General features: G+C 52.9%; 1 protein-coding gene across 1 annotated transcript; it reads right to left on the minus strand.

Moving 5' to 3' along the window:
• Positions 1-12,551: 12,551 nt before the first annotated feature.
• Positions 12,552-51,077, minus strand: AJAP1 (adherens junctions associated protein 1). The gene is made up of 6 exons (XM_059866515.1): positions 50,954-51,077; positions 33,700-34,379; positions 26,492-26,579; positions 23,516-23,758; positions 21,827-21,957; positions 12,552-17,218 (listed from the first exon to the last, which is right to left on the minus strand). Exons 1-5 carry the CDS (start codon positions 50,980-50,982, stop codon positions 21,885-21,887), a joined length of 1,113 nt encoding a protein of 370 aa, XP_059722498.1. The 5' UTR covers positions 50,983-51,077; the 3' UTR covers positions 12,552-17,218; positions 21,827-21,884.
• Positions 51,078-70,784: the final 19,707 nt, after the last annotated feature.

A 70,784-nucleotide genomic window follows, 5' to 3' on the forward strand; every position in this document is an offset into this window, starting at 1 on the left:
CTCAGCCCAGAGCATCGCACAGGACCAGGGACAGCTCCCGACTGCAGTTCCTGGTGGGCTGGATTTACCCGGACCAGGGAGGAAGGAAGGGAAAGGGAAAGGCAATTGTACATTCAGCTCAACCCTGGACTGTTCTTTCACCATGTTCAGCTGAGCTTTACAGTGCTTAATTTAAAGTGCTGTTCCGTGTGGGAAACTCGTAAAACAACATGATCCATATTTATTATCTCTTGATGGTTCTGACTGAAATCTTCCCATTTTGTGAGATTAAGGGGAGGCAGAAAAGACTCGTGCTGCTGTGCCAGCTCTGCCAGAGGGTCACACGTGGGTCTGTGCAGACTGACTATTGTATTTGCTGGGAGTGTCCTGACGAAGGCAGGAATGATGAATCTGACTCCATGTTCTCAGAAGGCTAATTTATTACTTTATAATACTCTACTGTATTAAAGAATAATATACTATACTAAAGAATACAGAAAGGATACTTACTAAATGCTAAAAAGATAATAATGAAAACTTGTGACACTTTCCAGAGTCTCAACACAGCTTGGCCAAAGAGTTGAAACAACTCACACCAGAATCTAATGAAACAATCACCTGTGGATAAACAATCTCTAAACACATTCCACATGAAAAAACCACACAAAAAACCAAATAAAATAAGAATTCTTTCCCTTTTCTCTGAAGCTACTCAGCTTCCCAGGAGAAAAATCCTGAACAAAAGGATTTTTTCAGAAAATGTAAATGCCACAACTGACCATGCTTGCTGCTCTGCTTGGCCACCTGCACAAGGAAGAGTCTGCAGAAGACACTGCCCTTGCCAACATCAGCCTCTTGCCCCTTATCTCCCACTCCAGGAAAACACAAACCAGCACCTCCCAAAGCCTTGGAGAAAGGCTTTTGTCCAGCTGCAGGTGGACAACCCACAGCCACACGCCCCCAGGAGCTGAAAGAGAAGAGGTAACCATAGCTGAACCTTATTTTTCTTAATGAACAGGTAGAGCCCAGCAGCTCAATGTGTCCTTTTCCCTGGGAATCCACCGTGAGCAGCTGCCCCAGTCCTGCCCGCGCCTCGCAGCCGCTCTCCAGCCGAGCTCTGCTCCTGCCTATTCTCTGATGCCTTGTTGTCCTCCAAAGTGAACATGAATTGCTGCCAGCTCAAATTAGCATCTTCTCACACTCAGCCAACTGAGCTGCTGGAGGAGGAGAAGGAGTCAGGATCTTCCAGCCTTTAGAGTTTGTTCAGCTTCTGTTATGCACTGCCTGATTGCCGATGGGTGCCTTTGGAAATTGAGTGTCTCTGTCTCCTCTCAGATGGGAACCTGGCTCTTCTCAGAAATGCCATGGAGCAAACCTCTTGCACAGGGATCTCAGACAAGGCTCTGAGGAGGATAAACTTTGTACATGAGACAGAGAAGCAGCAGCAGTTGAGCCAAAGGTACCACTGGCAGGGTTTAAGCAGGAGATGCCAAGGATGGTTATAAAACTGCAAACCAACCAACCAAACCAACTTACAGCAGCAAACTGGTCCCAGAAACAGCTCATTGATCTGCAGCTGGCCACGGCAGCAGCTCCTGCAGACCATCCTGGAAATGCCTTGTGCAGGGGTTGGGGAAGAGGACAATCCCTACTGCATTTCCTCAGAAACATGAATAACTGCAGAAATTGAGCTGGAGGAAGAAAACCTTTCACCAGGGCCATTGGTTATTTGATTGTGTGTGGTTGATTGCACTGCTTTGGTGTCTGACTGCCACACATGACATCCCCCTAGAATGGCATTTGACTGCCAAAAAAATGAACAGGAGCCAGAAAAACCCAGCTCAATCCAGATACTTTTGCCTGGTTATTTTTGATTGTCCTTCCAGTGTGCTTGCAGACCCTGTGGAGGTGGATAGGCTTTTTATTGACCAGATAGCTGTGGCTGTATTCTCCCTGAAATGCACATTAAAGGAATTTTAAAATTGAGATTATCTCTGTAAGTAGTCCTTAATGACTCCTTCGCAGCTGTTACAATGCTTATGTAAATATTGCCAGTGAATATTTAAGGCTCTATTAAAGAGAAATTTACTGTGCTGTCCATAAATGATTCTCTACATAAATCCCACTGCACAGGTTGGCTCTCTGGAGAGTCCCTGCCTCCCTGTTCAGCTCAGTGTGAGGATCCTCCCCTCCACAATCCTTATGTGAAGCCTGCAGCATCCTCAGAGAGTCACAAGCCCCTGGAGGGGACCTGCACCCCAACTCCAGCGACTTGAAAATCAAAATGTAGGAATAGTGTTGAAGTAGGGGAAAAAAGTTAAACTAGGAAGATGTAACAAAATATGATTGAATTCAGTATAAATTAATATTCCAGGTGGGAACAGTACATGTGTATGTATGCACAACTGCCATCAGCTCTTTTGTTCTGAAGCTGGAGGAGCATGAAAACAGAAACTCGTCTCCTATCTGAGCTCAAACCTGCCAGAAGTAGCTGAGACATGAGAAGAGGCTTTGGCATTTTGCTGGGCTCATGAGGAGAAAGCCAAATGAATTCAGATTCATCTGCACTTGAAAAGCCACCTATCTGCAGGGCAGGAGCAGCAGATGGATGAAGAACAGGAGCACCACGATCCTCTAGAGCATCTCCCACCACCCTGCAGTGCCCAGGACAGGAGCTGAACCAAGAGCTGAGCCACACAAATTCCAGCTTTCCCAGTAATGCTCTGAAAGATCATTACAATGAACTGAACAAGATGAAGTTCTCTGAGCCAGGTGGGCCTTTTCTTCTCCTTCTCCATTACCAGGTCTCACTCTGCCCACACACACCTGCCCCTGTGGCAGTGGCATCCCCTTGGTCTCAATCCACAGCCACACACTCCCAGGAGCTTAAAGAGAAGAGAAAACCAAAGATCACAGCTAGCTGAACCTTATTTTTCTTAATAATTATTATTATTGAACATTTACAAGCAAATATAGCATCAGGATCTTAGGAAGATTTAATGGAAAAAATTAATTTTCCTAAACTAATGAAGTACTTGAGCTCCAGGGCAACAACTGCTAATGGTGCTTCTATCTCAGCTGAAGAGGCAAAAAAATTGTGTTTAATAGTAATTTTAAATATAGATTTGAGGTTCTTTCCCATAAATCATGAAGTCAGATAAGGACTGCGCATAATAACTTGTCAGATTACATAAACAAAACTGATTTCAAACACTTTAAAAAACACTTTTATTCCATTTGCAAGGCTGCATGCTTGTGAGGAGACTTCACATCTGCGTGAGCCACCACGCACTTAACCCTTCACTCATGGCAGCTCCTCCCATTTAACAGCACCAAAGATAGTCATCACACAGCCTTTAAAAAGAGAATTAAAATTGTATGGACATGAATTTGTCCAGGGAAGGATCCTGGCTGGTGTGCTCAAGGAGGAGAGCTGCTTCCCATGCAGGGGTGTTGGGCACATGTGAGGAGCTGGAGGGGACCCTGTGTGACATCAGCCCAGCCAGGCACCAGATGTGGCAGGAGATCCTGGGGTCAAAGGCAGCCAAAACCCCTGCTGGTGGCTCAGGGCTGCTTCCCCCCAGGTTTCCAGCCCCAGCAGCCTCCCAGTGCCTGCTCACAGGAGCACTGTCACTCCACACGAGCCCTGCATGCCAGGGAAATGCAGCATCCATCAGTTTTATTCCCTGTGTGCTGCCCTGAGACACCTCTCAGCTGCTGCCCTGCTGAGCTATTACCCTGAATGTAAATAATGGCCCATGCTCTTCCACTGCTTCACAACAGGTGCTTTTTTAATGCTTCCCTCCTTGAATCTCTCTTCCCCCAAGGACCACAGCACTGCAGGCTGCCACGTTACTGCAGTGGAACCCCCTCAGTGGAGCAGCACCCGCCAGCTCAGCATCTCCAGGGCTTTCACTGAGGGAGCAAACACTCCTCTCTGATACGTTGAAAACGTCAAGATGATCATTAACATCCTTCCTGAACCTCTGCTCCCTTCAGTAAAGAGATGCTAGGGGAAAAAACCTCATAAACAAAACCTGAATTAGCACTTGAGTGTCTGTAGACAAATAATGGGGGATTTGTACCATGAGCCCTCCAAATTCTCCATCTTCTGGTCTTGGACCATCCCTAAATCCTTGCTGCCTGGACAACCACTCATCCCCAGCTTGAGGGCCTGTTGATTACCATGAATTGCCACCAGTTTGTGCTGAACTGAACATTCCTATGAGGGAATGCCTGGGTTCAACCAGTGGCTCATGCTGAACCCTCTGTCGCTGGCCAAGGCGCATGGAGGGAGTGGGGCCATAGCTGCCAGCAGGACCACCTTCAGGGGCCAGTGGCACCTGGGACTCCCTGGAAAGCCCAAAAACCACTTCCCTTCTCCAGAACAAGCAGAGGGACCTAATATCTCCATCCCAAATGCCCTACCCTTTTCAGTGCTTTATAAACTTTTTATCCAGCTGTAAAATTTCTAATTATCTGAGGTAACTAACCAATGTTGCATGAACTCAAACGGAGACTATTCCAGTCAAATACATAATTAAAAATTTCTGCTGTGCTGGTTCCTTCCCCCAGTAACATAAATTACTGGGCAGGGTGCAGCACCACAGCTGGGACCCCAGCTTGGTGGTCCTGATTGTGGTAAATGCCAGGACCAGGAGGAATGAGCTGCACTCTGCCCTTGCCCCCACTGCAGTAGCACTGGCTCTCCTGGCAGCATCCTCAGCTCTCTCAGATGTCATTCCCTGCTCTCTCTGTCTGCACTTTGGAGAACCACAAGCACTGGGAGCCCCAGGCTGCAGCCCAGGAGCAGGCTCAGCTGGCAGAGGGGGTGCCAGGATTAGAGCAAAGCACATCCTCAGCCTGCCCCTCCTCAGAACCCACTCTGGGAAACATTGTTCTGTAAGAACCCAGCAGCAGCTGGAGACTGGCAGTTTGGAAAGCCACAAAGAGGAGAGATTGTGGCAGGGGGAAGCTGATGCTCCCAGCTTCTCTAGGCTACGCCTGTCCCAGCTGCTTGGACCTCAGTGTTTGCATCTTACCGAGCACTGGGAAACTTCTGCATCTCCTCAAGCTGTGCCAGAAAACCTGATTTTCCTCCTAATGATTCACCTGCCTCCACACTGCATCAAAGACATCAAGTGGGTCTCATAGCAACTGCCAGATTAGCACTTCTCCCTAAGCCAGGCTTATCACCACGAGGGGAAGGGCTGGAAGGGAATGTGTGTGATGCCAGCTGGGAAAGAGGAGCAGTTCCCCCTGACTGCCACATACCTGCTAGGGATGAGCTGCCACTGGGCCCTTAGAAAGGACAAGCAGGGGCTGAGCCCCAGGCAGCGCTGGCTCCTTGCCTGGCTCTTAAATAACCTCTGCCCTGGCCTAACCAAGCCTGAAGGCTCCTGCCCCACAGGCAGTTGCCTGCCTGTGAGAGGAGCTGACTTTAAGAGCTCTGCTTTGGCTCAGCTGTCTCCAGCTGTTGCCTCTGGCACATCCATGTGTGCCCTGTTCTGGATTCCCTCAGCTTCCCACAGTCCATGTGTGTCTCTCTAGGACATGAAATAAAACAAAATGCACACTGGAACCTCCAAGGTAAAAAGAAGGGAAGTTTATTTTCTGACATTTATAAATTTTTAAAAGTGACAGTGGGTTAGAGGATGAAAGTGTCACCTTTCCAATGACACTGGGCAAACCAACAGTCCATCAAATTTCTCCTCCTCCAGAAAAGAAGGTAAAACAATAATTATTTACGTAAAAGTGTGTGAGAAACTTCATTATAAGAATGTTGAACATCAGAAGGAGAACTTAGGAGAACTTAGAAGAACAGGATGACACATGTGAGCAGGGAGAGGGTCTGCAGAAGCTTCCTGTGCTTGTGTCCATGCTCCATGTGCACTTGAGTTTGATGTGGAGAATTGGGCACTTGTGTTTGGGAGTGCTGACAGAGGATGTCAGCCCCGTACAGCTGCAGGAAGGATTCAGAATCACAGAATCACAGACTGCTTTGGGTTGGGAGGGACCTTGAAGTTCACCTCATTCCGACTCCTTGCCATGGGCAGGGATACCTCCCAATAAACCAGGTTGTTCCATGGCTCCTTTTGCTCCAAGGGTGCTGCTGGAACAGCCCCAGCCCAGGCTGGCTGGCTGGAAGTGCTGCTGGGAGAGGGAGGCCAGTCATGCCAAGTGCTCCTGGCAGCCAACACGCACAGGGGTGGACAAGCACATCCTACTCCAGTCCAAATCCATTTTAGATCAAAGGCACTTGACTCTGCCTAATTGCAAAGAGCCATCCCTCCTCCCCAGTCCAACTGCAGGACTTCCCAGGGACCCTAATCCTGCTGCTGCCCCAGCTCTGAGTGTGGGGGCTGCCTGTGGGTGCCACGAGTCCCATCTCCTTGGCAGTACTGTGGCAAGAGGGGACAGGTCCAGAGCAGTCCTGACAGTTTCTGTGGCTTTTTTGGAAAGGGCTGTGGCAATCCTGTCCTTTGGGTCTCACTGCTGCTGCTTTGCCTGAGCATTTCCAGCCTCTCAGTCTCTGGGACTTACCCTGCTATCCACAGCACTGATCAGCAATGCCAGGGAGCTGGCAGGACCTTGTGACCCCATGCCTATAGTGACACAGCTCTGGGGATTTTGCTTACCAGGGCAGCTAGATACAAAGACATCTCCAGTGGGAGTGTTTAACAGCTCCTCACCACAGATTATTGGAGGGTGCTTTAAACCCCAGGGCCATTATCTGAGCCTAATTTTCCGTTCCAGCCCCTAACATTTCAATTTCCCCCTTCACTGATCTCTGGCTTTAATGGCTCTCCCAAGCTTTCCTCCAGTTGAGAAGCACCCATTTGGTACCACTCCTGCTGCATCCTACCACTGCCTCATCTTCTTTCTTTCCCCTAACCCTTTCCCTTTTCTCATCCTTTTCACCTTGAAAACACAGCCTCAATGTCCTCACTTCCCTGGGAACTGCAGCACTGGCCCTGCCCCTGCGGGTGATGCTGCATTCCCCCTCTTGGCTCCCTCACATGGGGCTGCAGCTGGACCCTGGGAAGGAATTTCGTGGAGCTTGGGAACTTTCACTTCCCCTTTTCTTTCGTTTCTTTGCAAGCCAGGCTGGCACTCCGTGAGCTGACACTTCATGCCTCTCTGGCAGGACTGAGGGCAGTTCTTGGCCACCAAACAGCTCCAAATCCATTCAGGGGGGCCCAGCAACCCTTGGTGGTCTCCAGTGGCTTGGGGGGCTCTCGTCCCCCTGCTTTGTCTGCTCTGTCCATGTGCCCAGGGCTTTTGGCTGGTTGCCACCAGTGAGGCTGCACTGTCCAGTCTCTTCCCAGCCCCCTGGGGATAGGATGCTCTGGCTTTGGCAGCTGCTGCTCGGTGTCACTCAGCTGTCACTGCCTTTGTCCCTGCCAGCAGGCTGTCTCCTTGCTGGGAGAGGGGCTTCCCACCCACTCCCAGTCTCCCTGGCACTAGGCAGTGCTGTGGGCTCTGGAGGGAGTTTTCTTGGGCTGCTTCTTTTCCCATCCTGCCTCAGAGTCATTCCTCAGGCAGAGCCAGCTCTGGGATGTGTGCACAGCCCTGCTCTGCCCCCCCCTCTGCTCAAGGAGAGGTGACCTCAGTGCCTTTGGGAGTCAATTATTCAAAGCCAGACAATTCTAAAACCTGCCAACACTCAGGGAAAGGGTTTATTGGCATTTAAACTATTAGTCCTGGCACCTGGTTTTCAGCCATGCTCTCTGCTGGACTTGGAAAAATGCTGGACACTGAGCCAGGTTCTGGGACAAGGGACACTGAGCCAGGTTCTGGGACAAGGGACACTGAACCAGGTTCTGGGACAAGGGACACTGAGCCAGCTTCTGCCCAGGTGATATGGGACACGCAGCCACAGCAAAGCTTCAGCCTGCCAGTGTCTGCCCAGGAGGGACTGTTTTGAGGGTTCCTGTCTCCTTAACCCCTGAGAGAATGCCAGGGCAAATACACCAGCCCAAACATTATCAGCATCCATGGATGCAGAATGGTTTTGGCCAAGAGGCTCTTAGGGCTGATTGAAAGCAAATTGGTGATTGTGGGGCTTTTTCTCTCCCAGGGGCTGAGCATGGCTAACTGCTCCAATGGACAGCTTTATGGACTGTTACATGGATATGGCTCTTCCCATGGCTTCACAGACCCATTTCACAAATGGTGCTGGCTGCAATCCACTGCTCTGTGCCGAGCTGCTGGATGGGACATTGTCGTGGAGGCTGAAGCAACGAGAAGGAAAACAGGGATGAGAAATAGATAGGGAAAATCAAATGTCAAGCTGTGCTTCTCATAGTGCGAGGGCAGAGTACTGGCTGGGCTTTTAAGAAGGGAAGGATGGGCTGGTAATTGGAAAGGTGCTGGGAGGAGGGTGGCAGGGTGGCTGCTGTACCTGCAAGCACTCAGGACCCCTGGCCAGCCAGCCCTGGGCTGGGATGCTGCACTCTGAGTGCCCACATTGAGCCTGGCTGTGACCAAAGGCACTGTGTCCTTCACAGTGCAGCCCAGAAATGGGCCAGCCCTGATCACCCCAGTCATGGAGCCTGCAAGGTTGGAGTGAGGAGACTCAGAGGAAAGGACCGAGCTGGATCCCAGTTTTCAGGCAGGGTTGGCCCCATGTCACCACAAGAAGAGCAGTCTTCTGGGTTAGCAGAGTGCTTGGAAACACTCACAGGCAGCCAGAGGCTGAATTGGTGTTGCTTAACTGTGGCTTTTTCTGGGAAACTAAGCCCCCAAGGCCACACGTGGCCATACCAGTTAGTGCTGTCCATCGGACACATCAGGTGATGTGTTCCTGCCAGTGAATCCTGGGATCTATTCCTAAACACGGTGTTATTGAAGGCCAGAGTGAGTATCAGGCAGAGAAATCAACTGTTCCCTGATCTAAGCCGACTGGAATCAATTGCTGCAGGGGGAAAGTGCGGTCAGCCACCTCAGAGCCCTCTGGCAGGTCAATAAACACACCTGGGAGGACACGCTCGCCTGCAGAGGTGGATGTGTTTCCCCTGGCATTGCTGCTTGAGTGATGCCCTGCTGTGCTCTGTGACCTGGGTGTCACATGGGCTTCACACTGCGATGTCACCTGGCCCCCAAGTGCCACCAGGGCTTTTGCTCCTGCCCCTCCTGCTCTCATCCTGCTGTGGCAGAGGCGAGGAGCTGGCTCCCAGGACACCCACCACCAGCTCCGGCCTCCGTCCTCTGCGCCAGTCACAGCACTTATTCACGCTTGAAAATTTGCAAGGGAAAGATAATAACCCCCCTAAGAAAGTCTGTCCCTGTTTTGGCCTGACAAGGAGCTAAGATAAATGTCAGTTTTCAGTTAAAATCATGCTCGCAAGATGAGCAGGAACAATGGGGATTTCATTCTGCTACGTTTATTAAACACACAGAGACATGTCACTGCTGGCAGAGCCAAGCAGGTCCCGCAGCCCTGGGGCTTAGTCCCTGCCAGCATCAGAAATACCCAAGATTAGATCCAATACAAGCCTGGCATTTGCAACCTGGGAACTGCATCCTGAGTCCTTAGGAGAAGTCCCGGTGGAAAGCCAGTCCACAGCACAAGTCATGAGCAGCTGCCTGCCTGCCCATCCCAGATGGGCTGAGGGAGATTTTGAGCTGAGCCCACTCTGGACTGAGCCCACCATGGACAAGCCCCACCACAGACTGAGCCCAACATGTGCCATGCAGGCTCCTCCACTGCAGCACCCTCAGGGCTCTTCCTCTCCAAGCCCTCCTGCCATAACTCATCTCTGCTGAGAGGCGTCGCTGCCTTGAACTGCTCATTAGCCCAAATTACCTGGCAGTAACAAACTGCTCTCTCAGCTCCTGTCACTCACCAGGTGCACCGGGCACGGCCAAGAGCAGTGACAGAGCCGGGCACGTCGGCAGCTCGCTGTGCCACAGGGCACCACAGACTGCTTCAGCGAGGGCAGCAGTGATAAACCCTCTTCTTCAGCAGAACTGAGGGATTGTGGCTGCAGCTCTCCTCACAGAGAGGGGTCAGCTAATAAAATAAGGGGTCAGCTAATTCCAATTTTAATAAGAGGTTTTGTTCGGGCTTGCTTGGGCTGAGCCATCCACCAGGAGCTGGACATGTGCTGGGGTTTGGTACCTGTCTGGGGAGGGGGAAGCAGGGAGTAGGGATGAGCTGCTGGGCAACCTTATCCATCAGTATTCCCTCTGCTCTGCTGCTGTGCCACTCTGACTGACACCACAGGCATCCACATGTGGCCCCCCATTCCTGTCCCCCATCCCCTTGGGGACCTAAGGGCACTCAGAAGGGTGCAGAGCATGGAGATCTTGGCTGTGAGACCCATCAGCTGGGATGATGTACTTACACTTTTAATAAGAAATAGCACTTGATACAGAACCGTTCCAGCATTTATTGAACCGAAGTGCCTTCCGCTGCTTCAGTGCAGAGCCCTGAAGCCTGTCCTGGATGATTTAAGAATGATCCATCTGGAAAATGATGCAGACAATTTGTTACATCCAGCCAGAGAGCCATAGAAACCACCATAACAAGCTTAAATGATTTCAGCACCACTACATCATCCAGCCCCAGCCAATCTTCCTCAGAGCTACCGCCGAGCTGGGGTTGCCTATCCTTCATGGCTCCTCTTCCTGAAACTGATGCTGCTCCTGCAGCCCATCCTGTTGCTGTATCCAGGCTTCTAGTCAATGCTTTGTGGGACATGGGGGACCCCTTTCCACCTTCCCACTGCTTGTCTCACCCCCCCCACCCTCCCAAATCCCTATTTTAAGACGAGAAGCCCCAAGCAGCTCACAAACCCTCCCGGTGGGCTCCTCTGGCTGCCAGCAGCACGGGTGCCTGTTGGTGGTTACCACCTCGCCCTGGGTAAATCAAGGCTTCGGTTTTCAAAATAGCGTGTTGATTGAAGCTTAAAATATCCCCAGCAATTACTTCGCCCCGGTATAATTATAATAATTAAACTTGGATAATGCTTAGTCCTACTTTTTATCAGAACTGTGTGCTGCGGCACCAGTGTGTGGTGTTTTGTTTCCAGCCTCATTTTCCTGCCTCACCCTGCCGAGCAGTGCTGGAAGGGACATGAGCTGGCAGTCTCCAGTGCTGACAAGGGGACGGTGACCCTGTCATGGCCCTCCAGCCCTGGGCACCACTTGTGGCACTGTTTAACCCAGGGCATGGTGTGTGGTGGCCGTGCCCTGGCCCTTGCTGCACAGCAGGACAAGCAGCAGGAGGGGATGCTCTCGGCTCCATGCTGGGGCAATGGGTGGTGGAGGGAGTAGGGATGCTGGTTCTTCCCTTTGGCTGCTTGCCTCGTCCCACCCCAATCCCTCTCCCACAGCTCAGCACAATATTTCTTCTCCACGCTCCCAGCAGCGTCACTTGGAACAGCTCAGGCTGGTGAGTACGTTTCCGGCTGTGATAAATAGCAGGGAAAGGAATGAGAACCTAACACTGTATTTCATGCCCTGAAATCCCACTTGCATCTGGAAATGAACAGAGTTCTCCAGCTGATATATGCAGCTCTGAGGCCATTTGCATCCTGTTCGCTTGTACACATTGTCTCAGTGATTTAAGCTGGCAATTTGGCCCTAAAATGAAGAGCAGCTCACTTTGTCCCACCCCATTTTTCTATATATTTTCCTGCAGAATGGAGCTTTTGGAGATTTGGCTGGGCTGGGGCTGGGCATCATCTCTGGTCTGGCACGGAGAGTTGTGGAGGGTGCTGGCACTGTGGGAAGGCTGCTGCCACAGCCTGGGAATGCAAGTGGCAGGTGGCTGTGCTGGTCTCTGTCATCCCAGGCCATCCCTCTTCAAAGCCAACATGGACACCAATGAAGGCTTTTCCTCCTTTCCAGGTCAGATGGCATTGTGAGGATGACAGCCGTGCTGTCCCACAGGGCCCTGGGGAAGGGGGATGCTGTGGGAGCCAGGGGGGCTATGGGAGCTGGCCCTGCTGCCCAGTAAGAGCCCTCCTTGTGCTGCCCAGTCTCCATATCCATCTGTTCATCTGTCTGTCCATCTGTTGAGCAGCACAGCAGGGCCAGCCCTGAGTATGACCCACCATCACCTGCTCCACACCCAATGTGCAAAGCAGAGCCACCACTTACATCCTCATGGCCAGGACTCCTCCTTGGGTAAATGATGTAGCTGGGTGAAGTGATTTCACAGCAGAACTGTTTGTTTAAGGCATCTTTAGTGATGCTTAATTAACTCCCCAACAGTCCTATTCAATGGCTTCCCTCTCCCAAGCAGCTGTGCCAAGGCACACGGGGTCCCCTCAAGGCCCTGGGGACACTGGGTGAGCCCGGGGACCTGGCACCCTCCCGCCTGTGCCACAGGGTGTGGAGATGGCACTGATGTGGCAGGGACTCCAAGGGGATGCACAAGACCCTCTTCCCAGGACGAAGGCAGGGCTATTTCCCGAGGTGTGCACAGCTGGGAACAGGGGGATTTCCCCAGGGAAGCCTCTGGACTCCTTGCTGAGACATGAATCCTCCTGGACACCAAACCAAGCCCGTCCCCTCCGCGGGGACCGTGGCTGCGCGCGGAGGAACCCAGTCACCAGCGGCTGCGCAGTTCTCATATCAGTTTTAATAGCAACATCAGAGTACTAAATATACAGAGGGCAAGGGGACAGGGTGGCATTTACAGTGCTTCCAAATACACGGCTTCCACGGACAGAGACAAATTAAAAACCGCTCAGGAAGAAAAGGTCCTTTTGGCACTGCCCCAGCTCGCGCTGTGGGCGGGTGGGGCAGCCACCATGCCAAAAGGCCGTCGACGGCGCTTCCACCGGGTGCCTCCTGGTGCAGGATTTTCCCAGGAAAAGAAAGAAGTACTCAGTGATGTAAAACCGGTTACAAAGTAAAACTGTCTCATGTTAGAAAACGGGTTTTGGCAAAATAAAAATAAAGTGTAAACTTCACTGTACATGTCCTATCAAACAAAAAAATAAACCCCTTGGAACCTAAAATAGAAGAATCTGGGTCAGAAATCTGTGCCCTTAGTGTACATTTTTGTGCAACATATACTTTTTTCAAAGTAAATATTTTCTCCACTCGTGACACTATTAAAAATGTACCTACAAATGCTGAGAGTAATTCTTAAAAATGTGTGAGAAGCGTTAGATGAGCTCGGGAGACCAAACCCACAGACTTGGAAATGGCAAGGGATTTCTTGCTGGTTTTGAAAAAATCGCGTACAGATTTAATATCTGGTTGAACGAAAATTCCAACCACATTCATCCTGAAATGGGTGGGCTGAGATAGGATAGATATATTTTTGTTCTATTTTATTTTTTTTTTAATTTTTTTTTTTACAAAATATATATTATGTGTAGAATATCTACTATTTAACTACCGTTTCAGCTGAACTACCTTCCTTTGCAACAAGCTGCCAGTGGAGAAGAGGTAACCTGAAATCCGTCCCCGCGCCAGCTCTGCCATCGCTACGGTGACCTCCTGGCAGGCTCGGTGCCCTTGACTCCATGGTGTCCCATGGAGCACTGGTGTTCTCTGGAGCATGGCTCCTGCCACCACCACCGGCCGCCCTTTCTCCAGCTGGGAAGACAGAGTGAAGGTAAACGATCGGATCTGGAGAGACAGGCGGCTGCCCAGGACTGGCTCTGCCCGGGGCGCTGTGGGGTGAAGCTGCCCTCGGGGGACCCTGGCTTCCAAAGGTCAGGGGATTGAGGACCAAACCCTGCCTGCCCTACCTGTTGGTGCCATGATGTAGGAGCTCAGACCTGGAGCCCCAGACCTGCTCAGTGTAGTGCAGGACAAAGCCCACCGGTGCTGGTGGCAACAGTGGCACCGACCCCTGGCCCGGTGGGAGTGGCACATCCTGTGGCTCCTGCTCAGGGTTTGCAAGGGATGTGGAGGGAGGAGTGTCCCAGACAGCCCTGGGAAGCCTGGGCTTGCTGCAGAGCCCAAGGAGAGCCAACCTCTCCTTGCCACGGGTGGCTTGTGCCACACCACTTTCTCCCCTAAGAGCCACAAGTGACACACAGACACCCCATGACGTGTCTGGGGAATGTGGCAGCCTCTTGGCTGCCATGGTGTGTTTCTCAGGGACTGTTCAGGGGCTAAGGAATCTGGAAAATGAACTGAAAACAAACAAGCAGCAGTGGGCTGAGGGCTTACAGCAAAGCAAGGAGCAAAACTTTTCTTTTTTCAAGCTTCCAGGACCTTGGGGTGAGACGATGTGCCCAAAACATGACAAAGCTCCCACAGGAGCGTGTCTGAGAACACCATGCTTCCCTGCCTTTCCACGGTGGGAAGATCTCCTCAATAGACTATGCCATGGAAATGCGACTTTCTATTCTCGTTTCTTTCTTGTTTTTTGGCTTTCATCAATAGGAGAGAATGAGATCAACACAGTTCATTTCTCTTCACTGTGCAAGACCTTGGGACGCCTGGATCCTGCCTCGTCCATCACTGCATCAGCAGCTCCATCCCAGACCTTCCTCCTCCTCCTCTCCCTCCACCGCAGTGGCCCAGCATGGATGGGGGGAGGCTTCCTCTGATAAAGTGCAAGTGCTGTTGGTCCTTATAAATAAGGGAAGATTGTGCATCTACTTTTGTTCCCTGGTTCACTGCTCAGCTCTGGGGAGACCAGGACATGTCCTGTGCAGACTTGGGGGGAAGCTCATGCAAGTCCTGCCCTCTGAAACCTGTGCCCATCCTCAGGGTTGCAGTGATTCACCTTCCCTCTCTCTCTTTCTCTCTCTCACACACACACACACACACACACACACATGTTTTCCCTTCCTCTTCCCCAGCCCCACAGGAAATTTCCTGTGAGCCAGGTGCCTCTCCATGACCACTGCCATCATGACCACTGCTTGCACCAGTGCTGCCCGTGCTGCCCTGGCATCTCCCAGCTCTGCCTGACAACTTCCCTGTGGGCAGCAGGTTCCATCCATGCAGAAACACAGAATGCTGCTTCAGATGCCCTGCAATGAAGGAGCTGAGATATATTTCTTGTCATACTGCTACCATGATTACACTGGAATACCTGTGGGAATGAAATAAATAGGAAGATTAAGGGAGAAGCACAAGGAACACGGCTCAAAGCTGGCGTGGATGGATTCCCATTAAGTCACAGAGGGAGGAGAACCTGTGGGCAGGGGCTGCACCACTGACACCACCGTCACAGGAAAGCCCCAGGACACTGAGATGACCCTGGAGCAGCTGCTCAGACTCCACGCTTCCCAAGGACAGACACCCCCCACGTTCCCCAGGGACAGCTAAAGCTTTGGGGGCCACTGCTCTAGCAAGACACTGTCTCCTCTTCTCCCTGGAGGCATCCAATGCTCTGGAGAGCAGGACATGAGCCACCCAGGAGACACTGCTCTGCCCAGGGGATGGTTGGCTCAAGTCCGCAGGTAATTGTCAGGGCTGGCAAGGAAGACTTCTGTCTGAGGCAGCGTCCAAAAATTCAGGACAAATAATCCAGACTGTGCAATTCCATGGGAAAAGGACAGAAAAGGACACGGGAACAAGAGACCTCACGCGTGGCTATGCGCAACACCACAGGGTTCTACTTTTTTGTTTTGTTTTTAAACTGCACGTTCATTATCATAAAGAAAAGGAGCTGAGTAATCAGTGGGGGAGTAGAAACGTGGATCTGGACAATTCTAAAAAACCACTAGTATTTACCAAGGGCAGTTTACAAAAAGAACTGGAGGACTTTGGTCTGATCTCTGCTGTCATTTCCACCCTTTTAACATTGAAGGGACCCAAGTGAGACCCATCCCAGTGTCTGATGTGCAGCACGGCATGGCAGCACCTGACTCCATGGAAAGACTTGGACAGAGGGTTTAGGGTCAGCACCCATGAACACCACCCACCCCAGCGGGAGATGGATGGGCGTGGACGTGTTTCTAGAGCAACACACCAAACTGGAGCCTGCAGAATCGTGCTTCCCTGGCAAAAATTCCCTTTAAACACTATTAAGAGATCTCCAGGATTGTGGACAGCTGGCTGTGTCTTCTCCTGCTGCAGCAGAGTCAGCCAAGACCAGGAGAACAAAGGAAGAGGCTCTCTCAATCCCACAGCCCCAGGCTGGGGGAGGAGGACATGAGCTCCTTCCTCTGGTTTCTCACACAGGGCTGAGTAAACTTTGGTGCTGTGGCCAATTCAGAAGCCATTTTCCAAAAACCTTCCCATACCCCATTCCTAAAATTTTTCTTCTGTGCCAAGAGAGGCCCATCTTTTGGAAGTCCACCCCTAAAATCTGCCCCGTCCAGCCCCGAGGTGTCATGCCTAGCATGGCAGAAATCACAGCACTGTGGAAACGGGGCAGGCCCAGGATTTCCAGCTTCTTCCCATCGATCTTGATGGTGGATCGGGATACAGAAGCCTGGAAATACCTTCAGCACTGCCTTGAGCTGTGCTCTGGATGGTTTTGGGAAGCTTTTCCTCTGCTTCCCTCCGGCAGCACAGCCCCAGCTGTCTCCTACCACGGTCACGTTGCTGGAAAAGCATTTCCAAAAAGAACCAAAATTATATATATATATGTATACATACATATATATGTCTATACATACACACACACACGTATATATATGTATATATGTCTACCTATATATACACATATAGGTTGACAGGCAAGCTGCCAAAGTAGAAAACATCAGATCACCCAGTTTGCATGATGCGTGTTAAAGAAATGAGACTTTTAGCCCATGACATCTTCTTTAAAAATGAGTATTTAAGATCTTCAAAAATTGCTACAGTACAAAAAGTGTTTGTGTGTGTATATATATATATATATTTTCTCTCTACATATACCGTATGTATGTACGTGTATGGACCGGAATGGATGACCCCACCAGAAGAGATGCCCCACTTGTCCTCCACAACATTTCCAGGCGTTATTGTCTCAGCTCTTTGCAAAGTCTTTGCATCAGTTCATGGCACATAATGGTAATTATTGGCACAGGTTCAGAGTCACCGTCCATGGCCGGGCTCCAGGCGCTCATTCTTCCCTTTCCATCCCTTGCTGGTTCCTCCTCCTCTTCCTCCTCCTCCACGGGATCCTTAACTCGCACACTTTCCTTTCTCTCCTCCCAAAAACGTGCTCCTTGACAACGCAGTTACCTATAGGCGTGTTCATTTTTATAAAAATATATTTGGCCCATAGAACGCTGCTCTTTGAGTCTCCTACTGGTAAACAGAAATGGTAGGTACAGGTAACCCATTATTTTTTTATATTTTTTACAGGTTCACCAATGGAATCCTGTTGAGGATGAGAAGAAAAAGAAAGATTAAGTCATGACAGGGAATTTGCACCAAGTCTTGCATCATTGCTTGGATAATCTCTCACAGCCTAGAGGTTTCCTCCTCCTTCCCCCTTGGCTGCGGAGCTGTGGGATTCCTGGGGGAGCAGGGTATCAGTGACCTCCTCCTCCTCCTCTGCAGCTTCTGGTCTGTGCTGGGGATTGGGACCACTACTTCTCTCTCCTCAGGGCCTTTTCCAGAGTGGGATTTACTCCAGATCATCCCTGCATTCTGCAGCTTCTCACACTCGGGCCTTGAGCAGGGAGTGCTCTGGCAGACGAGCAGATGATGACAAGCACTAACAAGATTTTCTGAAGTTAAATCTAAAGAATCAATAGGGAATTGGTTAAGCACCAAACCAGAGATCCTATCAAAGTCCTTAAGCTATTTATTTACCATCTACTGGAAGATGTCTTCCTATGCAATCTTGGACCCTCAATGTGAAGACAATCACTCCCCATCACTGGCGTGTGGCCACTTGCTCTACATGTCCGTGACAGTTAAAGAGCTGTAGCACAGCTGGGTGTGCCAAAGACAGCTCCCAGCAGGTACCTACACCCTTTACAGCCATGCTCAAGATGCACATTCCTAACCCACACATCCCTAACCTGTGCCCTCTGCCTAGCTGGGATCAGCATCCAGAATGTGCTGTGCTTTTTGTTCCAGGATTCTTTCTCCAAAAACCCACCATTTTTAAGCAGGATGCCCAATTCACCATCTCCAAGAACAACCCTGAAGTCTTAATTAGCGAGACAGATTTTCCAGAGTTCTTAATCTCCTGTGCTGGGGCTGTGCTGGGACTGCTGCTACTCCTCCAAAGACAAGCTGGGATCTTTTATGATGACTCATTATCTGTTAATGTTAACACAAACCATTTGCTGTTGTTAGGCAGAACGGGGCCAGCAGCAGCTGCTGCCGTGTTCGAGCGTGGCTTTAACACACAGCACTGTCAGCTCTCACTGCCCTGTGCCAGGGCAGGGTCAGGCTGGTGTCACCAAACCAGCACAGCTGCTGGCCCCAGACTGTCCCCTCCCTGCCAGAGGTGTCCTGTGGCTCCTGGTGGGCACTGGTTAATGCACAACAGCAGGGTGTACAATTGGTATTGTATCCCAAATAGCCTCTCTGTGCAAAGTAGGTCAGTGCTTGATCAACCTTACAGATTTTTGTATAATCTCATTCCATGGGGTTTTTCAGTCAAAGAGAGCGGGATTAAGGACAAGAATAATGTGGAATCTCAAACTTCATTTCAGAAAGCCCCAAAGCCAGGATGAAATCAAGCCAAACCAACCATCCTGTGCTGTGGTGCCTGGACAAAGCCACTCAAGCCTTTGGCATGTGTGCTGTGCTGGTCTGCAGAGTGGTGGTGCTCCTGCCTCTGTCTGAGTGCTCCTCCAGCACCACTGGCACCAGGCAAGAGATTTCCTTTTCACCCCTCCCTTCAGGTAATTCCTGAGAGCTTCCACTGACTGCTCCACTCCTCACCTAGCCAGCCCAGGGCCACACTGAGGCTGCACTGCCACACCAGGCTGCTGCAGACAGACTTCTCTGCCGGCAGGAGCAGCTGCTGGCAGCTGCTGCTGAGGTGAGACATCCACTGAGGTGTGACATCTACAAGGAGCTGATGCTCCAGTGGGGCCCAGAAGCCAGCACAGGCAATCTGCTGGAAAGCTCCACCAGCTGCTTGCCACGGGCAGCATTGCCTGCTGTGGGGAGGGACGGTGCCCTGGCAGGGACCATGCCTGCAGTACAGGAGCCCTCCCCGTGGCTCCTGCTGGCACAGGAGGAATCTGACCCCAGGAAATAGCTTCAACATCTGCTCCCTGTGTACCTGGATGAGTTTTACTAGGTTTTCTGACACAACCATGACACTGCTTGCAGCTCTCTGGGCTGGAGATGCTCAGCAGTGCTGTCCCTTATATCTGCTGCCTCAACTGCTCAGCCCAGCCTGATGATGCTGTTGGCATCACCCAAGGCCAGGGTGCCAGCTGGTCAGTCCTCACACCAGTCTGATAGACTGTCAGATGTGAAGTTCACGTTAAATTTCAACTTGGCTCCCGGTGGTCATCTCAACAAAACACCTGCAGCACCTCTGTCCTGCCATCCCTGTCCTGGGACATGCCACCAGCCTTGTGCCTCCAGCTCTGGCCCCACACCATCAGGAGCACTAATGTGCACACGAGACAGAGCTGTGAAGTGCTGTCAACTAAAATCTGTAAAACACTAGGAGAAAGGGGCTGTGAGGAGAAAGCTGCATGTAGCCCCTCCAGCCAAAAAGCTGCACATGCTCCAGATTATCCTTCTCCTCTGATGTGGTGCAGTGGGTCAACAGCAACTGTCCCCTTCAGGTGACCTTGCTGCAGCTGTGGATGCCAGCCAGGAAATGCTCATTCCCCCGGAAGCGGTGCAGCCCAAGCAGCTGCATCTCCTTTTCCACCAGACTCTCCCCTAGAAACAAGAGCTGGAGAGGCATCCTCCATGCCTCCACTCCTCTGCTTCCCTCCATTCCACTGCTCCTCTGGCACTTGGCAGCTGGTGACAGCACAAGGCAACCACGGTGGCAGGGACAGCCTGGCAGGGACAGCCTAGCAGGGAGCTCATCTCCATGCCATCTGCACCTTACACAGTGACACATGAAACTTGGAATGCTCATTTCACCTGAGGGATTTCCCACCAGCACCTGGTTTCAGCTGGGACACACCACTTATACAAGCACGTCCCAGAAACACCCTGGTGCAAACACACCTGTGCAGAGTAAACATGCAGAGAACAGGTAGGGCAGGTTTGGGATCAATCTCATTTTGTTATCCCTAATGAAACCAAAAAGCAGCTTCCAGAATTGCATCTGTAATTGAAGTGCCATTACAGAGCTAATGCTCCAGGTACGAGCCCGATAGATTTTTCCAGAGCGCGTCAATGTGCGTTTTATGGATTCCATGAAAACGGATCAATGAGAATTTCAAGGATTTAATAAGGCGTAATGGAATGGCTTCAGGCTATTTAAAGAAATCTATGGAGGTGACCAGGCCACAGTCTTTGGCCTGGGGTTTCACAGGACCTGGGGCAGGAGCAGTGGGATCCACACAGGATTCCTACAGTGCTTCAAGCTGCTCCTTCCTTCCCTCCACCATGGAGAGCTGTAGATGGCATTGAGTGCAGCTGGCTTGCTTTATGTGTTATTTCTTTTTAATTCACTTTAAGCCAATGGAAAGACATCCCAAACTACAAAACTGAGGGTGGAAAAGGCCCAGTGGTTATTGCTGAGGCTGGTGTTCCCTGCAGATTCTCCATGCTCATTCTTCTGCTGCCCTCTCTTCTGGCACCAGCTCCTGCCTGGGTTCCTTTGCCCTCTGTCCCCTGAGACAATGGCCATAACAACAGAGTCAGAGGAAAAACATGAGCATATCAGTGGATGGGGAGTGAGAGCCTCTGACCTTCACCAGTGAAGCTGCTGCAGCCAGAAGAGGGTGTGGGGAGGCAGTGGGGCCATGCCAGGTGAATCCCTGCTCTCTGCCCCACTGTGCTGGCACACACCTCACCTGCCCTGTCTAGACACCACAGCCCCAGCACGGCCAAGATCATTAACTTTTTATTCCCTTTCATTCTAATCTAATTATATTTCTGTGTTCAATAGCTGTGCATAATGTTAAACAGGCTATTCCAAGTGAGCTGCAGCCAGGGAAGGCTGGAAATTTCATTTACACTGAATATATGATTCATTACAGCAGGGACTTGGGACAGAGCAATTAATTCACCTGAGCATGTGGCTCAATCGGGCACTGCTGCCCAGGGCGAGCTGGCACACACAGACTTTTCCTGCCACTGCTATCAGCTCTGCCCTCTTCAAAAGTGACACAAGGAGGTGAAAACGGCTCAGGCCAACTCAACAAAAGAGAAGGAAACCCCAAAGATTGTACTGTTGCAACCAGATCATCACTGCACTCCTTCAGCAACACCCCAGGTGTGACCGGCTGCTGGGGATTGTGCTCGAAGGGTTGGCCTTGCAGAGCAGCAGAAGGAGGAGAAGGAGGAGGAGAAGGAGGAGGAGGAGGAGGAGGAGGAGGAGGAGGAGGAGGAGGAGGAGGAGGAGGAGAAGGACCCCAGCACCCTTGCAGTGAGCATGGAAGTGTTCATGACAGCAAACATCACCAAATGAGCTTTCAGATACTGGTGGAGCGTGCATGCTCCGACGAGGCAGGCTGTCCATCATGCCACCAGAGGTTAATTACAGATCAGGCCATTTCCCAGCATGGAAATTACTGTGGCTTGCTGAGGTTTCAGAGGTGGGCTGGAACCATGGGATCAGGCTGAACTTCAAGGCTGCCCCAGGGACCCTTTGCTTTTGAGTCCTTGTCCATCCCAGTCCCTCCCTGTTAGTGTTGGCCTGTCTGCAATTAACCTCCCTGGAAAAGGGAGCCTGGTTTGGCTCCCAGTGCCCCATCCACGGCATGGAATATGTCCAGTCACACTGAAGGAAGTGCAGGAGGGAGGATGGCACCAGGCAGGGTACGAAGGGCACAGCGGGGGCACAGGATGGATGCGGGATGGATGCGGGGAGCGCGGTACGTACCAGGAAACAGCCCGCTGGCGTCTGCCCTGCCCCCAGAAGTCAAACAGGCTTCGGCCAGTCAGCAGGAGATTTCAAACCATTTCTCAGACACAAAGGCCACGGGAATAAGATGCCGGTCAGAAGAAGAGGGTCTGCAGTGAGCAGAAAGAGGGGCTTGTACACGCTGGTACGTAACACACACGGTGCAAGCCGGGGGGGCCTGCTGCAGTCTGCTGTTTTTCATCTATCTAGAGTGATGCTTTGAGTGGGTTCACGGGGCTGCCTGGAAGTGCTCTGGGATAGAGGGTCCCAGAAAGCATCCCTGGATGGTGAAAAAGCCATGATCTCTGCTAGCCATAGCACAGGTACTCTGTCACCTGGCTGGAGTTCATATCAAACCAAGGCTCATGGACACCCAACAAAATGGTGTGACACTCCCTGCCAGTTCTCCACCTCCTGAGATGTGAAGAAACCCTGGAAAATGCAGATGAGCAGAACCCTGCACGCACGCAAGAGATGCTGATTGAAAAGGCATCAATGTTGGCTGAAAGGCGTCAAATTGTTGGCTCCAGGCCTGTCCTTGGGGCAGGCAGATCTGGGCTGTGGCTGCCACACATGTCGTGGTTCCTCAAGGCTGTCTGGAGCATCAGCTGCTCATTTTCTCCCTCAAAACTCTCAGCCTGGCTTCCCCTCTACCTTTGATAGGGACACACATTTACCATATGGTGAAACCACACCAGCACCCAGTGAAAGCACTCTGGAGACAGCCTGTGGTGTGGGAAACATCGCTCCTAACCCCACTGCTCCTGATCCCCCCCGGGCAGGCAAGGGGCTGGCAGAGCACGGCCACATCCCTTGGCTGCAAATGACACTCCTTGTTAGCGCTGTGCCGTTGTTTTGCAGCAGCCAAACGGTTCATTTGGCTCTCACTGCCTGCTCCTCCATTAATCACCTGCTTGTTTGCAGCCCGGCAGCTTTGCCGATGCCACTGAGGAGACAGCACAGGCGCTGGAAAAATGGATCCAGTGGCATTTTATGGGCTGGCAGGAGCAGCAGCAGCTGGGAAATGAACACCATGTGTGGTGCTGAGCTCGCCCAGCCCTGCAGGGCCAGGGGCTGCTGAGGCACCCACCCAGCCTCACTGCCAGAACTGGGGGCCAGGGGCCAATCCCACACTGAACTATGAGTGGGTGAGCACCTGAGAGGTAGGAGGCTCTGCCAAATGCTCCTGGAACATCACCCCTTGTGGAATTTGCAGGCAACCTTGACAAGGGAAGAGATGAGAATCTTGACTCCATGTTTCAAAGGCTGATTTGTTATTTTATGATATATATTATATGAAAAATGCTATACTAAAAGAAATAGAGAAGGGGTACAGATAGAAGGCTAGACAAGAATGATAATAAAATCTTGTGACTGACCAGAGTATCGACACAGCTGGACCTGTGATTGGTCATTAAGTAAAAACAATCTACATGAGACCAATCAAAGATGCACCTGTTGGTAAGCAACTTCCAAACCACATAGGAAGCAATCAGATAATTATTGTTTACATTTCGTTTTTGAGGCCTCTCAGCTTCTTAGGAGAAAAAATCCTGGCAAAGGGATTTTTCAGAAAATATGTCAGCGACAACCCCTGAGCACCAGAGCCCCATCACCCCAGCAGGATGGTGCTGCCCCCATGCCAGGAAACCACGGCTCCCACCTGACCTGTTTCCATTGAAGGTGGTTTTGTAATCCCCGGGCGAGTGCAACGTGTCCTCGGCGTAGACGGGCACGGGCGTCCGCACGCACTCGTGGGAGCACTGCAGCGTCTCGTTGTAGGCGGTGAAGATGTCGAGGGCGCTGGGCACGCGGGCGGGGGCAAAGTCAGTCAGGTTCTGGCAGCTCTCCTCCTGCTGGTCCAGCTTGCGTTGGTGGCTGTTGCGCCGGGGGCGCCCGCTCTGCGCACAGCTGGGCGGGGGGAGAGAGAATCAGACAGTCATGGGATGGGCTGGGTTGGAAGGGACCTTAAAAACCCTTCAGTTCCATCCCCCTGCCATGGGCAGAGATGCCTTCCACTAGATTGGGTTGTTGCAAGCCCTGTTCAACTGGCCTTGGACTCGTCCAGGGATGGGGCAGCCACAGCTTCTCTGGGCAGCCTGTGCTATGGCCTCTCCACCCTCACAGGGAAGAAATTTCCCCTAAGATCTAATGTAAATCTTCCCTTTAGTTGAAAACCACTCCCCTTGTCTCATTCCACTGTCTGTGTGAAAAGTTTCCCTCCAACATTTTAATAAGTCTGTTATGGCCTGAAAGGCCAAAGCAGAAGGGATGGGAGGCACTGTATCCCTGAAACTTGGCAAGGGAACTCACCTGATTGACCAGTCATTACAGATTGTTCCATACTATATTAGAATTCAGAAATTCCAATTCCAATTCTGAATTGGAAAGATCAGCCACAAGCAGTCATTTGGCTCGGTGCTTTTTTATAAGAACCAAATTTACATTTTAGACACAAGCTTTTTCCCATCAGAGGAATGACTTAATGAGTCACACTTTTGTACCTGCAGGAAGCAAAAGCCTTTTCTTAAGTGAAAATATGTAGGTGAGAACAATGAAGTGAAACCCTTTCCATTTGGGAGACACCAACAGGTTGGAACTTCTCAGGATAAATGAGCTCAGGACCTGGTGTGACACAGCAGAGGGATGGTTGGCAGGGCAGCCCTGCTCTCCAGGGGCTCCTCCAGCTCTGGAGGCTTCATAAGGATCTCATGGCTGCACAACACTTCTGCCTCAGTACGTCAGAGACGAGGAGAACCCCAGCTCGCAGGAGCCGCCCTCAATCAGCCTGGTCCTATTTCAGGGTCTAGACACTGATTTAATTAAGATGCCACTTTTTCCAGATGGGATTGACAGCGCCTTGCAGAATGCTGGAGTTTTGGGAGGTGGCAGCTCCGAGGGCGGTGGGAGCTGGGGATGCCAGCACTGTCTGTGGAGGGGCACCCCTGGGGACAGGAGCGTGGGGGTCTGCCGGGAGCAGTGCTGGCCAGGGTGACAGCATCTGGCTGCTGGCTCCGCTCTGCTTGATGCAACTGAAAGAGACAGCCCTAAACCAACTGCTGTCTCCCCACAGCACATGTGCAGGAGGAGCAGTGACAAGGAGGATGCTGGCTTGGCACGCAGCCATCGCTCACCCGTCCTGCTCGAGGGGGACAAATGCCAGCCAAAGCACAGGGACAGAGACTGTGTCCCTGCTGGGGACAGGGCCAGCATGTGTGGTGTGGGTCAGCCCTGCCATGGAGCACCTGAATGTGGCCTGGGGTCACCCAATGAACCGAGGCAGTTTGGGTAGAGTTGAGCAGACTCCCAGGTACTGTTTCTTCACCCTGGACACACCTAGGTGCTGCCCACACTCTCCTGCTGAGGATTTTCTCGGGTGATTTCTCAATTTCACTTACTGTAAAGCATTTCTATTCTACACTGATCACTGGATTTATTTTTTCCCCCTTTTTGGCTTCAGCAGCAGTTACTGAGCTGTTCTGCCAAGCTGTGGTCAGCCGGATCAATGACTCGCACCGCTCACTGCTGCGACTGGAGACAAATCCCACAAGTGTTTTATAAACTATTCTCCCTGCTCCTTCACTGAAACACTGCAGCAACCAGGGTAGTGCTGTGAATTAAATCCCACTCGAGATAAAGGAGGGGGAGCCTCACTGGCTACTCCCCAAAGCAAGTTCAGCTGTGGGGACAGAACCTCGGTGCTTTCAGTCGGCTGCTGCTCAGCATTACGGCTTTGCCAAGACAAAGATGCCTCCATAGCCCTGCAAAGGGCTTCTCCTCTCATCCCAGCGAGCCAGCAGGCTCCTCATCAACCCGGTGTTGTAATTGCCTCCTGGATACAGAAGTTGATTTGCTGCAGCACCCACGCAGAGCTCAGCCAGGCTGGAGGGGAGAGCCACCAGCCACGCTCCCCCCAGCCCCGTGCTGCAGCCGTGTCTCTACGCCAGCAATGCTGACCTCAAAGTAGGCCAGTTTCCCTGGGAAAATAGGTAAAGTGAGGAGTGCCTGGAGCGAAAGCTAACCTATTTTGCCATACGCCCAAGCCACACTGAGAGAACAAACCAGAGACAATGAAGCTGGAGAAGCACAGCAGTGCCCTGGGGGTTGGGGCATGCTTCAAACCATGGCACCTGAGGGGCTTCGAAGGTGCCCTTCTGTCCCTGGGGTCACAGGGAAGGGCAGGAGGTGCAGCTGCTTCTTGTCAAGCCAGGCTGGGGATTTTAGGAGCAGCATCAAAGCTCCTTAGGGAAGGCAGTGGAGGAGCTGCTGGCACTGGGCAGATCCTGGGAGCACCTGCTGTGGCCCAACACACAGCTCTGACCTCTCCAGGTGGCACTGTGCTGAGGCACTCAGCCCCAGAACAGCAATGCACACGTGCCCTGTGAGACTTGTCCACCCAACCTGGGCACATGCTGGCCCCCAAAGCCACTGGCCAGGTGGTGTGAGGTGGGGAAGCTGTGAGGGCACAGCCAAACCCGGATGCACCAACCTCCGCTGGAGGTTTTGTGTAAACGCCCCATTTTCTCCTGCAATCCTGGCAGGTGCCACAGGCTTTGGCACCTGCAGCAGGATGGGCACCTCCATCCCCACCCTGTCCCCATCCCATGCCACGCCCCAAGCCAAGCAGAGCAGGAGGGGCCTTACCAATTTTTTAAGACAAGAGTTGTTATCAGCGCAGCTATGACCATGATGAGGGACACGGTAATAGTGATTATCTGATGAACAGCCAGACCTGCAGACAGAAAAAAAGAGACAGTGGGGATGGGAACTGAGGGGACCCCGGCAGAGTCCCCCTCCCCACACAGCCCCCCACCACCCCCTCCCAGCGCGAGGCCACACACAGCCCCCGGCAGCGGTGCCGCAATCCTCTCTCCTGCCTTACACAAAATAATCTCTAAGCCAGGCTCCTCATTTCCTATCCTCTCAAGTATGTTCCTTGTCAGCCCGAATTAGGCACGAAGAACGGAAGAGAAGTGAAGACGTCTCCCCTCTGGGACGGAAAGGGAGACGAGCCCAGCCTTGCACCGGGTGCGGGATTCACCAGGGAGAATAATTACAGCACTGGCGGCTGCTCGCCTTGCAGGTCGGGTGGGCTCACTTCCCCCTCTTCACCTTCCACGGGGTATCATTTTGGCTCGTGGATCATTCCTAATGAGCAGTTTGGAAACAAAAGCAGCTCGCTGTACACTATGTTTGTGATTTTGTGCTGCCTTACAGTTGCAATTTCATAATGAAATGATTTTTCCTGGCTGCAGCCCAAGGATGTGCTATTTTTCACAAACAGATGTTGCAGCTCCTGATGGATGGTAGTTTTAATAAATAAATAAGTCTTAGAATGACAGGAAAATAAGCAGTTTTATATATATATCTGTATGTGTCTGTGGCAAGGACGGCGTCAGTGCCAGGGCCATGGCTCAGCTGGAGCTGGGGGTGCCTGGGGGCCACTGGGCAGCACTGGGGCAGTCACTGCTCCTGGAGAAGGATTCACTCGTGGCCCCCGTGCTGGCAGGGTGGGCAGCAGCCAATTCCAGCTCACTCCTTGGCTGCTCCACCTCTGGGTTTCACCTCCCAGGGGAATTCACAGGGAAAATGCCACACTGGGAGGCGACCCACCACCCACTGGCACCCCACCTCCTGAAGGTGAGGCCCAGAGAAAGACTTCTGAGTTCCCAGAGGGTGGTGACGATGGGAGCATGTCCCCACGGGCCCGAGGAGGGTGGTGGCAGCTTGTGCCCACGTGTGGCAGGTCAGGAGTGACGCCCACCCAGGCAGCAGCCAGCCCGGCCGCATCCTGCACGGCAGCCTTGGAGCAGCTCCCAGTGGGACGCTGCTGAAAAAGATAAAAGGAAAGACTCTAAAAATAAAATCAAACCAGCCCAGTGCCCGATTCCTTTGAAAAACAGAAGCGGAGTCGGGGACGAGACCTTCTGCAACACCGGGAGCTGAGGCAGTGGTGGCAGGGCCGCGGGAGAACCTAACGATGCAATTAATCCTTGCATTTACGTAATGGGAAAGGCACAGGCAGAACAGATTGCAGGTGGCTGAGCACTGGGAAGGATGGCAGCTCCTTGGAGCAGGACACATGGATTTTAAGAAAGGCTGGATAATTTTAGACTCCATCACACACATAAGTTGCCATATGTACCGGCACAGCAAAGTTCCTTTGCATCATGTATAAATTCTGCAGAACCCAGGGGGATTTCAAGGGGACAGGAGACCTTTGTCTCAATGCTGGTGATGGACAGAGGGAAAGGATCCAACAGGTAGCCTGTGATGGTTTCCTGGGATGCCCTATAGCAATACCTGCTGCAATAAACACTACCAGGTCTTTATTCTTAACTTACAAATATAAAACATCCTTTCCATTAGGCCCTCAAAGAATGTAGGGCCATACGGGGCAAGATCAAGAAAATATCCAGTCTGTAAGGGGTGGGGTTAAGGTGTGGGGCACCCTCTGAGAGGGGAAATGTCCTGTAAGGGACATAAAGTACCCTGGTGGGTGAAGTGAGGTGGACAGAGATGATGCCAAGGGCAAAGCAGTATTTTAAACACAGCCCGCAAAGCCCAACTGGATGGAGGAAGGGGACTTGGAAGATAAAATCAATAGCTCATAGGGCAAAATCCTCCTCCTCCAGTGTATGAAGCTGCCTGGCACAGGCATAACTCCCCATGAGAGCCTGTGCCCCCAGAGAGAGACCCCGGGAGCAGGGATTACAGCGCCTGGGTTTTGTTTGCTCATCTCCTTGGCAAAAGCTCCGATCCCAGCGGGTCACAGAACCCGGTGGCCATGTAATTACACGTTATTAACCGTGGAAAGAGGGAGCTGCAGGGAGCTGCAGGGAGCTGCAGGGAGGGCAGTGGCGGGAGCGCGGGGAGGGACACCCGGCCCCGGCCCCTCTCACCTGCGAGCGCCTCAGCCCTGCGAGGGCTCCCCCTGCCAAGGCTTTTACCAGGCAATTTGACGCAGTGACCATTTAACTGGAGGGTAATTACAGGAGAAGTATTTAATGGAGCCGAAAGTGTGTCCAAGCCTCTGCGCTTCTGCTAGTGCAGCAGAATTCCGCATGCCGCCTGCCAGGAGGGAAAGCTCTTCAAAGGCGCTCTCTGAACCCTCGGAAATGCTGAAATATCTTTGGGTTTTTCCATTCTCGTGCCATCCGTGTGCACTCCTCGCTCACTGGGGCCTCTAAATCCCCAAGGTGGGGGGAGAGGAGCCACAGAACCCCAGCAGGGCAGCACAACCCAGCTCCCGATTCCCCACATCCTGGGCAAAACCCCAATCTTCTCAGAGCAAGCCAATCCCAGGGCTTTTTTTTTTTTATCTGTTATTTTAAAGACCATATATTTGCTGCTGAGATGAAAGTGCTGAGGTTTGGCCTTTCTGGCCACCTTTTGAAACGGCTCCTGGACAGCTCTGCATCAATGGAATTAATTCCATGAGAAAATCCATTCGAGACTAATGTCTTGCTACTGCAGGAGCGCGCCATGGCAGCGAACAGGAGATATAAGCTCTTAATTAAAAACAAAGAGAACCTCTATCCCCCAAGGCCTTTATTTCAACAGCTCTGGTTAGGGAGCCTGTATTTTTCATTTTCCCAATAAAAACAGCTACGAGCTGCAACTCTTTGAAGACCCTCGTCAAGGCCTTGAAGCTGCATAAAATTAGAAAAAGGAGAAAACAGCTCTATTTCATTTGAAAGGGAGAAAACTGGAGTTACTCTTACAGGCCAGATATTGCTACCCCCAGTCTCTTCCCACACACATGCTGTGTGAATCTCCCTCTCCTCAGCATCCCATCCTCAGTCCTGCCATAAGTCCCCTTCCTCTGTTCTCACACACCCTGAGCACCAGGATGCCAATGCCTCCTCCTGAGCATTGTGGAGAAGCTGGGGCAAAGCTGCTGGACTCGAGAGGCTTTACAGCTTCCCCAGCCATCAGAAATCACATCTGAGCCCCAAAAACCTCATCCCCTGATAAAGCTGCTTGCGGACAGAACAATTCAATCAGGAGCGTGGTGTGGCCTCCCTGCTGCCACCGCTGGCCTTTCCCAGGGGGGATCAGCCAGATTTGGCCGTGACATGAACCTACTGCTGGTTAATAGCTTGTAAGGAAAATAATTTACAAAAGCCACAAGGGTTTGATACAGGGGAGGAGACACAGCAGAAATCTTCTTGAAAAGCTGTCTTACACTACACTGCCAGTTCCTCTGCTGCCCAATTCACCACACCACAAACAGCCTTGGCTCTGCTCTTCCCAACACCTTCTTGCTGGCAAAGCTGAGGTCAGCAAAGCTGCTTGGTTTTTCACCTGGTAAATCAGTGATCTCTCTGAAACCCAGCCCAGGGAGTGTTAGTCATCCTGAGGTGAAAACGCAGCTTTTCAGCAAAAAACCCACCAAGGCTCCTGGCAACTTCCTGGAATTTTGAGCTGGACTGATGAAAGAAAGAAAATATCTTCCCGCTGCTGCTGCAAAATGTTTTTGCCAAGAAGGAAAATCCTGGAGGTTTATGCTAAAGACACTGGGACTTATCTTCTCAGGTGTTACAGCAAATATCACCGAGCAATAAATACTTGGAGAGCAGCAGAGGAGAATTTCTGGCTCACTGAGAGGCACGTGGGAGGATGTGCACAGGCACGTTCGCCATCCGCGCATCCCGGGGAGTGTCCCGACTCCCTCGTAGGGAGAGCTCAGCTGATGGCCACGCTCCTTTCTGGGTTCCACCAACATCCTCCACCCTTCAGGAGAACTGCAGCTGATGCACAGCCCTACAAGAGATCCTTTGGGCAGCTCCCAGGAAGGGTAACCGTGGTGCCAGCCCAGGAGACACCATCCAGCTCCTTCACCTCCTCTCCGTCCCCGAGCTGCGGCACCACCCCACGCCTCGGCACGGCGGATCAAAGAGGCAGCTCCATCCTCACTGCCCAGAGTTTTCTTTTAAACACATTTTATCTTTAATTAATTCCTTTGAAGCTTTTTGCATCTACTATCTCCTCGCCTCCAGCAACCCCCTACTGCACCCTCTTTCTGGAGGCAGGGTCATCACCAGCGGGAAGCAGCGCCTCTGTTATTATTTATTCCTGACACACTGCCGGCTGGAGGTGGGGAGGGGTGATCTGGGGCCACCACCAGCTCAGATCCAGCTGCCAACACCCACATGGCCCCCGCCTTCCCCCAGGAGAACCCCAGCCCTGGTGAAGGGGTGTCCCTGAGCACCAGCTCTGCCACAAGCTCACAGACTGCGGTGCCAAATGCGCCGCGGCCGGTCATCAAATACCACTAAGAGCAGCAGACAGCACATGGAGTTTTCTGCCTTATAAAGCACTTAAAGGTTTAATTAAAGACGGCTTTATCCTAAAGCTCCTGAAAGGAGGCTCAGACAAACCAGCGAGTGCAATTCCTGCCTCGCACTGACAGCTCTGATTCATTCCACTCTTCTCTGCTTTGGCTGAGGCTGCGGGACCCGGGGATGCTCTGCCTTGTTGGAGGAGCCCAGCCCACGTGGAGAGTGCCCGGTGAACGCTCCTCGCAGCCCTTCCCACTTGCAGCCTGCTGGAATTTTAATTATTCCTCTCTTTCCCTGCTCCAGAGTAAAATGATTATGACAGCCCTGAAGAAGGAAGCACATTTTTGAAAAGCATAAGCATAAACTACGCCTGGGTGAACATCTTGCAACGCCCAGCTGATGCCAGCAGTGCTGTGCGGCGCGGCAGGGGTGGCATGGGGACAGGAACACCTGAGCCACAGGTCACCTGAACCCCCACAGCAGCACCCACTGGGCCAGTGCACGCGCCAGCCTCTGCTCTCATCCCAAGCATTACCTGCCATCACTCCTCTGCTGCCTCTCCTGCCTATGAGATGAGTGATTCCTATTCCAGGGGAATTTTTTTAAGCTTGTTTTTGCTGTCAGCAACTCACGGAGGCATTGTTTCTGGCTTTTTTCTCTCGCTCCTCAGCGAGGAGGAAGGGGGGCGAGAGGATGATCTGACAGAGCAGAGCTGCTCCCATTGCTCATCTCAGCGAGCACTGCTGCCTCTGCTGAAGTGAAGTGGGTCTTTTTACCACGCTGTGTGCACCCCAAGGGCCCCATGGTCCCGCACAACCACCAGGGACCCAGAGGCAAAGCACAGAGGGATACAAGGACACAGCACAGGAGGGACATGGGGGCAGCAACACAACAGCAGCCACCTGCTCCGATGGAAACGGGTGCAGGGGATCTGCGTGGCTCCAGGAGCCCTGGGACAGCTCGGCCAGCTCCTGTGGGTGCCACACACAGGTGGTTCCACCCTGACCCCCCAGGTATGTGCTGAGGACAGCTGAGGGACCACAGGGAGTGAGACCAGCACCGCACCCACTGCGGGCTCCCGTCAGGGCGCCTCACCGGACCGGGACTGGCAATGCTCGCTGAGGCAAATAAACCGTACAGGCGAGTTACCTCATCCTCATTTGTAGCCATATGTTTTTCCCAGCAGAGAACAAACACTTCCAGCCGCTACAGCTTATATAACAGAGTGGAGCAGGGCTGGGAAGCTGCACGGCTTCGCACAGGCGCCGCACCAGCAAAACTGGCACGGACCCTGCTTTGAGACAGAGCCGGCTGCTCGCTCCCAAAACACTGTCCCGAGGCATGGCAGGGGCATGGAGCTCCCACTGGGAGCATACTGAGAGCTCGCTGGGGTGCTCAGCCCCAGCACTGGAAGGAAAAGCAGATCTGGACCTCAGGAGCTTTTCAACTGAGGGTGGATGAGCTGGGATCAAACAGGGCCTTTAGACCCGGGAAGAAGTTCATCGCATTCACTGCTTGAAGAGAAGTTAATTAGAAAAAACTCTGATCATGGAGAAAGCCCCTAATGAGAGCTAAAGCCTGCAGATTAAAGCAGTTGGCCCCCTGGGAGCTGCCGGGGCTGCAGCTCCTGTTGTTCTGTGGCCACGCAGGACAGCAGTGATGGCACTGGCAGGTGGGTAGCATCACTGTCAGCTCAACTTCACCTAAAGAAGGCAGCCCACTCCAGTAAGTCCCAGAGCCCCAGCACATGCCAGGAGCCATCCTCCCACAGCTGGTGTAGGCAGAGGGGCTCCTGCAGCTGGCTGATGGCAACAAGTCCACTGGACCCCACCCTCTTGGACTGGATGATGCCACTGAGGCCAGAGGCACTGACCCCAGCAGGGGGAGACCAGGCTGATGCTCTCATCATGCAGCGAGCAGCAAAAGCCTCAGCCCTTATCAATACTCCCTCGCTGATCTATCCAGCCCATTTCAGCATTTTGTAAAAGGTGTGTAGGCTGGGAGTTATTTTTCATCTATAAATAGCCCCTTTAATTCAGGAACAACATCCTGGTTGCATCGTCTCTTTTTGCCAAGCAGGGCAGGCTGGATAAATTAATTTGGATTAAGATTAGGCCGTAAAATTCCTTTTCATTTCGACTAGAAAATCGCAGTGGGCTCAAAGCAGTCGATGCACAGTGAGTAAATTCTGTAAACTATCCACTGGTATCCCACGGTTTAATATCAGCAATAACAAATATAATTTGCAATAAATGGGAAGCAGCTTTCCCATCCATGTCCACGCAGCAGCCGGCGCTGGGGGAAGGCATTCCTGTGCCGAGCGTGATGCTCAGCGCGATTACGGGAGATGGGCTGTGGATGGAGACTGTAATGGGAAAACGCAGCAAGTGGCTGGAAAACGCCTCGGATAAAAGCGATAATCAGCGCCGCCGTTGTCCTCCGAGCGCCTGTTTAATGTCACACTAACTCCTATCCCAGGCAGCGCTGCCACCGGGACATTCGTGCCGCGGCGGACCCGCCAGCCCTCCTGATGTCCCCGCCACCTCGCTGTCGCCCGGCAGACCCTACCTGTGCTGTCTCCCAGCCCACGCGGCGGGCGAGCATCCTTGCCTCCGCTGCTGTGCCCGGCGGCCGGCTCGGCGGTGCTGGTGCGGCCGGGGCCGCTGCGGGGCCCGTCCCCGCCGGGCGCGGGAGCCGCGGTGCTGGGAGGCACCCGGGGCGGCGTGGCGGCCGTGGCAGAAGTGACAGCGGCGGCGGCAGTGGTGGCGGAGGTGGTGGCGGCGGCGGCGGTGGTGGTGGTGGTGGTGGCGAAGGCGCTGGGCAGCGTGCTGCTCTCCAGGGAGTCCTCCTCGCCCGTGGGGCCCCAGACGATGACCTCGGGCAGCGCCGTGGGTCTCCCGTCCCGTGGGGCGAAGCCGCGGCCGCGCAGGTGCCGCCGGCCCCTCCGGGAGCGCGGCCGGCGCAGGGGGCGGCCGGCGGGCAGGGGGGCGGCGGGGGGCGGCCGGCGGGAGCGGGGTCTCTGCAGAGGGGGCGCGGGGGCGCAGGTCCAGGGTGGGCCGGGGCGTTGCAGCTCCTCCCCGCTCGCCGTGCCCCACAGCGAGCCACGGGACAGTCTGTGCCGAAGCGCCGGCCGTGGTGAGAGCTTCCCCCCGGTGCCGGTGGCTGGGGGCTGGCAGCTGGCAAGGTCCATGGCTAGGTGGAACATGGCTATTAAAATCCAAGCATGGCTTCCGAGCGGGCAACCTGACCTGTGGACGGATAGGGATTGTGTTAGAAGGGCAGCGGGGCAACCCTGCTCTCCCCCTCAGTATGGCACACCCTAGATCTCTGCGCCCAGCCACCCAAAACATCCCCCACGTCCACAGGTATCGTTGTCCTCCCTGGTTCTCCAGCCAGAGTCCCCCAAAACAGTATCATAGGGCATGCTGCACCCCCTTCCCCCAAAAACTATCACCACCAACATGGCAGGCTGAGGATCTCCATTCATAACTGTGACTTTTCAGTTGGTCTGGGAATGATGGGAATGACCTGAGGATGGGTTCTACCAGGAAACACCCTGGAGGAGCGGCCAGTGCCTGCTTTGCCCAAAATCAGCCCTTTTGGGTGAATTATCCAAAGCAGACGGGCCAGCGGAGCTCCAGCAGCGCAAGCTTTCACTCCAGGGACACTGAGAGGCAGAGGTGTCAGAGAGCCCATCCCTTGCTTCCCAAGCCCACAGGCAGCATGATGAAACCCTCAAAGGGCTGGAGCAGACGAGTCCGTGGGCTCTGGTGCTTGCACGTGTAGCCCATCTCCCACCATGGCAGTCACCCACGCCACAGCAGGAACATCCTCCCACGGAGCACGGCACATCCCCTCCCACAGCGTGGAGCACCCGAGCTGAACATTACCCTGCAGCACAGGGAGGGCAGGAGGAGCAGCCTCTTCTCCTGCCCTTTCTGCCACAGAGCAGCTGGAACACCCCCGAGCTGATAGCAGCTTCAGCAGCTAGAATTTTGCTTTCATGTCACCGTCACATCACGTCATGTCACAGCCTCTCCCTTCCCAAGTGACACCACACCAAGGCTCTGCTCCCCTCATGTAAAGCAGCAAGAAAATCTCTACTAGGCAAATTTCTGTTGCCTTCTCTCCCCTACCCACCCCGGAAAAAAAAAAATCATTAGGCCAAAACCCAAAAATCTTTACTCCATTTTACTTAGCTTTTACAGGAGAAAGACTTTTGTCGAACTCAGCAGGAGTTAATGAGAGCTTTACATGGCTAAACGGGCTAATCCTCTGCAGCAGCGCCCGCACAGTCCTTGGGAGCACGACAGAATGTGCATCTGGTTGACAGAAGCATTTGTACACTCCCTCTGTGCGTGAGCAAGCGAAGCTAAAGGAGCTGACCTGGATACTCCCAGGCACAGGCTTTTTCTGCTCAGAGGATCTCTGCTTTTTTCCTAATTGGGTATTTTTTCAAAGCGTAACAACATTTATTTTGGGGAGGGAGAAGGCAACGCAAGGAAAGAGCGCAGAAGGAGAAAGGGAAGAGCCAGAAACAGACAACAGAAACCAAAATAGTTCAGGCTGGGGGAGGAAGGATTTCAAGGCTTCAAAAAAACCACAAACCACCCAAACCGTGGTGGTGGTGGTGGGTTTTTTTAGAGGCCGACAGAGTGGTGGCAGCACGAAGAGTGTCCCCCACGTGCTGTAGCAAATGCCGTGCTTCCACTGGTGAGGAGCCAAAAGCTCATGCTCCAGCAGGATCATCAAGCACAGACTCACCTTTGCAATGCTCAGGATCACTCCTGTAGCATGTCAGGCTTGATTTCAGCCTCTGCCCAACTCCCCAACATCACCTGAAATGTTTCCTTGCAAGGAAGGAAAGGTGCTGGGCACCTCCTGATGTGTCACTCACCTCAGGTGCCACCTCTCACACCATCTGTGCCCACCCCCAGATCTCATCCCTTCCCAGCTCTCTGTGTTGCTCACACTCAGAACTTTTATGAACAGCTGCTGAGCAGAGCCAGGGAAGATGTGCCCAGCCCAAACTTGGTGCTTGCTGCCACTGCCTGGAAACTTCTGAAAGACAAAATGCCAGTCCTTGGTGCTTGGGATTGGCAGCTCACAGGAAAAGCAGATATTCCCCCTGCTTCCATCTCCTCCTGTCTCCTTGTGACATTTCAGGCTGCAGCAATGGCAGTGTGAACTTGCAGGGACTTGCTCCTGCAGAATCTGCCCAGCACGGCTGCATCGTTCATAGCAGCATCAGGAGGATGTGTGGGCAGAGGCAACACCCAACCCTTGTCTTGCCCTGGGCCATGCTGGAAATTTGTGTCCCAGCATGGCCAGGCAGCGCTGGTGACACCCAGGACAGCAGTGTCCCTCACTGCTACCACTGCTGCCCAGGTCAGAGGCTCTGGCATGGGGATGGACACAGTAAGGGACACCCAGATGGGGCAGATCCACTCTGTCCCGAGGACAGCTTGGGTCACCCTCCCACCAACATCCCATCAAGCAATGCCACCCAAAGGGCTGTCACCCCAGGAGTGTCCTCCTAGCCACCACACCAGCTGGCATGTCCCCAGGAGATGGCTTCAGGGACAGAAGCAGCCAGTCCGGTTACCTCGGAGGAATTTTGCGTGGCATGCGATCTTCTGAGGGCTTTGCAACAACAGATAAGAGCAAGTGTCCTTCAGAATAAATAGCAGCGTGTAGGAGTTGCCGTTGTCCTGGCAACGCAGCGTGATGTGCCCGGCGCGGCGGCGGCGGGGATGGATGCGGCAGCGTGTGGCGCGGCCAGAGGCAGGACCACCCGGCCCTCCCTGCCTCCCTCACCCCCGCCCCACGCCAGCACCCTGCCAAGGCCGGTAGCGGGAGCGACACGTCCCGAAGGACACCCACGGTCACACAGCGGAGCGAGGATTCGCACCACGAGGAGCACATATCGGAGTGAGGATACATCTCGCCCGGATCTCCTGCCACCTTGTCCTTGCCCCAGAAAAACCTGGGCTGTCCCAGGAGAGCCCGCTGCGGCTGGCACAGCACGGCCCGGCCCGGCCCAGCGCCCCGGGAGTCCCCGCGCCTCCGCCTCCCTGTCGCCCGAACAGGCAGGAGAGCACCGCTCGCCTCTCGGGAGCGCCGGCACAAAGTCACCGCTGCTCGGAAGGCCGGGAGGGCGTTCCTGCTTTGCCGAGACATCAAACAGCTCAAACACCTCCTCAATGGCACGAGCTGCTCCTCAGGGACAGCAGAGCAGAAGCAGAGGACCCTGAGCTGCTCCCAGTGCACGGGATAGCTCCCTCACTGCACCCATAGAGGAGCTCTGGCATAGGGAAGGGAACACACCATCCAGACCCACACATAGCATCCATCTGGCTTGGTTTGGGGGCACGGAGCCAGCCCTGGCTGGAGGGACGTGTGGGCCAGAGGGATGTATGGAGCAGGGCTGTGGTTACACTCCTCACTCAGGAATCAGGGCTTTCCTCACCCCCCTACAAGCACACACAACCCATTTTGCTAAGAAATTTGAGGAGCGTGGGCAATTTTCACATTACTTCTTTTCCCATCTTGGAGGTGAATGGGAATGTTATCCCAAAATACTGTTCAAACTCCAGGAAAAACTCAATAAAACTCTGAAACTGGGTTAGATAAAGAAACACAGAGCGGATATATTTGAAGAAATGAAATTCTGTCCTTGATCTCCTCATCCGAGGCCTTGGCTCCCACCAGCCACAAATCCGCTCTCCTGGCTCCATGGATGGTGAGATGGACACACTCACACACAGGAAATGGAAGTCCTACAAATATTTACCTGCAACAAGCATGAGAGCAGATTTGAAGGAAACTGCTGGGCTAATGACACGGATCAGTCACACCAGGACTATTTCCTGAGCCAATTCGAGCCCATCCCAGTGCCAAAGGTGATGGAACAGTGAATGTTCCACTGGAGCCACCACAGCCTCCCCACCCAACACACCTTTCAGAGTCCTCCCCTGTATGAAACCCCTTCCTGAATCTTTCCAGGTGCAGCTGTGTGCTTTGAAGAGGAGGACAGTTGGCACTTGATGTAAAGAGATTAATTTCAAGGATGCTGGAGGATGTGAGCTCACCGTGGTCCTTGGCAGTGGGGAAGAGGCTGCTGTGGAACTTGGCACTTCTGTGCACTTGCTACCAGCCTCCACATGAAGGGAGGGAAAGCAGGAGCATCCAGCATGGAGTGGGACAGAACAACCCCTGCCCCAAACCTGAGAACCCTCAGGGGTGGCAGCACCTCAGGCAACCCTGATACTGCAGACAGGACGTGGATTAATCCAGTGCACCCGCTGTGCTCCCAGAACCCCCCCAGCTCTGGTAATGTGTCTGAAAATTAGCTGGGATCACGGCTCTGACAAACATCAAAACGCCACCGTCAGCACTAACCCACTTCCCAAAGCCTCAAAGGCTCACTTGAGTGCAGTCCCTTTCATAAGGTCCTTTTTTGCTCTCCAGCATCAGCCCCTTTCTCCCATGCCTGTGGAGACACTTCACAGGAGCATTAACTGTAGAATAGGCTGATTTTTAATGCAGAATTATACAAATGGAGCCATTCTTCCATTTCATGCCTCCTGTTAGGTAATCTATCGGTATTGCACAGGGAATCAAGGTTATGTCCTTGTTGGGGTGATTTACGAACTCTGAGCGTTTCATATCTCCAAACACCAAGCGAGGCAGGGACAGAAATATTCCTGTGAATGCCTGGAGCAGGAGCAGGAGCCCTGGTCAGACAGTTGGGGTGATGTTTCCTTGACCCAGGCAAGACAAGGCAGGAAAGCAGGCACCACGCTCTAGGAAAAGCATCCTCGGCAGCACGGCTGCGTGTCCTACAAAGGCATTGGGAGCAGGGCAGGTTATGAGAGTACATGCAGGAACTCAGTGGCTCCATACGGAATAGAACGAGGCCGCTGCATCCCAGTGGGTGACTTTCACACTGGAGCAGGAAGAAGAGGGGAAAACTTCAATGGCAGATACTTGGCCCGTGACTGTGTGTCCTCGCTGAGGTGGGGACTGCAGCCACCGCTGCAGCTGCTCTCCTCTCCATCCCGCTGTCCTGTGTGATGATCCCTGCAGTGCAGAGACTGTCCTTTGTTGTCACACTACCAACCATCACCATGGAAATGGAGCATTGCCACTCTGCACTCTGGGCTGGGCCGGGACTCTCCGCAGGGCTGGGAGGAGGGGAGATGCACCATCCCATGGATGAGTGCCAAAAGGCATGTGGCAAGTTATGACACAGGATCAGCAGGTGACCTTGTGGACTATTCCCACATGGCATTCACCATATCCCACCCCACGCCCCAGGCATCAGCAGCACCATGGAGACCTCTCTTCTGAGCCATGTTCTGCTACGGGATGAGTTTTTCTGATCCCAGACCCAATGGGAACTGGGAACATACAACACACTGTGCCATCTGTAGCCCCAGCCTCTTCCCAGATAATTACAAATTTGTGAAAATATGGCTGCCAAGCTCCTTAAAGCCAGGACTGGGACTTAAGGCACAAAGGCTGACACACAGTAGCACCTAAGTAAATTAAATGTGCCACATCACTACCTATCTATATTACAGTCCTGAGCTTCAGGATTACCTACTAATAAAAGTGATATTTAAAACAAGTCCTAAGTTCCTCCGCTGCCCCCTTCTCCCCACAAGTAATTAAACTGACGCCGCTTCCTGCAGTGGAGGGGATGGGATTTATCACGGAGGGAAATCAGCAGAGGGTGAAATAGGTTGAATCCTCCCCGCCACGCCGCTGTGGCCAGGCAGACAGCAAACACCCACTTCCCTGGGAAAATGGGGCAGGAAGAGGTTGGGTGGGGCTGGGAAGCCACGGGTCCCCCCAGGATGGCAATGCCAGGATGGAGGCAGCTGGATCCATTCCTGGCTGTGCTTGGGGAGTCGTGAGAGGGGGGCAGCAGGGCAGCCGTGGCGGGGGGAGCCACTCGCTCTTCTGCCTCTGCCTTGAGCTCACCCAGCTGCAAATAAACAATTTTACCATTTGAATAGCCGCGAGTGCGGAAGGCATAATTAATACCCAGCGGTACCATCAGCCAATGTGCTGATGCGGGAGGTGCAGCCCCTGCCAGCGCCGTCAGCGCGCAGCTTTGGCTCCGCCGCGCCGGCCCCGGCTGCTCTCGCCTCCAGGCCCGTCCTTCGCCAGAGGCAGAGGAAGGGCAAAGCCCCGGTGCAGCCACCTGGGGCTGGTGCTGGAGCCTGCCAGTGCAGGACCACTCCGGTGCATCCCACACCCACACCATGGGAAGAGGCAGGATCTGGCAGAGCAATGTGGGGAAGAGTAAAAAGGAGTGGGCAGAGAGCTGTGCCTAGTTGCTGCCAAAGCTAAGCTGGCCTTTAACCCTGAGTTTCAAATTCAGTTCCCACTTTCAAATATTTTAAAAGACACTGACAGGACAAAAGGCCCAGTGCCTCCAGCCAGCCTGAGGAGGAGTGTGAGAGCTAACACAGTGAGCTGGCCAATACCATCCATTATGGTCAGCCTGGCTTAGCTTGCTCTAGAGAGGGCAGGATATCTGCTTGAGAGAGTTTTCTTGGATCTTCAGGGATTATTTCAGACAGGATTTGAAAAGTGTCAGGGTGGGAAGCCCAGAAGTTTGCATGCATCTTCAGACAAAAACACGTCTCAAAAATTTCTGTGCAAGACCAGTGCTTGGTAATTTACCTGCCACCGCTCTGGCAGCTGCAGCTCTGAGCCTAGTCTGGCTCCCCTGGGAAGACTCAGAGTGCTGCATGTTCATCTGCCAGTGTGGCAAGACAGGTCCCAGCCAAGCCAGGGTATGAACTGCCTGGAATGCTTCCCAAGGGGATCAACACAGTGGCAATCTCAGGCCCTGCATCCCAGGGTGGGATGCAGGAGCATCCATCCTGGCATGGCAGAGTGTGGGTGCTCCTGGAGCATCCCTCCCAGTGGGCATGGGGCAAGTAGCACTGAAATATCTACCCCCAGCAGCACAGCCTGGGTACCACCAGAGCATCCCCCAGAGTGGGCATAGATTGGATACCACTAGAGCATACCCTGTAATAGGCACAGCCTGGGTACCACCAGAGCATTCCCCCTCACTGAGCAAAGCCTGGGTACCAACAGAGCATCCCCCTCAGTGGGCACAGCCTGGGTACCACCCTAGCATCCCCCTCAGTGGGCATAGCCTGGGTACCACCCTAGCATCCCCCTCAGTGGGCACAGCCTGGGTACCAACAGAGCATCCCCCTCTGTGGGCACAGCCCACTGAGCACCTCTCCCAGCACACACAGTGTGACCACCACTGAAGCATCTCCCTCAGCACACACAGTGTGGGTATCACTGGAGCATCCCTCCCAGCAGATGTGGGGTGGGTACCACTGGAGCATCCCCCTCAGCACACACAGCATGAGTACCACTGGAGCATCCCTCCCAGCAAACATGGGGTGGGTACCACCGGAGAATCCCTCCCAGCACACACAGCATGAGTACCACCAAATCATCCCTCCCAGCACACACAGTGATGGCACTGCTGGAGCATCCCTCCCAGCACACACAGCATGAGTACCACCAAATCATCCCTCCCAGCACACACAGTGATGGCACTACTGGAGCATCCCTCCCAGCACACACAGTGATGGCACTGCTGGAGCATCCCCCTCAGCACGGCCGTCGCTCCCCCCACCGCCGCCCGGCCGCCCCAGGCAGCAAACACTGCGTGCATTTAACGTGGCAGGGCTGGACAGTGGGGTGTTTCATCAACCCAGCAGCGATAACACTCGGCTTTTGTCCCTCCTGGATAAAGGGGGTTTGTGAGCACTGGCTTTCCAGCCCAAACTGGCACCTGTTGCCAACTTACCCCACTAGTCCCCCCCTCGAGTTCTGCAGCAGCACTGGGGACCAGGCAGCAGCAAGAGCTCCAGCTCAGACACAACTTACTGGGAAGTTTCAGATTTCCAGATCCACCAAAATCTCGTTGAAGAGCCGCAGTCTCAAGCTCTGCTCTTTTTGATATTAAAAACAGTCCATAAACCTAAGGAAATCAGGGCTTTCCCCCTCTTTTAGCTTCTCCCTAAGCCTCCTTGTGTGTTCCAGCTCCTCATGCCACCACAGAATCGCCGCCCAGACTTTACAAGCTGTTGGTGACCTGGCACACGAGATGGTGCTGCCTTCTCCCATCCCCATCACAGCAGTGGAAAACACTCCCCTATGTACCAAAATCATCTGCTGAGGGAACAGGACTGCAACATACGTCGGAGCACATTAAAACCAGAGCTTAGAGATCATCCCTGGTGTTAGTTAATGCTGCCCACAGTAAATAAGGCCAGAGGCTGAGCTGAGTGGCTCCCTGCTGTGGACACAGGCACAGGTAGGACAGTGAGCTTCCCCACAGCCACCATCCAAGGCATTTCTGCTTTCCCTGCTTTGCTTGTGAATTTTCTTCCATTGCCACACATCTGCCTCCAGTACAATCAACTGCAGGATGACTAGGCCTCCCCCTTGGATGAAAGGACTTCATTGGTGTGTCCAAGCAGGATGCAATGCCTGGAGCTGTTGGATGGGATGGGATGGGATGGGATGGGATGGGATGGGATGGGATGGGATGGGATGGGATGGGATGGGATGGGATGGGATGGGATGGGATGGGATGGGATGGGATGGCAGAAGCGAGGCTCTTCCCACTGGGATGGCAATAGTCCCGCCGGATCCCAGATTGGAGCTGGAGCCTTATGAGGGTTTTGTTCCTATGAATACATATCCACAAAGTGATTCCAAAAGATAGCAACTGAGTCAACCCAGCCCTTAGCTCTGAAGGACCTACAGTGAGGAAAACCATGGCACAAATCTATGGCTTATGCTGCCCTTCAACCCCAGCGCTGACCGTATTTTCTAAATGAATGTGCTCAAGCATGTCATTACAATGAAAGCAGGGAACACTTTGATCTAAAAAAAATAAGTTGGCTCAATACATCTAAAGTAGCAGCTTAACAAGCTTTAAAGCAAAACAATTAGAAGAGGTCTGTGGTGTCTTTTAACACAATGTGTCTTTGCAGGAGCTGCGCATCAGAGCCCGATGTGGTATCCGTATCAATGGGAAACACCTCCAACCATGGAACACATCCAGAGAGAAAATACCTCATCATGGGATTTTTAATGATGACCTCAGAAAGTGCTCCACTTTCCCAGGAGCAAAGACAAGCCTTGATCCCCTGGAAGCATCTGGATGACCAGCACAGGGCCCAGCCAACCCTTCCCCATGGCAGAGGCTGGATGTCCACACAGGGAAGTCCACCTAACTGAGATATTAACTCCAGCACCATGGTCTCTGAATGGAGCTGCTCTCAATTCATCCTGCAGTGACTGAAATCTAAACCTGTCTTTCTCCTGGGAAGTCCCTGGCAGCCTAGAGATGCACAGCCTGCCCGGAAACCTCAGCAGCCATCCTTGGGAATGAACACAGGGAACACGTCAATAATTTCAAAAGCTCCATAAACTCTAACAGAAATGGAGAAGATGAGAGGAATGAAGACTCTGAAAGCAGAAAGAGGAACAGATGGCTTTTATGGAGCAAGAAATACAATAGGAAAAAAGGGAGCAGCAGAGCTCTCTTTGAAGGTGCGAAACGTCAGTAGGGAAGCCTGGAGAAAGCCAAGGCCCAGAAGCTGGGAGCTCAGTGCAGGGCACTGCATTGCCCAGCCGAGGCTCTGGCTGGTAGTCCTGGGGAGCTCCTGGCCCCTCTGGGCTCCTGAGACAGCACTGGCTCTGCCCAGCACCACCACAGGGACATCCTGCTGCCAGAGAAGGGTCAGAGTGACACGCAGCATGGAGAAAGAACAGCCCAAAAAGATGATGAAAAAGCCAAGCTAAAATAGAAAGCAAAGGCAGCGGGAATGAACTTCAGGGCAAAGACTCTTGATCCTGTCACAGAAAGTTCTAAATCCCTTTTAGCACCAAGCAATTTCTTTTCCATGGAGAAGAGCTGTTCTCCCTGCCATGGCTATCTCACTGTGCATACAGCAACCAGGCAGCTCACAGGCTCTCCCACTGCAGCCATGGCAAAATCCTGATGGATCAAAGTGGCAATGAGGATTTGCCTCCAGCACCTCAAGAACACTGTGCCGTTGGGGGCACAGCCCCTAGAAGCCCAACTGCCAGTGTGTCAGGGATCACTGTGCTCTGCATTTCATTAAAAAAAACCAATAATCCCCTTTGCGAGAGAGATTAAACTTTTTCAGCATTATCTCCAATGGGCTGGCAGCAGGGGATGACCTCCTGCATTTCTCCGTATCTCAGCTTCCTTCAAAGGCACCTGTGCCAGCAGCTTTACTTCCATCCTCATCCATCAAAATTAGCAAAATTGATTTTGCCAGAGAATATGTCACTTTGACAGGAACCCAGAGTAAGTCCTGAGTGTGTCACGTCAGATGATGCTGAGGTAGAGCCTCTTACAAAGACAAGAAACAAGAAGATGAATAACTCATCCTTATCCTTTCCATGAAAAACTTTGCAAAAGAAAACACATGAATGACAGATACTTGTAGAAAAAAGGTTGATTCGTTTTGGGAGTTCTTTCTAAAATAACACTTGCCAGCATCCGGAGCGGTCACACTTTCCCTACATAAACGCCCCGCCGCTGTGGACTCAGCCAAGCTTTGGCTCTGGCCAGGAAGAGGCAGAGCCAACCACGCTCCCGGTGGGATGTGTGGCTTCATCTCCTGGCATTCATTGCCCACATTCCGGTGGGTCCTTAAGTGGATATCCTCGTCCACGTCAATTAACTGATGCTTCATTACTCGGGTCCTGCAAAGGGAGCAGAGATGCTATCGCAGGCGCCGGGAGCAGGGCTGGGGTCACGCACGGGACTCAGGCAATTACGGAACGAGTCCCTGAGGAAGCCACGTGTGCTTGTGCTTGCTAGGCAGGCAATTCCCAGGGGGAACAACCTGGGCTGCCCTCGACCTTGTCACATCTTCAACCTGAATGGCGTGCAGTCAAGTGGCAACATCAATTAGTGGCATTTGCTCTCACCGGCACCTCGAACGCTGCTGCTGAGCAGCGAGTCCCCAGCCTTCCCATGCTGAGCACAGCAGCTCTACACAGCTCCTCAGCTGGCATCATGCAGCCACATCCCCCATCTATAGGGCTCTAAAACACAGCTGGAGTTTCTCCTGACCATCGCAGGATGCTGCAGAAGAGGCACGGCCAAAACCCCCATGGACAGGAGCCATCAATTTTCACCAAGTTGTAGCTAGGTGAGAAAGTCACAAAGCCGCTCTCCTGTGTGGCACAGCGTGGTCCCACATGTGGTGTGTGCTGTGCTGCCATTGTCCTGCGGCACACAGTCACCCCAGTGCCAGCATGTCCCCATCTCCATGTTTCTCTTGTGCTAGAGCACGTGCCCTCTGGTGAGCTCCAGTTTTTTCCACCTCAATCATCCAGACTTGCCTCTTGGAGGAAGCGCCTCGCCGCTCCCAGGCTACGTGTTGTTTTTGAAGCAGCTTCTGCTCAGCCTTTATTTGGAAGTCAGTGGAGCTGGAAGTGCTGGCATCACAGCCAGGCCAGAAAAGCTTCACCGCTCCTGCCTCGCCACAGCTAAGCCTCATCCCATGGATGCTTCAGCCAGGGTCCACAGCAGCTCTGCAGCCAAGGTGCTGCTTCTCCTCCCTGCCAGCTTCTGCAGCAGGAGCTGAAGAGTCCTTTCCATACCCACAGAGATGCTCTGCCAGGGAACAGCTTCTGCTTCCAATGGCTCTGGCTCGTTGGGACACAGCAGTCACTGGCAGTGGGGACACAGTGCCCCTGGGATGCTCCAGCACTGCCAGGAAAGTGGAGCTGCTGAGAAAGACCTTCAGAGCAAACTTCAACAAAAATCATCGCATGTCAAAGCGTATCTCCTGCCTACACATCATTTCCAAGTCACAAGGAGACATTTTGCAGATCGGAGTTGGAAATGAGCACTTTGTGAATGACTGTCTTTATTTATTTCTCTAAGTCCTCAGGCGAGTCCCAGTGGGTGTTTGGCCCCCTGCCCCAGGCACCCAGCGCCTGCTGACCCCACCCCTGCTCATCTCCATGGAGCTGCTCATCCACCTCCAACCAAGCTGGGTTGTTCCTCCTTATCTTGGTGTTGCTTGGAACAGTAAATGCCAAATCTCTCAGCACTGATGGGAGGACACTCCCACACAGCTGCACCTGGGGCAGGTCTCCACCCTGCTCCTAGAGCATCACACCAGGCACCCCAGGCCCCATGTGAGCACCCACTGCACAGCACCCAGCCCTGCCACCACACTACAGACAGTGTGGGTGCTCTGCCTCCAGCTTGGGCAGAGTTTTGGGAGCACTGGGGGGTGATGGAGCCAAAATGCCCACCGGTCCCCACTGTGTCCCCAGTGAAGGAGCTCAGTGCTGCACTGAATGGAGGCTTTAGTGCAGCTTCGCCTTGCAGAGCCACCAAGGCCAGAGAAAGTAACTGATAAACCCAGAAAGCAGAAGAGATTCAGCAGCAGACAAAACCTCATTTCACAAGGAATCCTCATAAAACCAAATTAATGTTGAAGGATGAAGGCAGGTAAACCTCCCACGGTTAAGTTCAGGCCACTGAGACTCAGTTGAAATCTCTCAGCAGTTCTGATTTAATCAATGCATTTCCAAGTGAAATTAGATGAAGTACATCTCCATCACAGGAAATTATATAAGCTATCAAAGTCTGTAGGTGCAAGTCCCAGTAAAGTAGAGCCACAGGAAATATTCATATCGACTCAAATTCCATTTTTAAGGACTCACTTCAGGTCCAGAGTTTAACATTCTTTTAGTGAAAAAATCACTCTGATGAAAACAATGAGCCAAGGCAAGGAAGGGCCAAGCAGCAGATTTGGGAACAGCCCCACATAACCCACAGTGATTGCTGGGATGCTGGCCTGGGCCAGGACCCCCCTCCCAGCAGCACCACCCAATGTGGGGGGGAAGAAAGATGGAAGGGAGGAAAGATAGAAGGAAGAACAGAAGTAAAACCTCTTAGTTTTAAAGGAGGGGGTGAAAGCACCAACAATGTCACACCATCCACTGATCCACCCAACACACTCAGCTTCCAGGAATTATCCTGCTGGAAGACTGTTGCTATCAAACCCAAACTCTGTTGGGCTTGAGCTGCTGTTGCCCACTTTGTCACCCCCAGCCCTCCAGGAGAACAACAGACACCACAACCCCGAGCAGAGCAGCTCCTGCTCCTCCTGCTCAGCACACTGAGGTTCCAGTAATCTTGGTAATCTTTCCTCCCAGTCCTTCTCCCATTAGCTATATTTAAAAGCTTAGGCATGCATACATTTTCATAATAAACCTCAGACCTGCTGGAAGTTCTGTTGCTTATTCACACCCTATGGAGCTGCCCTTGGGAGCCTGTATCCATCCATATCTACAGACACTGAGGTAAATAAGGCATGCTGGGACAGCCTGAGGATCAGATTGGGTGAGGGAAGTGGGAACGCGGTTGGATATCTGTGTCCTCTGCCTGGCTGCCCTTTCCTGTTTCAGTTTGGGCTCTGAAGGAACACTAACAACTCCCTCTTTCCAGCAGATGACCATTATGTACAGCAGAGCCAAGCCGTGGTGCTCCGGCCCCAGAGCAGCTGGGCCGGCAGCTTGCCCGTCCCGTGTCCCGCCTGCTGAAGGCTGGCACAGCAGCTGCCACACGGGGCAGCCCCCAAACACCCTGGGCAAGCAGCAGCACCACGACAACTCCCACCTGCCACCCCACTGGAGACACCACAACGACAAGGCGGTGGCTCTGGTGTTATTAGAACAATTATTCACGCCCTGGGGAGCGGCTGCCAGAGCCCTGCGCCTCTCCTCTCGCCTCATCTGGGAAATTGCTGTCAGCACAGAGGTACAAACCACTGCATAAAAGTGCAGTTTATTCAAGCATTATTGTGCCTGTTAAGTATCATGGCCAGTGACACCAGATGAATTTCTGTGGCAATCAATCCACCCGGGAGCAGCAAGCTCAGCCCCTGTGTGGATGCAGGATGAGTAAGGACTCCTCAGTGGAGGCCATTAACTCCCACTGCTTACTGCTCTCATTACTTCCCAGACTGCAAGGCTTGCATCTTTGACGAGCGGCTGAATCTACATTTGACAGTGTGAACCTGATGAGTGAAATTCATGGAAAATGTTTGCTTTGGCAGTAACTACAAGGCCCATAAAGTTTCCACGGAGCCAATGTGCAGGGATGTATGCTTTTAATGAGTTGCTTTATACAATCGCCGAGAAATTGCAAACGGTGGTTTTACTCCTACTGCAAATCACTCCAGAGCTCAACGCTGTAAAAACCGTGGCATATTGTTTAAAACATTATATTCATAGCGATGGAGGGGAAGTCCTCGGCAGTGCTGGAAGCCTGGCACGCTGCAGAAAGCTGCCGTGCCCTCGCAGGCGGGCGCAGGCACTGACGCAGGCGTGTGCACGCACACGTATGTCTGTGCACACTCAGGGAGTGACAGAGCCACTGCCACCTCCCCAAAAGAACAGATTTTGCCCCGCAACACCCACACCTGCCAAGAGCAGAGTGGGGCTGGAGCATGGCTGGGACCTTGCAGGGGCTTTCAGGGCAGCGCTGCTCGCTCAGCCCCGCTCGGAACCGGGGAGCGGCAGCTCCCCTTCACCGAATAATTCTGAGAATGCAGTTGCACAGGTCCTGCCCTCCCCGGCAGAGGAGAGCAGCTCACCGCGAGGTCAGTCGCTGTCACCGCCCCGGGCGAAAGGGATCCGACTTGAAAGGAGCAGCACGGTACCATCTCCCCGCCGCAGGCAGCCGCTCCAGGCACAGGCTGTGCGGGGTGAAACGGGCGCTGCAAAGCTCCACTGTTTCTCCTGAAGCTATTTTTCTAGTAGTCTTCGAGAAAATGAGGAGAAATGACATGGGAAATGTCAGAAATAAAGCCAGAAGCAATTAGAGTAAGAGAGAAGGGAGAGCAGCAGGCAAGGTTAGCAGTAAAGTTATCTCTTATTAAAAATAAAACACGGAGGGACTGGAAGCTGATGAGGTGGCAGAAAGGACAGCCTGGTGCTGGGGATCCAGGATGCACAGCCCAGAAATTCGCAAGGCGAATGAATCGAGGAGGGAAGCAAGCAGAGGGCTCCTGTTTCCATTGCTAAACTCTCCTCAGAAATAACAAAGCAGAGGGCGTCCTCTGTTCCCAGGATTACAGCTTTCTGCCGCGCCAGCCTCGGGAAACGGCCCTCCAGCTCCACTGGGCTTTCACCTGACACGAAATAAATCCAAACGCGTGGCACCCTGAGAAAACCCTCGGGTGCTTTCGCCGGGAGGAATTCCTGAGGTCACTACATCACCACAGACTCTGTCCTTCCCACATTCAGCGGCGCATCCTCGGCTGACGGACGGACAGACAGACATCTCCAGCGGCAGCGTGAAGGTGCTCGTGTGCCCGGGCTGTCGGGGTGCACCAGCCAGAGGCACGGGACAAAGAAGGGGGGCATTGGCAGCCAGCTCGCCACGTGCCTCTGGAATATGCGGTGCGGCACGGGAGTGTAAGAGAGAGGCCAAGGGCCTCCCCCAGCTGCTCAGCACAGACAAAACCTCAGTTCAGGTTTCACCCTCCAGGACTCCATCCACAGCCCGGACAGAGGGACAAAGCCTCCAGCGATTCCCACGGGTGGCAGACAAAGGCTTCTCGCATCACCACTCGCTGTCCGTGCGTTCGGGGGGCCCTGCCTGCCTCCCTCCGTGCCCCCAAGCTGCAGCCACGTTCTGCCAGAGCGCAGGGGCGCGGGGGGCGGCGCGGGCTGATGGGCTCCCCAAGGTGCTGCGAGGGGTGGGGGCTACACCCACCATCCGCTCACCCCGCAGCTCCCCTGCCCACGCAGTCCTGCTCCCCAGAGAGCAGCCACAGGGCCCGCTGCGAGCTGCGGGAGTGGGGTGGCCGCTCGGGACTGCTCGCCTTGGGACCCCTCTCCCCAGCAGCAGGTGATGTGCCGGATCCACCGACCCGCTCGGTGGAGGGAGGTTTGGGGTTTGACCCCTGCCCAACACAACCGCTCAAACCCAGGGCTTTCAAAATAAAACACCGGGCTGGGGAGAACAACACAGATCGTGGATTTCACTTTTCCTTAGGGTCTCACTTGTTTAACCCGCTGCTGCTTTCACTCGATGCCACTGAGATGGGCTCAAAGCACCAAAACCCAGGTACTACTGGGGCTCCGTGGCCGCACATAGACAGGGGCCGGGGCCAGGGCTTTCCAGCCACAGCACCATGGAAATAACAAGATTTCGGCTCAGATGACTTCGCAGCGGTAATGAAAATGTGTTACGTAACACTTTGCCTCCGTCTCCTCTGCTTTGCAATTCTCGATTAATCTCCCAAACACATCCATCCATCTATCCGTCTATCCAGCCATCCATCCATCCGTCAATCCATCCATCTGCCCGCACCACGGACATCCCCCCAGCCCCTTCCCCCGTGCGGCCCCCGCCGGAGCGGCCAGAGGGCAGCGAGCAGCCGGCGAGGGGACGCTGACCGCGGATCCGTCTCCTGGGCAGGGCGGGCGAGCGGGGCGGGGGAACCGGGTGGGGGGAGCCCGGCACCGCGCGGAGCGCGGACCGGCCGCCTCCCCGGGCGCCGGCTGCTGCCTGCTGCACCGTGCGCTTCTCGCTCCGCTTCACACACCGCTCTCCATCCCGCACCTCGCTCCGCTCCCCAGCCCTCTCCGCACTCCCCACTCCAAGTTCATGGTTTAACTCCGCCGCTCCCCGAGCGCGCCCGGCGGCGGGATGCCCTAAGCGCTGGCCCGCGGGGCCATCGCTCCCCGGTCCTACCTGCTTCCCGGGAGCCGTCGCATCCACATCGTCACGTCTCGGCCCGGCCCGGCCCGGCCCGGCGGGGCTCAGCGCCTCAGCGCTCCATCCGGGCGCGCCGCCCCGCGCCCGCGGCGGCGCTCAGCGGCGGGGCAGGCGGCGGCCGGCGGGGCGGGCATGCCCGGCGGCGGCGGCGAGGACGGGGGTCTGTGCTCCGGTGCTCCGGCCCCTCAGCGCCGGCGGGGCAGCTGCGCGCCCGCGGAGGCTGCGCGCCCCATGCGCGTCTCGGTGCGGCTCGGCTCGGCGCGGCGCGGTGCGGTGCGGTTCACCGGGGCTCGGCTCGGCTCGGCTCGGCTCGGCGCGGCGGGGCTGGGCGCGCGCGCGTCTCTGCGCGCACCCGCGGGGCGGGGGCGGGGGGCCGCGGCGCGGGGAAGTTGCGCGGGGCGGAGGCGGGGGCGGAGCGCGGCCCCTCCGCGCCGCGGCCGAGCGGGGGTGGACCCGGCTCGGCACCCGCACTCAGACCCGCTTACGACTCTGTCTCCTTTGGGGATCGCCGGGCAGTGCCGGGACCCCGCCGGGAATCGGCCCGTCCCTCCCCGGGACGCCGGCTCCGGCAGCCGTTTCCCCCGCTGGAGAGCTTCTTTCCCCGGACCCCGCTCGCAGCCGCTCGCCGGCGGCCCCGGGGAGCGGAGCCCCCGCTCCGCCGGTGGGCACTGGCCCAGCGGTTCCGCACCCCGGGACCGCGGTGTCGCCGCGCGGAGCCCCGGTGTCCCGTACAGCCCGTCCCCGCCCCGCGGGCAGCAGGGAGATGCGGGTTCAGTCCGTGCTTTGCGGGCAGGGTGAGGGGTCCCCCGCAGTTCTGCAGCCCCGGGGAGCCCCGGCCCGCTGCCCGGTGGAGCGGGCCCGGCTGTTTCTGCAGCGGGCTCCACCAGCCGGCAGAGCGGGCATCCTGCTCCCGGAGCGGGCATCCCGCTCCCGAGCCAACCCTGGGAGAGTTTCCATCCCGATCTGCACAGCTGGCCCGCAGGTACAATATCGGGCCAGCGGGAGTGCGGATCCGCCACCGCCACCTCGGGCCCCCGCACCGAGAGGTACGCAGCCACCACTGAATTCCCTTCGGTTGGAAGTGCCTTTCGTGCTCCGTGCTCGCCCAAAGACAGCCGAGCACAAAGGGGAGCGTGCGGGGAGAGGCGCTGGTTATTTTGGGAGGTGTTTCATCAGAGCTTGATGCGTTTTCTCTCTTTCCGGGGGTGCTGCCAGTAAGGAGCCACATTATTCCTGCTGTACTGTAAGAAAAGTGTGTCTCTCAAAAGCAGAGCTGCTTTTCTGTTCAGCTGCTGCAATAAAATAAGTTTTTGTATGCATTTGGGGATGGATTCTTCAAAGCTGCTCGTGGCTATGAGAGGGGAGCAGAACTGTGGTGCACAGAGCCAGCACTGCCAGGGTGTCCCTTCACAGGGACACACCACCTGCAAGGAAGGGGCACCCCAGTGACCATGGCTTGCTCGGCTCTGAGCAGTCACAGCAGAAAGCAGGGCTTGTGTAAAAATGAATCTCTGCTGCCTTTCTGACTCACTGGGTTTCTTTTTTGCCTCCAGAGAAACTTACTCCTCAGAGAGAAAATCTTCCTGCGAGCAGAGCAGCTGGATGGAAGGTCAGCACTGTCCCTTGGACACCTTGCCAGCCCCTGCTGCTCATGTGTGCTCCCACTGGATAGGCTCCAGCTGCTGCTAGAGCTGCTGTAGTTCAGCATTCAAACCCCCACATTCCTTCCTTGGAGCTGGGCACCAGGTCAGAAGGAACCTCCTGTGGGAAGGATGAAATGTCAGGGGCTGAACTGTGGACCAGCTTATGCTGGGAGGTGGCAGCTGCCCGGGGAAAATACATCTCCCATCCCAGCCCAAACAGAACCAAGGCTACAAAAGTACCTAAATAATGGCCAGGCTGTGCTTGGTTTTCACAAAGCACGATCCTTGTCTGTTGGGGTGATTAGGGCTTGGTTCCTTCACAGCCACCAGTGGATCCCACCCTCGGTGGTGCCACTGTCCCCTCCTCACCTCCTGGAGCAAGGCCAGTTACAAACTGGCTGTGGCTCTGTCAAATCTGCCTCTGGGAGGGAAGGAGCCTCAAGCCCCAGGGTGTTCATGACAAAAAAATCCCATAATCACAATGCTCACAGCTGCTGATTAAGGCAGCTTTTGCACGGAGAGGTAACAAAACCCAGAGTTCACCTGGGCACACGTTCCTGGGGCTGTGTGTGCAGGGACTTGAAAGAAAGCTCAGTTTTATTGCAAGCCCGTGGACTTTATCAGCCTTTAAACCCAGCTCACTAACATGAAAAATCTTCAGAGAGAAGAAGGAAAGAGCATGTGATTGTTTCTTAAGAGGCTGAGAGAGATACTGGAACGCAGTTAAGTAAAAGACACTCAATTAAGGCTTAAATAAACCCAAACAAGCAAACGTTAATGGGAGCTATCTTGTATCTCAAACAAATCCTCTTAACTGAGCCTCACTTAAAAAAATATTATTTCCCCATTTGTGCCAAGTGTGTGGAGCTAAGGGGCAATTGCAGGGAGGACCATGCTGAGGATCTGGGGCCTGGCAGTGCCAGGGTTGAGGTTCTGAATTTTTTTCTATAAATATCTGTCATAGTCTATACACCTTGATCAGGCAAGTGACTGCAAGCATGGAAAGGCCCCATGCCCTCATCATCAGCCTTCCTCTGGCCCTGAACCTCTTCTCAAGCTTCTGGCCTCAATTCCGCATTGCATCGTCACCAGCCAGAAGCTTCCAGAAACAAAAGAGATCAAAGGAGAGCTGAGGTTTTTGACAGTACCAAAGCAGGTGTGCAGGCAAAGCTTTTCTATGCAGGCAATTGTTTGGGTTCAGGGCTAGATTGGGATGCTTGGAGCAGAAACCTCTCGGGGAAGGAGATACCTGGGCAGAGTGTGTGCATCCTTGCTGCCCTCTGGAGAGCCCTGCCTGTCACCGGCCCAGCCACACGCGCAGCACTCACTCCGTGCCTCCCTAAAGCAGCCAGCACAGCGTTTTTGTGGTGGTTGAAAAGGCGGGCGGTGCCACCCGGCAATCTTGGCCCCCTTTGTCTCACTCATCTTCTCAGCCTGCCGCGGGCAGGCGATGGAGCAGCCCCGCTGCGGGAGCAGGAACCGTGAATTATCCCCCCATTTAAGGAGGAGGGAAGGAAGTCATTAGCGAATTCATTTGTCTAACTTGTTCTTCTCAGAGTCATCGCGCCGAGAGAGTAAAGTTCCTGATGCTGGTGCAAAGCTGCAGGCGCTGGCTGGGGCTGGCTGCTGGGCTGTGGTGCACAGAGGCTCATGCAAGCCTGTGTTTGGGGAGAAAAGAAGGTTTTTCCCCTTCAGTGGGGTCTGCATTTCCCAGATTGTCCATTACAGCCCCTGTGTGTTCACCCACTGTGAGCTGGGCACCCCAAGGGTGCTGTGAACCACAGCAGGGAAATGCTGCCAGCTGCACTTCACCCACCGTGTTCTGAGGCAAAATCTGTTAATTTGCCTCTGAGTGGAGAGAAAGAAACTGTCCCAGCTACACTTGCCAAGAAGGAGTGAAAATTGTCTCTTCAGTAGAAGTAGGTTGTCATTACCCATTTTCCTTTTCATACGGGAGAAGCAGAAGTGTTACTTGGAGCTTGTGAAGCACAGAGGAGTATAATGCAATTTCTGCCTCCTTGTAGTGTCGTCCTTTCGTTTTTCAGACCAGTGCTGACAGGGAATAGGATTCTGGAAAGCACCCCGGGGATTTTATACACTGAGCAACTCTCTTGAGACTTGCATTCCCTTCAGAAAGCATCCCCCACAGCCCCAGACTCCTCTAATGGTCTAAACAAGATTTTCTAGCAAGGCACAGCTCCAGCCTGGCAGGCTGGACCCACAGAAAGAGAATCACGAGGCAGGAGAGCGGGAGGGGAGGGCTGAGGTGGTGAAAAGCTGGATGGGATTTTGTGGGTCCATTCTGCAAGCCCAGAAGAGTCATCCAACCCCCCAGAGCCTCCCAGCTGTGGGGACTACCTGCCTGGAGGGGTCAGCCAGCTTTGCAGCCACAGCTCACTTTTCCAGGGAGGTGTGCTGCCTCTGTCCCTGCAGTCCTTCCCCAAGGAGGGGAGGCAGAGCCTGCCTCACATCCCCAGCTCCAGGAGCCCAGTGGTCTCAGACACTCCCAGTGAGGGAGGGAGGGAGCTGAAAATGAGCTGAGGTTCTTGTTAACAGGCCCTTTGGGGCAAGTCAGTGACATGACACTAAATGACCAGTGTTTTGATGTGTATATATGTATGAGAGGTTTATTTTAAAACAATCTGGTTGCAATGGAAAGGGGATATGAAGCTGTTTTGGTTGTTATTAATAAAAATATAGCAATATAAAAGTATAAAGTTATCACTTAAGAAAATACATAAGGAAATGAAAGAGAGAGAAGGAAGGAATAAAAGTTGATAAGAGGAAGATCTCAGCACCTGGGGATCCAGAGACAAGACTGAATTGTTGCAATTTAGGTGTCTGTTGTTCCAAGTGATCGTCTCAGTCTTGATCTGTTGGGGGTGGGGAAAGCCTAAAAAATCCCAGAGTTCAGTGTGTTAGTATAGGCTTAGGTTCAGGTGGGAATGCCCATGTACCTCCCCGATGGAAGTTTTACAGTGAGTGTTGCAACACTGTGGGTCCTCCAGTGGAAGGCCCCAGGAATAATTCTGCAGGGACCTTAGGGGTCTTTGATGATTTAGTTCCCTTTTTAAGACATGACAGCTGCTTCTCAAGCCCCCCTCAGCAGGGATGAAACCCCTCAGGCCTGTGTGTGAATGTCCTGATTCCTTCCCCAGGGAGGCAGAGTTCTACACCTGAGCTGGTTGTGCGAGGGAGGACACTGCCCTGATAAAAAATCATTATCCCACCTCACAGTATCTGCTTCTTAACAGCCTTTTCCTTTATCTGGCTTCAAACCCAGCTTGTTGCCAAACAAAATTGGTTTGGTGTGGTCACTGTCCAGAGGTGGGTGCTCATCCCCTCTGAACCTGGGCTGCTCTGATGCAAATCAGTGTCACTGTCAGATTTTCTGGAAAAATCCCCTTTGCCAGGATTTCTTCTCCTGGGAAGCTGAGAAACCTTGGAGAGAAAAAGGAAAACAATATGATCTCATTTGCTTCTCCTGTGTTTTGCTGCTTTGGAATGTGGTTTGGAGATTGTTTATCCAACAGGTGAATTGTTTTAACTTAATGCTCAGTCACAGTCAGGCTGTGTAGGACTCTGAAGAAAGAGTCAGAGTTGTTAATTAATATCTTGCTAAGCCTTCTGTCTGCATCCTTTCTCTATTCTTTAGCATAGTTTTAGTATAGTATTCTTTAATATATCATAAAATAATATATTAACCTTCTAAGAACATGGAGTCAAATTCATCTTTCCTCCCCATGATGGGGGACCCTGAAAACATCACAAATCAGAATTTTAGCTACCACACCCCCAAAACCTTCCCTTCTTCCCTTTGGCTGTGGGCTGCAAACCTGGCACCTGATGCTTTGGAAATGGTGCATTGTTTGAGTCCATAACCTTGCACATCTCAGTCTCTCACAGAGCTGCTCCCCAAAGCTCACATCTTCTGTAGTATTTGTCTGGCCAGGCTGCTCTCATGCAGTTTCTTCCTTTTTCAAGCTAAACATGGCTAATCAGCTTCTTCAAGCTCCAACATATGTCCTATAAATATCCCTTGTGGAAGCAAAATCTGTCTCGTGTGTGTATGCAAGACAAAAGAAAAAATTAGAAAGCGTGAAGCCCTGACTTAGCAGCCCAGCAGCAGAACTGTGCTAAAGCCTTGGAGCTAAATGAAGCCGGGAACATGCCTGCCCTCTCCATAGCCCTCCTCCACCCCCAGAGTGAGCCAAAGCCCCCAAATCCCCATCCCTGACAGCCCCACAGCTTGCCCAGGTTCTGGTCCCCACCCTAAAGTGCCTGGAGGTCCCTTAGCAGCCACCCACAGGACACTGTGGACTGGATGGGGATGGAGCTGGGAAATGCTTTGTCCTTGCAGCTGAGCAGGGAGCTCAGTGCTTCCTCTTCTTCTTGGTATTCAGGAGCAGCCCTGAGGTTCTCCTACACCTCTTCTTTCCAGCTCTGGCTTAAGAAATTCATGAGCTCCTGGTCGAGCTGAGGGTAGTGTGGGACACCACAATGCTCAGCATGCCTGTGTGTGGGGTGGCATGGGGACACACTCCTCATGTGAGATATCTCCAGGTACAAGAGTCCTGAACACAGGTCCAGGACACACTCCTCATGTGAGATATCTCCAGGTACAAGAGTCCTGAACACAGGTCCAGGACACACTCCTCATGTGAGATATCTCCAGACACAAGAATCCTGAACACAGGTCCAGGACACACTCCTCGTGTGAGATATCTCCAGGTACAAGAGTCCTGAATGCAGGTGCAGGACACACTCCTCATGTGAGATATCTCCAGGTACAAGAGTCCTGAACACAGGTCCAGGACTGTGTTGATGAAACTGCTCTGGCTCTGCCACTCTTCCAGCATGGATGATAGGACTGAGGGCTGATAGAGTGAGGGCTGATAGGAATGAGCTCAAATCAATCATCTGTCACTCACTGGCTTCCCTGGCCAGGCTGCAAAGCCCTGACTGAAGCAGGACCCTGAGGACAGATGAGTGAGCATCTTAATCACCTTCAGCACAGGCAGCAGGAATCCAGCTGCCCACCCTGAGCGCTGTCCTCAGCTACCTTTTGGTTTGATGGAGGCACAGGCAGTGCTGGATTCATCTCTGGCACGGGGGCTGCAGAGCCAGGGTTGTCAGGCAGGGAGCTGAGAGCCCAGGGGGGCCAAGCAGAGTCTGGAGAGCCCAGGAGGGTGAGACAGGGGAGGGAGAGACCAGGAGCACTGGCTGGGGTCAAAAGCAGATGCCTAAGCAATAGCACTTGCAGGAGCCTGGGAACAGCGCTTTCACCAGCAGGAGAGGTACCTGCCTTTGTTACCTCTGCTGAGAAATCCTTGGCAGCATGAGAAGGGTGACACTGGCCTCAGCATTGCCATGGTTTCCCCAGGTTTTGTACTGAGCTGCTGCAAGCTGAAGTGAGGTTTCTCTCCTTCACGGTGGCTGTCAGCTGGGAGACATTAACAACCAGAGAAGTGAAGCTGAAGCAAAGGTCTCCTTGCCCTGTGGAGGAGAGGAGCCCTCACAGGCTCCTCACAGGGAAGGAAAGCTAATCCCATCCTGGTGTGCTACAGAGGGTGAAATAAAGAAACCTATTCTGCTTCCTAGGACCTTTATCTGTGCTGAATTTTGGGGTTTCACCTCGATGGGGTGCACAGCACTCACAGGCTGAGCCCTGCAAAATGCAAAGAGGTTTTTGTAAGAGCAGAGGTCTGACACTAAGCTTGGCTTATCTCCAACTCCTGCAGCAGTGTCCTCATCCTGCATTCCTGTTTGATGAACTTTCTCAGCTCCCCATTGCTGGGAGGTGGCTCGGAGGGGGATGAAATTATAGTGCTGGGTTTCATGAACAGTGTGTGGCTCTCAAACCCTGCGAGCCTCTCTGGCAGGGCTGTTACAGATTCCCTTTGCTTTGGCTGTATTTGTCTCATCAATCTCACTGATGTTGACAATTGGGCACGGTTTAATTCTGCAAATCTGAGGAATGATCGGGCCAATTTAGTTCACATTTAAAGCATTTGTGTTCACATGCTGGAAAGCCTTTTTTCTTCCTTGCTCCTTGCCCAAGGCCCTTATTATCTGCTGGTGCTATTTATCAATGCACAGCAGGTATATTACAAGAAGGTCTCTTTCGTAAAGCGATACAAAATAATCATTCCTGTTCCTCGTCTGCTCAGCAAGAAAAGTGAGCCTGGCTCTCCTGCCTGTCAGCATTCCCGAGCCACAGCATTTTTATATTACTGCAGGAGAAGTGATTTAACTCAATAAGCTTCCCTCATAAATAGCAATGGTTTGATAAAATAAAAGGAGCGTGTCAATGAACACAGTGTTCCCCTCCAGCTGAGTGGCTTTGCGTCCTGCCCTCTGTGTGGGACACTGCAGGACACCCCAGAGCCACAGAACTCAGCTCTTCTCCAGCTCTAAGCTTGCAGTGGGATGCACCTGGGACTGGGAAACCTTCTATCAAGCAGGAGATGTATTATTGGGGCAGAAAAGTTCAATTTTTGCTCCTAAAGTGCATGAAATGGAGGATCAGCCTTTAATAAAAACCCCTCCTCCTCCCCTTCTCACGTATGGTGGCTCCCCATCCCCTCCCCAGTACTGATTTGTCTGGGTTTAGCTGGTTTTATCCCATTTCACTGACACAATTGCACTGGATGCTGCTGTTTCACAGCAGTGACTGGAGCTGGCTGATCCAGGTCCTTCTTCCTCTGGCGTGTAATTAAATCCCTGGTGAAGAGGCTGGGAATGCCTGCCCACCTGGAAAGCACTGTGGAAAGCACAGTCAGGAAGGAAGATCAGGTGGTGCTGGGAGCTGGGGGGAAGCAGATTATGTGGAGAGCACAGGATGCCAACCTGTGTGCCCTGGAACTGGGCTGGCTCCTCAGGATGGGCTCCTCTGCCCTTGGAACAACAGGTTCTGCAGAGCAAAGGGGTGATTTAACATGCTGCCATTCCTTGAGCACCGGGACCGTGTGTTTGTTTGGCTTTCTCCTCCCCCAGGGACTCAGGTGTAATATCACCTTCCCATTAATTTATATGAGAACATTTCCAAATAGTAAACTGCCAATAAATTAGTAATGCTGATCTATAAAAGGGGAAAAATGGCCTGTTGTGAGTTTATAGCCCTGTGGAAAAGACATTAAACAGAGGCTTCCTAAGCATGAGCACTGGGAGGAGCTGGGGGGGGAGAACTCTGGGCTGACACCCACCTGGACGTGTTTTGTCTGGCTGGTTTTTAAACCTGCTCCCTGCAGCCTCCCTTTGTGAGAGCCAGGCAGGGAAAAAAAGCACTAAAAGATTCCCATTGACCAATCCAAAGGTGATGAAAAATGAATGAGAGGATGATGCAGCCTGGAGAGAACAAACAAACTACCTGGAGCAAATGGTTTATTTTAAGATGCTAACAAATTTGCTTCAGAGGCCTGTGGAAAAAAGTCCCGTACCACACAGCCAACCTTTCCCTTATTTATAGAATAATTGTGGTGATTGATTAGCTGGGATCAGAACTATATTTACGGCATGGAAGTTTTCAGCAATATTTCAAGTAATTTACCTCCTCACACAACTCCCTGGCGCTGTCATCCCAGCTTCACTTTTTCTCCCTGTGAAGCCTGCTTGCTCCAGGATTTATGGCTTTGTTTGTGGGAAGAGAAGGTGTCTTGCTCCAGAGAACAACAGCAAAACAAGAGCTCAAGGGTAAAACCCTGGTGCTGCAGCTCCCAGCAGAGGTGAGGGTGGCCCTGCCTGGCTCTCAGAGTGGGGGATGTCCCTTGGCAGGTCACTGTCCTCTGGCAGAGGGACACGGCTTCTCCTCAGTCCCCTACTGCTCTCCCCAGAGACAGAGGTGTAAAACACCAAGGCACCAGGTGTTCCAGCAGCACCCTGACCATCCCACAGGCTCCTGGGCTCCTTTGCCCCTCCAGCCATGGGGCAGGGTGGATGGAGAGGGGACAGCTCTGGGGAGCCTGGCTTGCTGTCCCCAGAACTGCCAGGGAGAATCTCTGCATGTCCTCCTGCCTCTCATCCATCCAGGTCTTGCTGCTGGTTTCAATGCAGGAGGAAGGAAACACTCCCAGGAGAATAACAAATGAAATGAATTTGGGAGAAAAGCCTAAATATTAGGGCTATTCCACAAAGCACTTTACACTTGTCTTTTTTTTTTTGGATGTTTTTCTTGATTTTGGTTTTGGGTTTTTTTTTTGTGCCACAGCTGCAGCTTTTTTCCAGGTGAGCAGCAGTGAGGGGAGGGAAGCAGTGGGGAGGACAGGGTAGGGCAGGGGTCTCAGGTTGCCTGTGTTTGCCTCCAAAGGGACGCCCACTTGCTCCTGGAGTCAGTGCCAGAGGCTGTGAGGTGCTGGCCAGCATGGGCTGAGCCTGCAGAGAGACAGACAGACAGACAGGCAGACAGACAGATGGGCAGGATCTGCTCACCAGCCTGGAGATGCCCACGGCGTCTCCTGCCTCTTCCCTGCTGCTTTCCACAGCCTCCAGCCTGAGCTGCACAGTTTTATTTAAGCCCTTCTCCACTCCTGCCTTGTCTCCATTTCTTTATCTCCCAATAAAAGTAAGCTGTTATTTCCCTTGTGCTCCAACTGCCCTCATTCATCCCCTGGTACCCGCAGGGCCAGCAGCCAGAGACTGTGCCAGCACTTGAATACTGAGGGGAAAAAAAGACATCCTACAGGCTGGAGGCCCTTAGAAGTGAGGGAAGCTCAGTGCTGCTGGAAATAGAAGCTGCTGCAGCCAAGGTCCTGCTGCAAACCAACTGCTCCCCATGAGGCCATGTTTGCCTTCCCTCAGGGCTGGCTCATGGCACAAACATCCTGTCCTGTCCTGCTGCCTGCCTTCCCTGGGCTTTTCCCCCAGTCAGGACCTGTCTGGGGAGGTTTAATGCTGCTTTTAAAAGGCGTTTCACCCCCTGCAACACTGGGTTTACAACAAAGCTGGGGTCTCAAATTTCATAAAAGGGGATTAAGTCACCCCCTCCCTCAGCAGCTCAGCCATCACCAGGCAGTGTCAGCTCCCTCCTTCTGAGGGCACGGACCTGGGCAAGGAGGCAGGAGGCAATTAGCCATCATTAATTGGCTGCTGAGCCCCTCTCCTGCCCCTGGTGTGGGAAACAGCTTCTGATGGGTTTTACTTTGCACCTCCTTAGAGGAACATGAATTTTGTGTGCCAAGGAGCAGACACAGGGGCTGACACTGTCAGCATTAGTGACCCAGGAGCAGGACCAGCTCCATTATGGTTTGGGAATTGGATGTAGCTGGGAGCAGCCAGAATATCACTTGGCTCATTTGTTAACACAACATCTATAAAGAGAAGCCTCAAGCCAGTCCGTTCTCAGGGCCCCAGAGGACAGAAAGAAGGATGGCCCTTGTCCCAGCAGCATTTGTTTTCATTAGCTGGGTGGAAGGGCCTTGATGGAACCAGGGAGTTTGATTGCCAGGTGACCTTGTTGGCTCTGGAAAAGTCGGAAGCTTTCAAACTGGAATTAGCAAACCAGCTTGAAAATAAATAAAAAACTCTTTTTTAAAAAAAGAAATAAAACCTAGCCTAAGTCTACACTTCCACATGCCTCAGCACCTGTCCAAACTCTGGCTTTGCCCCGAAGCCCACCCACAGAAGTGTTGGTGTTGTGGGAAAAAGGCCTTGGCAAACCAGGGAACTCTTGGAAGTCCTTGCACAGCTGGAGACCTGGACACTGCAATTTCCTTCATAAAGGGCGACCCAAGGAGAGAAATGTTTTATTCCTTAGGCTTCTTTGCTTTGTGTTTGGTCTCAAGGCACCAAAATTAAAGGAATTTGCTCACTAAAATGATTTGGAAATTTATGAATTTTTAAATTATGCTTTCCTGCAGCATTTCCTTGACATCCATCTTTCCATCTACTTTTCCCAGGAGCAGAACCTTCCCAGTCTCTTCCTGGAGCTACACATCTTTCCCCAGCCTTAAACCACCCAGAAATGTTTGCTGCACAGATGCCAGCCCTGCAAAGGGAGCTGTTGGATGATCCTGCTCCTTGGCAGGCTGATGGGGACTTCTCAGGAGCTGTTTGGGATCCGAGTGTCCATCCCTGGCTGGTGGAAGGAGCAGCCTGAGGAGGGGGGTGGGTGCTGGGGGTGAGTGCAGCAGAGCCTGGCCTTGCTGCCAGCCCACTGCTGGTGTTGCCAGCACATCCTCCAAAACTTCTTGGCAATGAAGTTGTTCAAGGCAGTTTAAATCACTTTTCAGAACAGGTGAAGCAGCCCTTTTGCCTCCTTGTTGTCAGTCCTCTTCCCTGGTGCCTTCAAGGTCGTGGCTCCTGTCCCCCTGGCCCCATCAGACCTGTCTAATTATGACTTCAAGCTTAAATGCTCTTTGACTAGTCCGGCTTATCCATCCATGCTTGCTCTGCCATGGCTCCTAATCTCTACCTCAAGTGGCTCCTGGAGGAGCCTGGAATGCCCTGCTGTGGTTGCAGGCAGGATCCTCATCCAGGCAGGAGGCAGGGAGCAGGGAGAAGCTTTTCTTGGAGCCAGGGAAACATTTAAGTTGGAAAAGACCTCTTAGGATCATTGAATCCATCCATTTTTGCTCTGGCTGAGAGGATGGGCACAGTGCAGAGGGATGAGTGACCTCCAAAGGATCTGGGGTGATGGGGGCACAGAGCCTGCTGCTTAACCTCTCCCTGTATCTCTGGGACACTTTCCTCCTTCCCTCTGCAGGAAAATCACTGAGAAACATTCCCTTTTCCCCATTTCTTGGGGTCCAGGCTGTAGCATCCTTTTAGAGTGGCTGCTCCTCCTGCTCTGGTTCCTGTGGGATCCATCCTTTGTCCCCAGCAGTCCATGAAAGTGGCCCTGGGCTGCTCAGAGCCCTGTCCTTCCTTTCAGCAGCTCCAGGGCTGTGCACAGTGAGGGAAAAGGTGCCTCACTGGAGGCTCTGCCATCTCGTCCCTCTGATGCTGGAGATTGTTTTGATAAGCTCCTTGTTTCTCAGGCACAGAGCACAGAACTATTTTTCTTGCACTGAGCAGACAAGATGTTGAAATGTTTTTTCCTGTGATAACTGAAAGTGGAAGGAATCCTGCCTGCGACTCTTGTCAAGTCGAGGGATCTCTTTGTAGTTCAGTGAATCATTTCATCCCCAATGTTAATTTAAAAGCAAACAAACAGAGCTGAATGCATTTGATAGTAGAATTATTTCCAGTACATTTCAGGTTTTGTTGCTGTGTGTTGTAAAACACCACGGCAGAGAGCACTGTGTGGTGGAATCGGGGGACTGGAGGCTGGGCTGTGCCCCTCTGCACCCCACTGAGCCCCTCTGCACCCCACTGCACCCCAGTGTGCCCCACTGAATCCCACTGCACCCACATCATCCTCGTGCTGGGAGAGCAGAGCACCCACAGCACCTCAGGAGCACCCCAGGTGCATCCTCTGGGAAAGGCTTTCATCCCTGGCACAGCCACAACAGCAAACCAGGAGTTAAAAAACTCCCCTTGAAAACAGGAGCTGCAAAACATCAGCCTCGTTCCACCTCAAAAGAGCAAGAATGAATCGGAAAAGGGCAAAGAGCGTGAAAGGCTGAATTGTAATAAAAACGGTGTTTAAATGTGCCAGCGAGAATTAATCGCTCCTTTCTTTGGAGCTTCCCCTTGGAGGGCTATTCCTAGGAATTTGTGGGAGAAAGCAGGAGCAAGGAATCAGTTTTATTTTGCATGTAGGCTATATCAGGTGTGCAACTGCCCTGGTTTACAGGCACGTGGTTGCAGAGGGGCAGCCGGGGTGCTCAGCCCCAGTTGTATTTGCAGGGCGTCCCATGGCAGGAAGGAATGATAAATCTGACTCCGTGTTCTCAGAAGGCTAATTTGTTATTTTATGATACTGTATCATATTAAAGAACGCTATACTAAACTATACTAAACAATACAGAAAGGATACTTACAGAAGGCTAAAAAGATAATAATGAAAACTCGTGACTCTTTCCAGAGTCCTGACACAGGCTGGCCCCAGTTGGCCAAAGAGTGAAAACAACTCACAGCAGAATGCAATGGAACAATCACCTGTGGGTAAACAATCTCCAAACACATTCCAGACCAGCAAAACACAGGAGAAGCAAATGAGGTAAGAATTTGTTTTCCTTTTTCTCTGAGGCTTCTCAGCTTCCCAGGAGAAAAATCCTGGGCAAAGGGATTTTTGAGGGAATGTAAATGTGACAAGCCCCTGCTTGGGGGCTCTCGGAGGGGACAGGCAGTCCTTGAGGGCAATTTTGGCTCTCCTGGGGGCTGGTGGCCCAGTGACTCCCTGGCAGTGATGGAGACTTTCCGACCTGGAAGGGTCCAGGTCAGGAGTGCCCCAGCAGTGGGAGAGCAGGAGCTGGCTGCTGTGCCAGCCCGGGGATCCAGCTGCCCTCCAGGCTCAGTGACTGCCTGGAACCAGGAATGCCACGCTCAATGACTGCCTGGAACAGGAATGTCAGGCTCAGTGACTGCCTGGAACAGGAATGCCAGGCTCAGTGACTGCCTGGAACAGGAATGCCAGGCTCAGTGACTGCCTGGAATGGGAATGCTTATCCCTGGGAGTCCAGGACCGGCAATAACACTTCCCAGCGAGAGACAAAGTGCTCCATCTGCTCAGTGCATCCCGGAGGAGTCACTGGTGACATTTTAGTGGTGACTTTTTGGCTGCCTGGAGGAGCAGCAGGCACAGAGAGGCCCCACAGTGCCACGCTGGGTCCCAGCCACGCCCTGGCAGAGCTGCAGGGTGGGCAGCTATGATGATATTTTTGCCCCCAGCGAGGGGAGAGAATGATGCATCTGATTCCATCTTATCAGAAGGCTAATTAATTACTTTATTATACTATATTATTCCATATTATATTACATTGTATTACATTACATCTAAACTGAATCTGCCAAGCACTCCACTGCACTCCAGCTGCTCTGAATCTCGTGACTGTCACCCAACAGTCCTGAAACACACACACACACACACACACACACACACACACACTTGGCCCTGACAGGCCAAGGAAAAAAGTGAAACAAAACACCATCACTTTGGGTAAACAATCTCCATGTTGCATTCTACTTTGGCACAACACAGGCACAGCAAATGATAAGAATTGTTTTTCCTTTCTCTGAGGTTCAGAGAATGTGAAACCCAGAGATATTCTTGGGAAGAATTGTGCCTTGCTTGTCTCTGGGAAGAGAAATGTGGTGGCAGGCAGCGAGGTGGGCAACAGCACAGAGCCCAGGGACATGATGCTTTTCTTCCTCCCCACCACTTCACCTCCTCTTCCCACTCTGTTCCCTGAGTTTTCCACAGTGCCCACTGGCCACTGGCTCTGTGTGGCAGTGACACACACAGGACAAGGGGGAGGATCAGCACCAGCAGATCTCTGTCACCAAACCCTCGCTCCCTGCAAGCCCAGGGAGCATCACCTTTTCAGACACACAAAATCAATGCTGTCCTACATCCCAAAACCTTTAAACATCAGACAGGCAATTTGTCTTTGCTGATGGTGGCTGAGCATTGAAAGGAGCCCGGCCAGATTAAATAAACCAGCAATAGCAATTTGAGGTCGTTTTCATCATATTAATGGGTTTCCTGCCTATGGTAGAAAGGGAGTCAAGGAGATGGGCTTGGATCAGCTCCACAATGGCATTGCTTTTCTGTTGAGAAGCTGGTTTTGGTGACTATTGCAACAGACTGGGAGTGATGGGAGAAGAGTCAGGGATGGTCTGGGCACACACAGCGTGGCTGGGTCCTGCCAGGGATGGCACAGCTGGGTGGGGGCATGGTGTGGCCTCTGTGGGCTGCTCCTGTCCTCTGCCAAGGAGCCAATGGGAGGAGAAGTATTTGACATTTGTCTTTTTTTCCCCCTTATAATCAAGAAGTAAACAGAGTCAGAGCTTTACGGGTCTGTCTGAATGTTTGAGTGCCAAGATGCAGCTCAGTATGGCCAGTTGTGGCCCCTCAGTTTGGGAAGGATGTTGAAGTGTTTGAGCACATCCAGAGGGGGCAATGAGGCTGGAGAGGGGCTGAGAACACAAACCCTGTGAGGAACAACTGAGAGAGCTGGGGGTGCTCATCCTGGAGAAAAGGAGACTCAGAAGTGACCTTATCACTTTCTCCAGCTCCCTGAAAGGTGGCTGTGCTCAGCTGGGGCTGGGCTCTGTCTCTTTCTCCAGGCAGCACTGAAAGAACCAGAGGACACAGCCTCAAGCTGTGTCAAGGGAAATACAGGTTGGATATTAGGAAAAAGTTTTTCACAGAAAAGGAGATAAAGTTCTGGAATGGCTGCCCAGGGAGGTGGTGCAGTCCCCATCCCTGGGTGTGTTTAACAAAGCCTGGATGTGGCACTGGGTGCCAGGGTTGAGTTGGGGTGTTGGGGCTGGGTTGGACTCGATGATCTTGAAGGTCTCTTCCAACCTGAGGATTCTGTGAATATTTTCTGAGAGGTCTGGTAAGGAGCTCTGTGATTATGCACACAGCACACCTCCCTCCCCCTCCTCCGAACCAGGGGGAAAAGCAGGGAGGAGCTGAGAGTCTGAGTATTCCTTAGAAACAGAAAGCAAATTTGAGATAACATGAAAAACATCATTTGACATATCTGAAAGCCTTTTGTAAGCACTTTCCAGGAATGTTTTATGGCCTCAGCTTCATTAGTAGCAATACCTGCAGGAAGGCACCTCTCAGCGTGAGCGCTCAGTGCTCAGCGCTTGCAAATGCTGTATTACAGATTCTGCTGTAAAACACACAACGTGTGCTGGGAGATAACTCCCATCAAGAGTGGGAAGGGCTGCATGTGGCTTCTGGGATTCCCCAGCTTCACCAGGCTGAGAAACCCCTCAAAACTCCCTGCCAAGGGCAGCCTCAGAGCTGAGTTTGTTTGCAGAAGGGATGTTGCTGTAGCTCTGCAGAGCAGCACTTGCACGGAGCAGAGGGCAGCTCATGGGTTCTTGGGGAGGAAAAGAATCTCTCCTGTGTGCCACCAACCCTGAGCATGCAGTGTGGTTCACAATGCTTCCTGCAGAAATTTGGGAATAACCGTGGGTCCATCTGATAACATCGCTGGCTTCTCACCTGCGACCCATGAAGACCAAGAGAAACAAAACTCACCAAATATGTGACTGCTGCAGGGGTTTGATTGAAGCCATGTACCAGCAGAGGCTGCCTGCTGGGGCTGTGTGGCATGACAATGGGGGGCCAGTGAGGATCTGGGTCCCGGCCCTTCCCCAGGTCCCTGGGCAATTTGTCCTCAAGGTTTCCCTGCTTCAGCACATTGCTGAGAGAGACAGTGACAGATACAGGAGAAGAGCTCCACATAACCTCGATTACCCAAGGATAATGAGGCCCAGTGCACCCACATGCTATCAGTAATATTTGTATCTATTCAGCTTTTTCAGTGCTAAAGGTAACCATTTATATCCATTAAAAGCAGACAACTGGATGGCAAGCGGGGCTCAGCTCTGGCTGCCTCTTGATGGGCAGCATCTATCACACCTCCTGTCCTCAGAGATCTCCTCCACGGTGGTGCTGGGCTCTGCCAATGTCACAACTCCCTGGAGAGCTGCTGTGACATGCCAGCTTTGAGGCTATCCCACTACCTGTTTGTGAGCCCAGCCCATGCCCTGGTTGGTGCTCAGGGAGTCATCACTGTCCCAGCCACACTTAATTCCCTTCATCCCTCAGCAGACAGTGCCAGGACAATCCCTGCCCAATGCCATCCCCACAGGGGCCATCACTTCTCTGTCACCTTGATGCCTCAGCCCTGCTGTGTCCCACCAAGCCTCAGGGCAGCAGGTGGGGGATGGACCTCGCTGTGCAGGGAAACCTTTTTTATTTTTCAGATTCTGTGCTGCTTTAGTGTGTAATTCTGGCCTTGGTAGTCAGGGATGGTAAGCCCTCTCTTCACAGAGCAGGGAGACAAAACAATTCCTTCTCTAGCTAGGGACAAAGGACAAATGACCCAAATCTCAGGCCCAAAAGCATAAACAATGTGGGCTAAAGAGAGAAAACAAGAGGGATGGGACTGCATGGGCTAAAGCTGGAATTGGACAATTAACCCCAATATGCAAATGGAGCAGAACTTATAAAAGTGTGAAACTCCTTGACCAGTTGTCCATGTTTGTGGCCATTTTGGGTTTTGCTGCCCAAGGCGGATCTATTGAGGCCTCTTAATAAATCCTGACTTTATTCTTAAGCTCTGTCTAGTCTCTGTTCTAGGGCAGCCTTCCCAAGGCATCAACCTCCCCTGAGGTGCTCTCACTGTGGAGCCACAGCCAGCTCCACAGCCCTCACTGGGCTGTGTTCCCATGGATGCTGCAGGGTCCTGGTCCTGCTTGGCACCTTTCCAGCTCCTTCCCATGTGGTATTTTGATATAGAACCAGGCAATCTCTTCCTTTGCCTTCACAGTTTCTATCCCAGCTCCGTAACCCTTGATACTCTACTTTTAGAGGGGAAGTGCTGTTAAGTCAGGTGATCTTCCCAACAAACTCCTTTTTGATGGCTGTATCACAATGGTTTGGGCCAGATGGTTTGGAGTCAGACCCCTCCAACACCTGTGCAGACTGGGCCTGGCTAGAAAAAATCCTGGAATTCCTCCCATATTCATTTAACTGGATGAAGAAGTAACTTTTTTTTAGCCTATGAAAATAGAAAATTACATGTATTGCTCCTAATTCCTTTCATTAATTGAAGATGGTGTAAGAAATAATAAACAGAAGTCAAACAGTGCAGGATGCTGCAGTTTCCTCAACAAGAAGAGAAGCTGGTGATGAAAACAGACCAGGAAATCGCCAGCCCAGGTACATGCTATCACTTTTGTTTTTTCCTGGAGGTCACTGAGTGTTTGATCAACCCTTGTAGACTGTCCTTCTGGTGTGATACACAACCCCCCTCAGGTAAATATTTGGTCATCTTCCCCTTTGCAAGTCTCTTATCTGTCCCAGTGCAGCCTGAGCCGCTGGCTCCCACATCCCATCCCAATTGCTATTCCACCAGTGGCAGGGCTGGGGGGATGGCAGTAACAGCCTGAAAGGGGTGCTGCTTTCCTCCTGGAGAAGGAAATTGCTTCAGCAGAAGAAATTAGGCAGAAATTACTCCCTGGATCACAAATATCAGAGATGTTGCACCCAGCCCAGTGGGGCACGAGTGACTCAGCCAACACTGCTGTGGCTCCAGGGTACCCGTGCAGGGTTGGGATGGAACCACACCATAAACTTGCCCCTTCCTGCCTTCACAATCTTATCAGCTTTCTCCTAATTTCCAGTGCCTTGGCTGCCTTTTCTTGGCTTTATTTCCATGCTTTGAAAGCATGTGAGGGGCTCAGCAGCCCTGTGTGTGGCTTTAAAGCCTGCTCTGAGTCTCCCAAACGTGGGGAGGGAGGAGGCATCCTTTTCTAGAGGAGACACCCTTTTCTAGAGGAGACACACAGACCCAAGCCTCAGTTTTGCATGCAGCAGGACAGATCACTTCACCAAAATGGGCGAAAGCACTAAAGATATATGAAGGCTGTTTTATCAGCTGGAACCTTGTAGCAATCTGAAGAGGGACAGGGCTGGCTGTGTCTTCCTCTTTTCCTCTTTTTCTCCAAGGTGCACAAAATCCTGCCCAAAGCCTCTTCCTATTCTTCCCAGCCTGCAATTTTCTTCCTCAGCCTGTCACTCCTGCTGGGATGCTGCTGTAACCGTGGCCAGTGCATCAGCCCCCACCTCACCAGCTCTGAGGAAATGAGTTTTATTCACTCTGGAGGTGCCAAATGAGTTTTATTCATTCTGGAGGTGCCCTCGAGGAAGGGCCAGCAGCCCCTTTGCTGCTGGGAATCCACTGGAGCAGCACTTTGCCCATTCATCATCTCCTTGGACGTTACAAGAGAATCTGTCCACTTAAAACAGGATTATTTCTGGGTGGCAAACTGCAAAGTTAATTTGGCTCTAATCCCTTTAAACAGAACCAATAATTGGAGTGATAATGACACTCCTGGAGGGCTCTCCTTACCAGGGCACGGGAAGGTCTGTGGGCAGATGAGCCTGACCTCCCACCTGGCACAGCAGGAACAGCATGGACACGGCACTGGGGAGAGCACCAGGACGAGCAAATCCCCTCCACAAGAGGCCACAGTGCTGGGGTTGGGACCCTCAGGCACCCCCAGAGCAGCGTGACCCTCCTGCCTGCCCTGTGTCC

This window comes from Haemorhous mexicanus, chromosome 23 (assembly GCF_027477595.1).
Source record: "Haemorhous mexicanus isolate bHaeMex1 chromosome 23, bHaeMex1.pri, whole genome shotgun sequence".
Classification (NCBI taxonomy): Eukaryota; Metazoa; Chordata; class Aves; order Passeriformes; family Fringillidae; genus Haemorhous; species Haemorhous mexicanus.

Coding starts and splice junctions, on each gene's coding strand:
- AJAP1 (XM_059866515.1), bottom strand. CDS start 50,982: ATGTGGATGCGACGGCTCCCGGGAAGCAG. Junction 26,580..33,699: donor TGGGCTGGGAGACAGCACAG/GTAGGGTCTGCC, acceptor TTCTGTCTGCAG/GTCTGGCTGTTCATCAGATA. Junction 21,958..23,515: donor ACCACCTTCAATGGAAACAG/GTCAGGTGGGAG, acceptor TGCTCACTGCAG/ACCCTCTTCTTCTGACCGGC.